This window comes from Henckelia pumila, chromosome 1 (assembly GCF_033568475.1).
Source record: "Henckelia pumila isolate YLH828 chromosome 1, ASM3356847v2, whole genome shotgun sequence".
Classification (NCBI taxonomy): Eukaryota; Viridiplantae; Streptophyta; class Magnoliopsida; order Lamiales; family Gesneriaceae; genus Henckelia; species Henckelia pumila.
This window is the reverse complement of record NC_133120.1, coordinates 121,991,055-122,063,143: the sequence shown is the minus strand read 5'-3', so window position 1 is coordinate 122,063,143 and position 72,089 is coordinate 121,991,055. Positions and strand designations below refer to the sequence as shown.

General features: G+C 33.1%; 4 protein-coding genes and 1 non-coding gene across 10 annotated transcripts; 4 read left to right on the top strand and 1 right to left on the bottom strand.

Moving 5' to 3' along the window:
- Positions 1 to 17,936: 17,936 nt before the first annotated feature.
- Positions 17,937 to 18,867, bottom strand: LOC140876238 (early light-induced protein 2, chloroplastic-like). The gene is made up of 3 exons (XM_073280146.1): positions 18,664 to 18,867; positions 18,487 to 18,579; positions 17,937 to 18,392 (listed from the first exon to the last, which is right to left on the bottom strand). Exons 1-3 carry the CDS (start codon positions 18,808 to 18,810, stop codon positions 18,042 to 18,044), a joined length of 591 nt encoding a protein of 196 aa, XP_073136247.1. The 5' UTR covers positions 18,811 to 18,867; the 3' UTR covers positions 17,937 to 18,041.
- Positions 18,868 to 36,105: 17,238 nt separating this feature from the next.
- LOC140876382 (early light-induced protein 1, chloroplastic-like) lies at positions 36,106 to 37,030 on the top strand. The gene is made up of 3 exons (XM_073280336.1): positions 36,106 to 36,352; positions 36,472 to 36,567; positions 36,686 to 37,030. The coding sequence occupies exons 1-3, from the start codon at positions 36,203 to 36,205 to the stop codon at positions 37,028 to 37,030; spliced, it is 591 nt and encodes a 196-aa protein (XP_073136437.1). The 5' UTR covers positions 36,106 to 36,202.
- A 1,294-nt stretch (positions 37,031 to 38,324) lies between these two features.
- Positions 38,325 to 40,317, top strand: LOC140876114 (uncharacterized). Of its 6 annotated transcripts, none has more exons than XM_073279982.1 (5): positions 38,338 to 38,421; positions 38,492 to 38,603; positions 38,677 to 38,731; positions 38,906 to 39,009; positions 40,142 to 40,317. In XM_073279982.1, exons 1-5 carry the CDS (start codon positions 38,387 to 38,389, stop codon positions 40,154 to 40,156), a joined length of 321 nt encoding a protein of 106 aa, XP_073136083.1. In that variant the 5' UTR covers positions 38,338 to 38,386; the 3' UTR covers positions 40,157 to 40,317. The 6 variants fall into 6 exon arrangements, 2 of the variants coding, with proteins under 2 accessions (XP_073136083.1, XP_073136084.1); XM_073279983.1 differs by lacking the exon at positions 40,142 to 40,317 and adding an exon at positions 39,850 to 39,940; XR_012148679.1 differs by lacking the exon at positions 40,142 to 40,317 and adding an exon at positions 39,850 to 39,940 and having other exon boundaries at positions 38,325 to 38,421; positions 38,501 to 39,009.
- Positions 40,318 to 44,430: 4,113 nt separating this feature from the next.
- On the top strand, positions 44,431 to 44,751 carry LOC140873900 (early light-induced protein 2, chloroplastic-like). Its single transcript, XM_073277187.1, has one exon. It carries the CDS (start codon positions 44,431 to 44,433, stop codon positions 44,749 to 44,751), a length of 321 nt encoding a protein of 106 aa, XP_073133288.1.
- A 24,198-nt stretch (positions 44,752 to 68,949) lies between these two features.
- Positions 68,950 to 69,056, top strand: LOC140876826 (small nucleolar RNA R71). The gene has a single exon (XR_012149058.1). It is a non-coding gene; the product is annotated as a small nucleolar RNA R71 (small nucleolar RNA).
- The last annotated feature ends 3,033 nt before the right edge of the window (positions 69,057 to 72,089 follow it).

The window sequence follows — 72,089 nt, the reverse complement described above, 5'->3', positions numbered from 1 at the left end:
TTAGAAAAATTAAGTTTTTAAGGTGGGTTTGAGGATGCAAATTCGAAGATTCCAGCAAGGAAATTTTGAAAATTCAATTCTGAATTTTTGAGAGACTTGTATTTTATTTCCGATCAAAGTTTTGTCGGTTGATTTTCATGCGCGTCATCGGTAAGTGGGCTTTGTTTTAAAATATTATGTATGATTTAAAATTCGATCGTTCATGATAATCTTTGGAATTTTGCTATGTAATTCTTATTCATGATAAGATTTGTTAAGAGTATGTTTTGACACTATTATGACTCAAATTATGAGTGGAAAGGAAATTTTTGAACCATGTTATGTTATGGCATTGATGCGGTGGGTAATAATAACCGTTGTATGACCTCACCTCTTAGAGGGATTACATATAGGGGACTGATAAGTTAGCCACGAATAATGAGAGAAATTTCAGTGTCTGGTCAAAGTTATGTTATGCTATGTTATGTCATGATGATGTTCATGCTATGCTATGTTAAGACATGATATGAAATGTTTACGCTTTGAATTATGCTATGAGTTTTTGAAATAATATATATATGTACATATTTTGATATGATCGATCGGCCCCCACTTGCTGAGTATTTTTCAAAACACTCACCCCTTACTTTTCCTCCCAGATGGTACCGAAGAACAATTAGAGAAGAAAGAACAAAACATGCTTTGGAGATGGTGATGAAGATAATTTTTGAGCTTTTATTCTTATTTTTAAGTTGTAAGACGCTTCCGTAAGTTTATTCCAATTTTAGAAATTTTGAGTTGTACAGAATATTTATTTTGGAATTTTTATTCATGAAATAGACTGGTTTTAGTTAAATTCTGTACTAAGAGCCTGGTTGTTTTCGAATTTTATTTGAAAGCAACGGCGATGTCACCCGACGCGGGGCGTGACACGAGGGAATATAATTAATAACCACTGAGGCATCATTAATATAGAATGCTCGTGGAGCATGTGAGTGTGAGCACCATCACGCCTTCTTCTTGCTAATTCGGACAGAAGATGATCAGATAGTAACGCCCAAAGCTGGTCGTAAGATCTGAATCTGCCGTTGAGCATCTCAGCAGCAAGCTGGCCCGTCCATCTATATATTTTCAGCATCAGCAGGTAAATCAACACCCCCAAGGAGTAGAAAATTCATGAGAATGATCAGTACATGATCGGAGAAAGTTATAATGTCGTCCGCCGTCACGCGGGTTTATGCTAATTTGTTGAGCTTCAGCTGGCAAATCAATGCTTCCAGTACTCAAATGCGGCAAAACAAGGGCCAGATCAAAATTCATTAGCACCGCCGGTATATGTTCTTCGAGAGTCGACGGACGGCGCACTGCTTGCATATTCATATCGAATTAGCTAGCTGAAATTATATATGATTCGGCTGAGGCAAAAATACCACTGCCTGATGTCGATCTTATATATGTGATCAATGATATTTTAGCATTTTACAGCCAATCTGAACATATACATTGTATTAATACATGCATGATAAGAGTACGGAATATTCTTTGGATAAAGCAAATCAGGAGATAGTGGATGTCGTTACAATATGCTCTACTTGCGGACTATTAATGATTAATAGGAACGGTAAGAATTGTTGGGTATGAATATGATTGATAGTACAAATGAAATTTTTTTTTTCGAGGAAAAGGACAAATGAATTGATATTCACTGAATGATTAGTAATTTGGTCTTGTACGTTAGTAGTATATATAAAAATAAAATACGGTAGATTTTGGTTGTATAATGGGTAAATAAAAACAATAATTTAAATTTAAATTTTGTTTTACATTTTTACCTTTATTTAAAAATAATTATGTTACTTCAAAAAAAATAACTATGTTAATATTATTTTTTGAATAATTATGTTATTTTCTAATATTTTCTCACTTCTTCCACTTCTACACTCTTCCCTTTTTTGAGTCGCTTGCAATAATATATCTTTATATATTTTTTTAAATATAGACATCGTGATCGAAAAATACATTGTATCATGTGTGTTTTTCGTTCAAAAATTATATATATATTTTTTAAAAAAAATTTCCACGAGTCTATTGTCCCAAATTATCCTCTCTCGTTTTCTCTTACCCCAAAATTTTTTCTTCCCACCCCTTTCTTCCTTTCTCCTCTATAATTCCCACGAGTATCATATCATCTCTAAAATTTGTGAGTCATTTTGTTTAGGTTGAAAAAAAGATAGTGAAACGAAACACAAAGGTGGTAGCAAACATGTCAATGGCCGCCATGGTATCTGGAGTTGCTGATTCTAATAACTTTAGGATCAATTCATGCAAAGATGGGAATAAGAAAATAGAGTGAAGGTTTTTTCGTCATTCCACATTTATCCACACTTGTAGATGAATAATCACACCATGACCGTGGATTAATTACGTAATTTAATGAAAATGATGTTGTTGCACCATTTTTTCGCAATTTTATTTATTTATTTTTTGATGTGGCTCGATCATGTAATCAATATAATATTGATGTATGTAGTGTCATGTCATGTCAGCACTCATGAGAAAAAATATACATCATTATCTCATGTGAGAGCATTTAATGGGTTAATTTTGTGGGATAGTGATCCATGAAAATATTTCTTTTTATGTACAATATTGAATCTGCAAAAGTAGTATCATGTTTTGTTAGTATTACGTAAACGTATTGTGGTATATATATTGGTGATTTGATGGGACAACAAGCAAAATAACATTGGTCAAATTTTTTTTAAAAAAAAATGAGCGTATCATGTGCATTTGAATACACTCAAATACACTTGAGAGAGTAATTTTTTTTTTTTTTTTAAAAAGAATTTTGACAAAGGTTATTAGTAATAATTACCTCATTTTTCCTATGATTTTTTGGGTGCACAAAATATTGAGATCATGTGAGACAGTTGTAGTGGATATGTACCGTCTAATATGTTGTCGGCTAACATTCATATATGGAGTACCACATAGGTATGAAAATTCAACAAGTTAATTAACAGCTAGCATAAGCCATTAATTCTGATTAATTGGGATATATGTTGTTAAAGATGATGCCCATTCTCGATTGGATCAGACTTAACTCTAAACTTGGGCTGAGGCCCATGGATCAAGATATTAATTAGCTGGCTTATATTGGACTGGACTCATGACAGTTATTAAAGCCTAACAACCACAACCGTTTGATTGGAAGAATTGGTCGCAGAGGATCAAGAATATAAGCATGCTACCGGCTGATTAACGGGTATGATCAGAAAACAAAAAGAGAGAGTTTTCTAGTCAATAAAGAATGGGGGATCAGAGAAGCAAGAATCCTGGAGAGTGATTGTAGTGACCCGCGCCGTGATCACCTACTAATCAGAACTTAAGCATGCAATAATCAATAAAATAATCTTTAATCAGAGTAACTGCGGAATCTTAAAAAAAAATAATACCAGGTAGGAAAAAAAACTTAGTGGTCAACCCTGATATCCAGCCTTGGTCACCACCTAACCTCCCTGTCCCCGGGAGAACTACTTGCAACTGCCCCATGAAGTAGGGCATCCAACCAACAGAAAATAACCGGAAGTGAGCCTAACATGCTCAGTACGAGAGTATGAGTATACGGTGTTATGTGTGCATATATGCAAGTGAACTGGGTACCAAGACTCTCAGGTCAAGAAACAAGCTCAAAGACCGGGCCCAGGGTATATAGCACGCTGCGCCGTCGCATCAGGAGATGACTCATATACCCAGTGGATAATGGTGACCTGATACTAGTACATATGTCCAACCATCACGGTGACCTGACATAAGACTTACGTATCCAACCATCCACAACTCGTAGGGTGAGCGCCCTACTACAGGATACCTCTAAGGTGAAAGCTCAATATGCTCATGTATACAACATACAGTCATGACATGCAGTATATAAAGGCATATAAAACATGCAATCACATAATCCATGCAAACACATAATACATGCATACTCAATCTGGATATCTCGAATAATACTTCCGTACCTTTCTAAGACAGATCCTAGAAGCTCTCATCTAGGTCCAAGCCTACCATGCAACACTACAACATAAATACCCATGCATTACCTAGCATGTCAAACATCACCTACTAGGCTCTAAAAGCCTTTAATTATACTATAGCCTACTCCCTATTTACTATAGAGAACCAAAGCCATACCTTCGTCCGTCGTCAGCCCGCTGATGTTGCATGCCCCAGAGCCTGGGCATAGCCTAGCTACGACCCCTGGATGCCTCGCCAGAGCTCCGTCGCCTGGCTGTTACTGCGGACACTGTCCGCTAAAAAAAATGTTAATTCCTACTCCAACTCTTAAAATAAGAGTACCCAAAAGCTCGTAAAACGAACTAACATGGGACAAGGAGAGGATTTAGCACTTCAAAATGAGGAATTCGGACCTCTATTTATAGGCGAAGTTCGGATGGTCCGAACTGCCACTTGTCCGAGCCTTTAAGACATCTGTCTCTGCTGACTTCGGATGGTCCGAACTCGGGTTCTAAGGACCCGAACTGTTCGGAGGGCCTGAAGTGGTCCGGAGGGCCCGAAGTAGTCCGTGTGCTCCGAACTGTTTTGGTCCTTCCGAAGTCATTTTTGGACCCCCGGGACCTATCCCACCATTTTTGGACGTTTCGGATCTGATTTTTCACTTATTTTCACCAAATAAGGACTCCTTAAACATGTTTTGACACTTTTAAAATTATATGTCATTTTTTAACATGTTTAAAATCACTTAATCTTGTAAAATGAAACCGGGCTACTACAGTGACAAAGAGGGAAATCAGTATAGCTCATTCAAGAATCGAGAAGTTGAGAGTGTGTGAATTCCTCAATTGCAAATCTTGATATAAGCTTTGTGTATTTTAGTGCTTTGTTATTTTGAATTGTTGTTGATCTTCACGTTACAAAGAAAAATAAAGAGATTGATGATTCCTCATGTGGATGTAGGCTAGATAATAGCTGAACCACGTATTTCTTCTTGTTCTTTGATCTGCTTAGTGTTCTGCTTATTTTTTTGATCTGATTAGTTTTGCAAAGTGTTTTTGATACAAGAAGAAGGAATTGAGTTACTGTGTAAACTTGAGTTTGTGTTCTTGGTGATCGACTATCATTTGGAGGAGCTAAGATTGTGTGTTAATTTCTTTGGGAATATTACTGGCGTTGTGATTGTCAAATTTGGTTCTTATCTTACAACTGGCGCCGTCCGTGGGAATCAATTCGAAGATGGGAACAATGAAGTTTGATATAGAAAAATTCACAGGCAAGAACGACTTCTCTCTTTGGAGGATTAAATGAGAGTTATCTTGATTCAACAGGGATTAATGGATGCTCTCAAGAATAAGGAGGAATCGTCTTCTGATGCAAAGGATAAAACTGATATCTTTGAAAAGGCACACAGTGTAATTATCTTGTGCCTTGGTGATAAGCCCCTCCGTGAAGTTGCAAGAGAAACATCTGCTGCAAGTGTTTGGTCCAAACTCGAAAGCTTATACATGACAAAATCGCTAGCCAACAGACTGTATATGAAGAAAAGATTATATTCATTCGTGATAAAGGATGAAAAGACTCTTGAAGATCAAATTGAAGAATACACTAACATTCTTGATGATTTAGAGAATATAGAGATCAAACTTGAGGAAGAAGACAAGGCGCTGATTCTTTTCAATGCACTACCAAGGAAGTATGAGAACTTTAGAGATGCTCTTTCATATGGCAAAGAACAAACCATTACCTTGGAGGAGGTGTCAGCCATACAGTCAAAAGAGCTTCAAAGAAAAACAAATACAAGTTCTGAATCACAAGGTGAAAGCCTTATGGCTCGAGGTAGGCCTGAGAAAAGGAATCATACTGGGAGAAAGTTCAAGTTTCGATCTAGGAGTCAAGGAAAGTTTCCAAGAAAGTATACAGGCAGTTTCAGATGCTATACTTGTCATAAGGAAGGACATATCAGAAGGAATTGTCCAGAAAGAACTGGAAAAGGAACTGACGCACCAAAGGAAGAAGGATCTGCTTCTATTGCATCTGATGGATATGATTCAGCTGAGGTACTTGTAATATCGAATCAGGAAACTACAAATGAGTGGATATTGGATTCTGGATATTCATTTCATATGTGCCCTCAAAAGACATGGTTTGAAAAGCTGGAAGAAACAAGTCAGAGAATTGTGCTACTCGGGAACAATAAAGCTTGTGATATTAAAGGGGTAGGCAATGTGAGAATAAGGATGTCTGATGGAGTTGATAGGCTGTTGGCAAAAGTGAGATATGTTCCTGAGCTTAAAAGGAACTTAATCTCACTTGAAAGTCTTGGCTCAGATGGTTTCTCATTCAGATCAGACAAAGGACAACTAAGGGTGACTAAGGGTTCTCTTATAGTAATGAAGACAACTAAATCAAATTCCCTTTATGTGCTACAAGGAGAAACAGTGGTTGGTGCTTCTGCTAATGTTCAAATACATTAGGATAAGACCAAGCTGTGGCACCTAAGGTTAGGACATGTCAGTGAACGAGAACTACAAGAGTTATCAAAGAAGGGTTTATTATGCGAAGATAAGATACAAGCTCTGGAACTCTGTGGCAGCTGCATGCTAGGGAAGTCTAAGAGAGTTTCCTTCAGTCAAGGAAGACACACCTCTCAACATCCTCTAGAATATGTACACTCAGACCTTTGGGGTCCATCCAAGACTGAAACACATGGAGGAGGAAAGTACTTCATGTCAATAATAGATGACTATTCCAAGAAACTATGGACATTTGTATTAAAATCAAAGGATAAGGCATATGAAAGATTCAGAGACTGGTTATTGATGATTGAAAACAGAACTGAGAATAAAGTGAAACATCTCAGAACTGATAACGGGTTTGAATATCTATCAAATAGGTTAAATCAACTCTGTAAGCTTAAATGGATCACAAGGCATAGAACTGTCTCAGGAACTCCCCAACAAAATGGTCAGGCTGAAAGAATTAATCGTACTCTATTAGAAAGAGTGAGATGCATGTTAATTAATGCATCATTGCCTAAGACATTTTGGAGAGAAGCTCTTGCTATAGCAACTTACTTGATTAACAGATGTCCATCTAGTGCCATCAATTTCAAAACTCCTATGGAACTTTGGAATGGGAAACCAGCAAATTACTCCAACCAACAAATTGCTTATTTTTTTTGATCCGATTAGTTTTGCAAAGTGTTTTTGATACAAGAAGAAAGAATTGAGTTACTGTGTAAACTTGAGTTTGTGTTCTTGGTGATCGACTATCATTTGGAGGAGCTAAGATTGTGTGTTAATTTCTTTGGGAATATTACTGGCATTGTGATTGTCAAATTTGGTTCCTGTCTTACATATGTACGTTCCAGTCTCCTTTTGTCCGTTGCGTTACGGCATAATTACTGTATCTGGATACCTAAAATTAAAATAAAAACGTTACGTTGCGGGCCCTTTGATTAGTGACTTGTGTGCACTCCAATTATTGATTGTGAACGCGGCGTCGTACGAGCAAATTAAAGCCCGATCATAAATCTTCTCCCTCAGTTTACATTTTGGTTGGAGAAAAGTGATGTAATGCCAAGTGCAAAGAGCAACCCGTTTTTATCTCTCCTCGTCGATGACCCAAGTTACGGATCATTTACAAGAGAAATATAATAATATTACAGAAGAAGTCTAAGGGCATCCACAATGCCAAAACCCATTCAACCACTCTTTTGTGGTCCCCACTCCGCCACGTAATTGTCACTTCAAAAACAAAAACCTCATTCAATTCTCCACTATAACAAAAAACCTAAACAACTTTTTTATGAACCTCACACTCAATTCAAATATTTCAACTATCAATTCATTTTATATATTTATATATACATAATTTATCTAAATAGTTTAATAAATGTATTTCATACAAAATAAATATAATTTTTATTACTATAATAAATATTTTAAAAAATAATATTATATATATATATATAACGGTAATATTATATATATATATATATAAACATTATTAAAAAATAATGAAAAAAGAAAGAAATGGGCAAAGGGCGCTCTGTGCAGTCAGAGCGCCCTCTTCCCTTCTCTGCGTTCGTCGTCAGCCTCATGTTTGCCTTCGCTTGTGCTTCACCTCCATGCTTCTTCTACTCAAGAGCCCAAAGGTTTCCAGATTGCTTCATATCACCGCTGCCTTCTGGCTCTCATCCGCTTTCACTCTTCTCTTCTCTGCCGTTATTCGCCACTAGATAGCTAGTACTACCCGACACTTAATGGATCAACCCAGGCTTCATCTTAATTAATTATATATATACTGATTTCATGTCTCTAGTGGATATATATATGTTCGGATTGAAATTGAATGTATATATAATCGTTGCAATTATTCTGATTTGTTTTGGAATTCTTGGTTCCAACATTAAATGATTCTGTTTAATTAGCTTCCCTGTTGGTTCATCACAAATTTCATCAAGAATCGAAGCAACAAACTCAATACCAGAGAACAAATTAATTAAACAAGAATTTTGAAATTAAACTAATCAATTTCAAGAAACCATAACGCAGGATCAGCTGATAAAATATATTTCATATATATATATATATATATATATATATATATATATATAGATATATATATAGATATATATAATTTTGATATGCTGCTCACCAATCGTTCAAACCTCTGTGCCCACCATGTATAAACTACTCAACTATTGCACATGGTGGACACAAAGGTTGGCACGGTTGTTGAGTAGCATACCAAAACTCTATATATATATATATATATATATATATATATATATATATATATATATATATATACAATATATAAAAAACTCAACTATTGCACATGGTGGACACAAAGATTGGCGCGGTTGTTGAGTAGCATAGCAAAACTCTATATATATATTAAAAATTTAAGATGGGAAGCCCCTGAAAATAATGCTACAGTCGACAAAGATAAAGACAAAATTTGACCCACTATAGTGTGAAAACAGAAACCACTCGACCTAAAAAAAAGGAACGAAAAAGAGCACATTATATGTCGGTTTCAAAAAATAATGATAATAATAATAACACATTAGATTTCCCCAAATTGTTGGAAAATCATACATCATTGGAAGTAGGATGGGTCAAGGATTGTCAATTTTATGTGGGTCTCATGTGATACCGTGACCAAATTCATGGTATAATAAAGAAAATATATTTAAATATATTTTTGTACCTACTAGTGAAATAAAAACTAAGATTTCTAATTTCAATTGTTTTGGCTAAATCTCGGTTCTCATATTATACTTATTATTTTACATGTAAAGAAAACTTATTATTTTTATTGACTAGTATTATTTTCAAAATAATGATTTATCTTAATTGTCATGTTGAGGTGGAATTATTAATGTTTAAAATTTTAAGAGTGACATTATATCTAATTATTTTATATAATTATTATTTGATTATTAATTAGGCTTAAAGCCTCAATTGATTGTTTTTTAAAATTCTCAACCATGAAAACACACGTTCAAGTATATATCTTTATCCATTATAAAGTTCATAAAATCCATTTTTGTGTCCAAATTGTCAATATAGATAATTTATTTGTCATGTGTTAAAAATTATTGACTAGTCTTTAAATCAACCATTATACCATACTTGCTATTTGTCATAAACCACCATGACTTATCAAATTTCTACCCACTAACCCATGTTTCCCCTCTCAATTTACTACCCACTAAACCAAATTCAATTCCTTACATTTAATGTGACCCTTTGAGTTGCTTGAAATAATAGTATAAATATACTACACTAGTCACATTCTCATTTCAATCCATAATATTCATAAAAAGAAAGAGAGATAAATTATATGGAAGACATGCATATTTCTTCTAAGAGTTAAGTTCTTGTGGCATCAAAGAGTTGGGCTTGGCAAAGAGTAGATGAAGCTTTTAGAAGAATTTTATATCAGTTATCGATTCAACAAGATTTTTCGAGTAAGTGGGCTTCTACCTTTCTTTTGTGTAATATAAGTTTCTACACTTATATTTATTTTTGTGTGTGAGTTAAGTTTTATAAAATAAATACTTATACTTTTGAAAATTCGATCGGCATGATAATATTCGTTTCATTTTGATATATATTATTTGTTGGCTATTCGTGATATTATTTGAAGCATGTTAGAATTATTTGGAAATATTTGAGATGCACTGTTAAGAGTCGATTTAGAAATGGTTAAGGAATTTCCGACGATTTGATTTGATTTGATTTGATATGACCCTGATGCGGTGGGTAATAATAACCGTTCCTTTGGCGAGGAGTAACATATAGGGGGACTGATCAGTAGAACCACGGAAAATGAGATAATTAACAGTGCAATATTTGCTTCGTATTTGTTCGAATTCAGCATGCTTATTTTGTTTCGAGATTATAAAATATACATGAGTACATGTAAATATATTTTGGTGTTTATCGTGCTCGATTGGCCCCCACTTGCTGAGTGTTTCCCAAAATACTCACCCCCTTAATTTGCTCCCCAGATAAGAATGAAGATGAGTTAGATGACGAAGAACAAAATAAGTACTGAGGTTGGTGATGATGGATCAGTTCAATTTGAAGAAATATTTTTACTTTAAATTTCAGTTTCGCTTCCGCATTGTTGCACTTGTGTTTTGTTCTCTGTAAAAACAGTTATTGTTTATGAAATAGACTGGTTTTTGGCAAGACTTGTACTATGAGGCTTGTTGTTTCAATGTTAAATTTTTAAACAATGCTGATGTCAACTAGGCCCAGTTTCGGGGCGTGACAGAAGTGGTATCAAAGCCAAACCAGGTTCATGATCTTGATGGGAAATTAGGATGAAGAATGAGAATGAATATCTTGGGGTCTAGTAAGTAAGATTTGGAATAATGAGGAATCACTTGGAAACAAGTAAGTAAGATTGAGAATAGGAAAGAACCACTTGGGAATAATATTATTTTTAAGGACAGTAAATATTTTGAGAATGATTAGTTAGAATTAAGTTGGACTCATATTGGAAATATTATTTAAGCGATAGAAATATTTAAGTTTTGATTTCGGATTTATAAAGAATTATTTGGGAGCTAGTGTTAATTACATTATAGATAGAAAATTTAAGTCATGATTGTCGAAGTTTAAGCTAGCTTGACAATATTGGGTTATATATATGTATGTGATTGGGTTATACTATGACTCGAAGGATTTTATTAGTGTAAAATATTTGGAAATTTTTTTTTCCTAATTAATAAGAATACATTTTTTTTTTCATAAGGATCATATTTTCCTAGAAATAATTAAAAAAATAATAATAAATTTTCATATTCTATCATTTGACTATTTTTTTTACCTTCTTAATCATTCAATGACAAAGTTATATGTCACTATCAAATTATTCTCTCTAACATATTCTTAGTCATATATTGTGTATATTTTGATCATCATTATTTCTTATATTTTTAAAATGGAAATACATTTCAAATATTTATTTTTTCATCTATCAAGTTATTGGAGTTTTCCAATTTATTTTCTAAAATTTTGTTACTGATTTCAGAAAAACGACACTGTTTATGTTCCTAAATATTATGCATTTAAAAAAAATGTTTTTTTTAAACTAATATTAGATATAAAAAAAAACATTTTACTTCGTTAAAATTTTTTCTCTAAAGTATTAATTTTTAATTCACTCCTCCGAGAATATTTTTTTAAATCATTTGATTTTCTTATGTTGAGATAATTTTGAAACAAAACCTAAAGATATTTTAAGTTATCGTTTGATATTTTATTTTCAAATTATGTTTGTTTATAACAATCAAAATATAAATGTCAAGTTTCGAGGACGAAACTTTTTTTTTAGGAGGGAAGAATGTGATACCCGTGACCAAATTCATGGTATAATAAAGAAAATATATTTAAATATATTTTTGTACCTACTAGTGAAATAAAAACTAAGATTTCTAATTTCAGTTGTTTTGGCTAAATATCGGTTCTCATATTATACTTATTATTTTACATGTAAAGAAAACTTATTATTTTTATTGACTAGTATTATTTTCAAAATAATGATTTATCTTAATTGTCATGTTGAGGTGGAATTATTAATGTTTAAAATTTTAAGAGTGACATTATATCTAATTATTTTATATAATTATTATTTGATTATTAATTAGGCTTAAAGCCTCAATTGATTGTTTTTTAAAATTCTCAACCATGAAAACACACGTTCAAGTATATATCTTTATCCATTATAAAGTTCATAAAATCCATTTTTGTGTCCAAATTGTCAATATAGATAATTTATTTGTCATGTGTTAAAAATTATTGACTAGTCTTTAAATCAACCATTATACCATACTTACTATTTGTCATAAACCACCATGACTTATCAAATTCCTACCCACTAACCCATGTTTCACCTCTCAATTTACTACCCACTAAACCAAATTCAATTCCTTACATTTAATGTGACCCTTTGAGTTGCTTGAAATATTAGTATAAATATACTACACTAGTCACATTCTCATTTCAATCCATAATATTCATAAAAAGAAAGAGAGATAAATTATATGAAAGACATGCATATTTCTTCTAAGAGTTAAGTTCTTGTGGCATCAAAGAGTTGGGCTTGGCAAAGAGTAGATGAAGCTTTTAGAAGAATTTTATATCAGTTATCGATTCAACAAGATTTTCCGAGTAAGTGGGCTTCTACCTTTCTTTTGTGTAATATAAGTTTCTACACTTATATTTATTTTTGTGTGTGAGTTAAGTTTTATAAAATAAATACTTATACTTTTGAAAATTCGATCGGCATGATAATATTTGTTTCACTTTGATATATATTATTTGTTGGCTATTCGTGATATTATTTGAAGCATGTTAGAATTATTTGGAAATATTTGAGATGCACTGTTAAGAGTCGATTTAGAAATGGTTAAGAAATTTTCGACGATTTGATTTGATATGGCCCTGATGCGGTGGGTAATAATAACCGTTTCTTTGGCCTCGCCCCTTAGAGGAGTAACATATAGGGGACTGATCAGTAGAACCACGGAAAATGAGATAATTAACAGTGCAATATTTGCTTCGTATTTGTTCGAATTCAGCATGCTTATTTTGTTTCGAGATTATAAAATATACATGAGTACATGTAAATATATTTTGGTGTTTATCGTGCTCGATCGGCCCCCACTTGCTGAGTGTTTTCCAAAACACTCACCCCCTTAATTTGCTCCCCAGATAAGAATGAAGATGAGTTAGATGACGAAGAACAAAATAAGTACTGAGGTTGGTGATGATGGATCAGTTCAAGTTGAAGAAATATTTTTACTTTAAATTTCAGTTTCGCTTCCGCATTGTTGCACTTGTGTTTTGTTCTCTGTAAAAACAGTTATTGTTTATGAAATAGACTGGTTTTTGGCAAGACTTGTACTATGAGGCTTGTTGTTTCAATGTTAAATTGTTAAACAATGCCGATGTCAACTAGGCCCGGTTTCGGGGCGTGACATCTCACATTAAATGTATGTGTGGTCAAATGATAGTCACACAACTACAGTAGGAGTATTGCCCCAATTGTAGCATCGATCCACCCGAGCAAGCCTCATGCCACTAACGTATCCAATGTGGCGGAGCCCCTAGGCAGAATGTGAATTTTTTTTTTCTAATCTTATGTATGAGGTATTTCTCTTCTAGTACTAAAATGGTGCACGTGTATCGCACGTGAGCGATTATTGGATGAAAACATAATTACAAAATATGTTCATACATAAAATAAAACCACTAAAATGTTATTAAATTTAATATCACTTATGTTTGTGCTAAATTTAAAATCTTTATGAAATTTGTTTATCTTTCTCTATTTATTTTTAGAGTTATATATTATATATAGTTAGTTTTGTATCAGAAGTTTCTTTTGTAAATTTAATGTGAAAATGATATGAATCAAATAAGCATGTGTAATAAAAATGCATAGTTCTAAACGATTCTTGTAAAAACTCCTCATCATCAGTTGCAAGGATACATAATTGGTTCACAATACTCGGAAAAAACCAAACGAATATTAACGTTATGGAATTTCAAATACCATGATATATAGATGCTTATATTCATCCATGGATCAATATCTTAAGCCTTCTTATTGAAGATCATACGTTCGTTATATTAAAATTTTCACGAGAAAATTCTATCCATGCATATTATGTGATTATTTTGACAAATAAAGTAAAAAGAAAATGTATTGGGACGTAAAATAATATAATAATCTAAATATGTTATAAAATGATTAACATCGTGTATCATTATTGTATCATTTGTTATTTCCGTCCAAATTGTGCCGACCTTGATAATTTATAATTATCCAGATACCAACTTTCAAGAAACTGCTCCAGTTTTAGCAAAAGTTGTTCATCGGAGCCAAATGCGGAGTTACGCTCTGGGCCACCTGGGTTTTAGCACGGATGGCCCAATTATTTTAAAAAAAATTTATGCAAAATTTGTTTCAGCCCAAGTGGCCCAAATAAAAGTTTAAAAACACACATTTTAGTGCCAAAATCTAATAACCATAATTCAAGAAAATAATGGCAGCCCTCATTGATGATATTCATTCAAATTTTTCTCGCTATCTAATGTTTACTTTCAATGTATTTGCCATGAACTGTGAAAATTATTTCACATTCGAATTATTCTTCTCGTTCACCTACGCCTCTGTTAGATATAGGAAAAGTTGCATTAGCGTTTCTTCTTTTTCTATTTCTTTCCACCGTTAAGTGAGTCAGTTAGTTGAAGTTGTATAAATACAAACTCTTACTGTACCAATCTTTTAGCTCAATAATACAATTCTTCATTTGTTTCACATTAACATAGCATCAGAGTCCGGGTTCCACCGTTATGTATTGGACGGTCCATAGTTGGCCTCATCCGCCCCATAGTTGGCCACCCGTTAATATCTCCACGCTCCAGTCGTTTCATTCCTGGTCGTGAGAGGGGTGTGTTGATGTCTTAGTTTGTCCCACATCGGTTGGGTAAATAGCCTGGGATTTTAATATATAGGCTTGGACTAGGGGTGCAAACGAACCGAACATGTTCGTGAGCATTACGAGTCCGCTCGATAAATATTTGATTCGTATTCGAGCTTATCGAACTCGAGCCAAATTCGAACATGTTCGAATTTTTTTTCGAGCCGAGCTCGAGCCGAAATTACTCTGTTCGATAGCTCGCGAACCTTAATATTTAATTAATATAATATTATTATATAATAAATATATATACATTTCGAACTTTTTCGAACTTTTCGAGCTTTTCGAACCATAATATCCGAATAGTTCACGAATAGGTTCGAATATTTCGAACCGAACTCGAACTCGAACTTCATTTCGAGCCGAGCTCGAGCCAAAATATTTGAAATTATCGAACTTCGAATCGAGCTCGAATTCGAATATACTCTTATCGAGCCGAATTTGAGCCTTAAAATTTTATCATTATTCGGCTCGATTCGGCTCGTTTGCACCCCTAGCTTGGACAAACCTTCCCTCTTAAGCTAACTTTTGAGGTGAGTTAGGTTCAAGTCAATTTTTTAACAGCCTCCTTATCTTTTAATATGTTCTATTAATATTTTGTTTTGGAAGAGGGACATGCATTTGTCATGGACTATATATATATATATATACAAATTTCCATATTTTTTTCAACTAAACATTGTAAATAAGATAAATTGATAAAAAAAATTTAATTTTTTTTATATTATTTTATAAATGTTAAAAAATAAATTTAAATATTATTGAAAAAATAATATTTATATATAACATACAATATTAAATATATTGTATGATTTTATACACACGCAACGCGTGTGCGATTATGCTAATATATATATATATATATATATATATATATATATATATATGAAAACTCTATGAATGTTTTATTCATTTTGAGCTCCTCGTCTTCTTAGAATTTCAATTTTTAATTTCGTAAAAAATTTAATTTTTTAAAACTATAATGAACAAATATCTTACTTATGATTTTAATTATTATATATTATTTTATTTCTCGTTAAAAATTCTAGTTCGGGTGGATTCGAAATCTTGGCTCCGTCGTTGGTAATGGAGCGAAACTTCTTTGGGGAAAAAAAAACTTAAATAACTTTGTTTTTATGAAGAAGTCGTCATTATCTATCAAGAAGGCTATATGCCATTTACAACCCGGCGACCAAAAAAAAAAAAAACAAAAGAAAACACAATGAATTCATAGAGAAGAACATCATGTACTACTTTGCCTCCAAACAATTAGAAGATTCTCTTTGACCGAAGAGAAATCAAGGTGAACATGAACAAGTGCTTCCGGGCCTACGGGTTTCGAGGAGAAAGAAATTCCTAAATAATTTGGATTAGAAAGTGTCAATTAGATAGTGTTAGGAGAACTTCTAGTAGCATTATCAGCTTTTATTTAACAAAATTTTAAAATTTTATTAAGAAAAAGCTACTTTCTAAAAGCTCTGTCAAACATTACCTTAGTCAAATTAAATGAATGTTTTGGATAACTTTTACTTATTTAAAAATGATTTTAGTAGCGATTATTTTGAAGTTGGTGAGAAGCTAAAGTAAGGAGTGTTTGGAAATAGAAGTTGAAAGCTAATACAAACTAAAGTTTAGTGTTTGGAAAATAATTGTTTTCAAACTTAATTTTTTAACTAAATGACAACCATATCCTTATTTGATTATTTAATTTTTGATACTCACATTATAAAAAATAAGTTTATATATTATTATTACATTATGAATTTTGTATCAAAGATATTTTATTTTTTATAAAATGAATATTTGAAAAAATATATAAGATTAATAAAAATAAAAATATAAAGAATGAAAAAATTTGTATAAATATACAAGATATGTACAAAAATTTATGAAAATTCAATATATATATATATATATATAAACAAATTCTTGTAATAATAATGTAAAATTTTAAAAAATATTTCTTTAAAAAGTGCTTGTAATAATAATGTAAAATTAAAAAAAATATTAAAAATACTTGTAATAATAATGTAAAATTAAAAAAAAAATTTAAAATAATAATAAAAGCATATGTAATATGATATTTTATTAAGAGTATATATGTCAACTTGTAATTTTATATCTTAAACAAAAAAGCAGAAGCAAAAAAAAAAAATCAAATTTTAGCTTCTTGCTATTGGGTAAAAGTTGTAGAAATTAAAACAAAATTTAACATTCACAAACACTCAAAAACACTTGTATGCAACTAGAAGCTAAGAAACACTTTATAGAAGCTCTACCAAACACTCCCTAAATGTCTTCTTCCATTTCTGGGTTTGACCTTTTTCTAGACTAAAACAGTAAAATATGTAAAGATACATATATGATGCTAACCCTAATTTGACAAAATTACAAAGAATACAAGATTAAAACCCAAACTAATCAAAATATATATATTATAACGTATCGAACGATTATTTTCCCTAAAAAAAAAAAAGGGAAATGTGACTGGTTATATTTATAGAAGGAAATGAATGATTTCCCTTGCTTTCATTATTTACTTTTGATCACATATAGAACGATTAGATCGATTGGCTTCTTGGATCATATCTATCTTGATTCAGTGTAAATTACACAAACCCGTTCATTTTTAATCTACGTTTATAAATATATATTGAGTTATATATTGGAAAGAATAACAGGTATGTCTAGCATATGCCCTTCAAATTTGTAATTTTATATATTTGGTTATATATAAACTTATTTAAGTATCAATCCCATTTTTGGGCTTGTTTAGTATATTATAATATCATATAATCTTTTTTCATTGCCGATGACAAAAATATCAAAAGTCAAATGATCATCATATTTGAACATTTATAAAAAAAAGTGTTTTATAAAACGGACCCTTAATTAAATTTTTATAATATATAAATCTCAGGTAATTCGGGCAAGCAAATACAACTCGTGTAATTGTAAATGTCCTCGAGTGATATTGTATTGTCATATATATCCATGAGTTAGTTCACAAACTATTACATGCATGTATTTTTATTTACACAAGGGGTCCTCCCTTCAAATACTCCGTGTATGCCAAAGCCACCAGCCCCACCATGGCAAGCCTCCCATTCCATAGCTCTGCGTCCGACGACATCAACCCACCCGGTCTCGATTTCGAATCCGCGCTTACGCCTTTAAACAACGGGACAAGAGATGCGATAGAGAACAGAATAGTCGTCCCGATGAACCACTTGTAACCCCCGCTTTGTATCTGTGAGAAGATGTCCTGTCCTCTGGTTAATTCCACTGCAATGGCGGTCGTGAATCCGAGCATGGCTAGGCGGCCATTGATCCTCTCCGCCGCAGGCCCGTTGAAGGCCATGATGTCTGTCGCCTTGGTGCTCTCCTGCAATATCATCATGTAATTTGAAAATAATTTAAGTGAAACCATATATATATATATATGCACCAAATTGTACTTTTGATCTGAAAGTACATACCTCAGGTTGTGGCGGCGGCGGCGGAGTTGAAAACACCTGTGGCGGAACTGGAACGGCTGCCCTTTCTTTCTCTTCACCAACATCACCACCATTCTGTTAAATCCAACAACTATTAATTAATATTCTTAATTTCAAAATATATACACCATGATGAACAATTAATAATATTGTATTAACCTGATCTGCCAGCTTGCTTCGAATTGTTCTGAACTTCAAGTCCTTTTTAAAATATGAAACATTACATCTCAAAGGAGCAAACTGGCTCAAACCAGCGATTCTTGAACTCAAGCCACCTCCGCAGATCACTTGCATCCCTGTTGCCATACTGTGTATGTGTTTGTGTGTTAATTAAAAAACTTCGGATTTTTTAAATGTTTTCGAAGTTAGAAATGGATTTTGTGTATGTGTTTAATTTGAATATGAGAGTATATCATATGGGCTTTTTTTATTTATAGGTTCATGGGGCAGAACAAGATGGTGGGCAGTTTTTAGGACACGTAAAATGGGTAAAATCTTTGCAACATCGTACGTAACATGGATTCAATGGGCACCGCACAGCTTGCAATTTTTTTTCACGGTTTCGATTTAATTACATAATAATTAATTAAAAGGAGAGTATGCGTTAGAATGTGTTGGTATTTACTCGGATTCATGGCTACCGTACACATTTTCTTTACGTGCCTGTCTTCTGTAGCAAATCTTGTCACGATTTTAGGGCACGGTTTTCAATGTTCGAAACAGATCTCTTCTTAAACCATACATTTCACTTTATTTTTTAAATATATATATATAATATTTATTTATTTTTGCCGGCTCTGATTTGTGTTCCTTGCAGGCCTTGCATCTGTCCCTTCATCAAGAGTAATGGTTGCCACGTTATTTCATATAAACTTTTAAAATATTTTTAGTTATTTAAAATATTTAGTTATGAGATATTTGTTCTGTGACAAACAATCATGGAGTCAGGATTTCGAATCCATCAGGGTTCGAATTTTTCGAGGAAAAAAAATAATACATAATAATTAAAATCAGAAATAAGATATTTTTATTCACAAAAGTAAATATAGCATCAAACATATAACATATATAATTCAAGATTTTATTTCTAAAACAAATTGACGAGTTATCCTCGGCACAGCTCCAACGCTGCGCGCAGCAAAGAAGCTTCAATGGGGGTGCCTTTTGGCGCCCCACCTCCTTTGCGCCCAATATGGCGCAGACCAAATTTTTTTAATTTTTTTATTATCTTTTATTTTGTTTTAAAAATATTTAAAAATTATTTGATATTATTTTAATAACTAAATATTATGAAAAAATTAATATATAATCATTTAATGTAATCAATAAATAATTTATTATTAATTTAATTTTTAACATTTAATTAATTATTACATAATTATTTTATAAATATTTGTATTTTGTAATACAAATGCAAATAATTAAACTTATTTATAAAATATTATTTAATTAATAAAAATATTATTTATATAATATGTAAAAATATTTATTAACGATAAAATATTTTTTTATAATCGTGAAATTAATTAAATAATTTGTACAAATATGTTGAGTAAAATTAATTAATATATGTGAAATAAAAGGAATATTCCGAGAATATTCCTTTTTGTGTAAAATTTGGTGTAAATGGGTTGGAGATGAATGTTGTGTTTGGTACAAAAATTGTACTATTTTATGGCAAAAAGTTGCATCAAAATGGTGTTTGTGGTTGGAGATGACCTAGAAAATAATCTTTCTAATTCGTGATAGTCAACTGCATCAAAATATTCGATTGATACATATCTTAAAGAGTGAGAACTGAGAACAATGTTAGTTTGCAATAATTGAAGACTCTGACTGTTTTTACAAACTTTTGCATTTTACAATCCAAAAATTATCAATTTTGTAAAATAACAGATATTAAATATATATTGTCTTTTTGTTTACAGTAATATTAAATATATTGTCGATCTATGCTTTAAACTTCTACACGTATTTGACGTCAGATTTTTTTTTAAATCACTATAGCCAAATCTTAAATTTTTGAAGATTGGATCGATTTGAACTGATCTTTGAACTACGATGAGTAATTCAAGATGAAAATCTTCAGTGTGAGCTCATGAGTTGTTATTATCAACCGAATTATAGTTTTTCTCACGTGTCAATGTTAATTGACCAATAAACAGTGGCGACTTACTACAGTTGCTGTTACAATGGATAATAACATTAATGTTAACTTCAAAAGTAAATATATCAATTTAAAAAATTGATGTTTCTTTGATTAAATGTTATTTTTAGCAATCTCGTTGATTTCTATAGCCTCCGAGAATTGATTTCTATTTCATATGTCAAAAATAAAGTTGTGAAGTTGGTGCTCAAGATGCATTAACATTATTATAGAGAAATCAGATGATAAAGTGAGCAAATAGAAGAAGTTTTTTCTTCATCATAAGTAAAAAATATTTGATGGATCAAAACATATATATCAAACATAACAACAAATTTTTGTTTACCTCATTAAAACAATTGTCTAACTCTCGAAGTTATAAATCTGTTACTTCATAAACCTTTCAATGCGTTAATATTTTTTTATTGGGCCATTTTTCAGTAATTCATCAAGATCTCAAAATTTGTATTTATTGTTATTAATTCAAAGCTTATCATGTTATATGTATAATGCTAATTTTTTTAAAAAATTCAGGGGACGATCGCACCCTTTTGGTACCATATAAGGCCGCCACTGCCAATAAATATATGCGAGAAATAGGCAAGTTGACAGATTGAACAAATATAGAAAATGGCCGAACTGGTATGTAAATAACGCAGATGTGTTTATGAATGTTCAAAGACTTAACTGCTCCTACGCTAACTTCTTCCACTTAAAAAAGGATTCACCAGAAGACTTTGACCTATACAACACCTTATATACAACTCACTCCAATCGTAGGACTTATCATTTGCCCAGATCAAAACTCCTAGTATACAAACAAGTTAAGACACCACGTCATAATACCAAAATACAATAACAAAAGAATCCTTAGATTCAAGCGGTAGATCAAATCCTTATAAGAAGTAGGCAGTTGAAAGATGATTCTTGATCCTTAATGATCTTTGGAGATCTAATAAATCAAAATGAGTGGCTGAAGTGAGCAAGCAATATAATTGGTTCAGAATGCTCGAAAAATGTTTTAAACAACTTGAATATGTGCATGTTTTTATGTTATTGTATATTTGCTCTTTTTTTTCTCTGTCTTCTTTCATCTCTCTCTCTCTCTCTCTCTCTCTCTCTCTCTCTCTCACACACACACACACACACACACACACACATATATATATATATATATATATATATATATATCAATATCTCTTGCAACATTCGTCTGTGACATTAATGCATGTCTTCATTATCTCTAGATCTTAAATAAGTCTTTGTAAGAGCTTTTAATGAAGTTGCACATATTTTAATGAAGATGTCTGAATCTTGCGACAACTCTTATATTTGAAATAGGTTTTGAGCAGTCGGATAATGTATTCCAGTATGCCCGATAAATTCATTTTCTCAGTCTTGATTTTGGATTGTATATATGAACTAGCTTCTTCAATTGGTCTTGAGCTTCATGGATATGATTTCTGACTAGATTGCTTAATCTTGGATTGATTGATTTTCGAATGGACTACTTGAAATATATCTTTGTGTTTTGTCAAATATCAAAACTTATTCTGAAAATTTCTCTCTTTTTGGTTTTTGATTAAACTAAGCAGCTCTTCTTTCTTTCATTGATATATTCTTCGAAAATCAATTATTTCTGTTCAAACATTCTTCAAGCAATTCCCCTTAATGTGAAATATAATATATTCATTTGTATTTCTTGAAGAACTTAAAAATTATTTATTACGTCTCCTCGATATCTGCAATTCATTGAAAATAGTTACCATGAATAACTCTTCACATTTTCCAAATAATTCTACAAATAGTTTAGAATTACATAAATTTGATCATATCAACAAATTCTTAGCATAGTGATGATGGAAGTAATTATCAAATAGTACATAAATCATTGTTCATCAGAATTTGATGTCCCTAAAGGCTAAGGTGGAAATGCTGCAAATTCATAGGGTTACTCCTTATCCGTCAGTCAGAGCTGGATGACTGTAGTGACCCACACAGTGATCACGTACTAATCAGAGATTTAAACATGCAATTAAACAATAAATAACCTTAATCAGAGTAAATGTGAACTTAAAAAAAATAAACCAATACTAGAAAGTAAAGCCTAGTGGTCAACCCTGTCATTCAGCCTTGTTCACCACCTAAACTCCTTGACTTTAGGAATAATAACCTGCATCTGCCCCTTTGAATGGGGTAACCAGATAACAGAAAATAAACGGAAGTGAGCCTAACATGCTCAGTACGAGAGTATGAGTATACAGTATTAAATGTGCATGAATGCAAATGAATTGGGTACCAAGATACTCAGGTCAAGAAACTAGCTCATAGACCGGGCCTAGGGTATATAACACGATGCGCCGTCGCATTAGGAGATGTCTTCTATACCCAGTGGATAATGGTGACCTGATACTTGTACAAGTGTCCAACCATAACAGTGTCCTGACACATGACTTACGTATTCAACCATTCAACTCGTAGGGTGAGCGCCCTACTACAGGATACTTCTAAGTTAAAGACTCAATATGCTCATGTATGCAACATACAGTCATGACATGCTGTATATAAAGACATATAAAACATGCAATCACATAATCCATGCAAACACATAATACATGCATACTCAATCTGGATATCTCGAATAATACTTCTGTACCTTACTAAGGCAGATCCTAGAAGATCTCATCTAGGTCCAAGCCTACCATTAATCACTATAATGCATAAATACCATGCATTATCTAACATGCCAAACATCGTCTAACAGGCTCTAAAAGCCTTAATTAAACTATATCCTACTCCCTATTTATTATAGGGAACCAGAGTCATACCTTTGTCCGTTGTCAGCCCGCTGATGCCGAATGCCCCAGAGCCTAGGCATAGCCTAGCTATGACCCCTGGATGTCTCGCCAGAGCTCCTCCGCTCGGCGGCTACTACGGACACTGTCCGTTATATAAAAACTACTATCTAATCCAACTCTTAAAATAATAGTACCCAAAAGCTCTTAAAATTGAGCTAACATGGGCCAATGAGAGGTGAGATGAGCATTTGAAAATGAGGCCTAGGACCCCTATTTATAGACGATGATCGGAAGCTCCGATCTCCTGATCGGAATCTCCGATCTTTGCATGCATGTAACGTGTCCATCGTCTACAATTGGAAGCTCCTATCTGCACTTTGGAGGTTTCGATCTCTGACCGATTAATTCGGTGTCTACTAGCAAGTGCACTAGGTCAAGTAATAGTAAAGTGGACAGAGAGTCCAAGTATCGATCCCACAGGAATTGTAGTCAATTCTCAAGAATTAATTATTTTACTTAATCTAGACAAAATCATAAAGAGCAATTTGATTTAAATAAAATAAGAATTTAAAATAAAAACTGCTTAAGAAATAAGAATTAAAATAGTTGAAAGAAAAATTTAATTAAAATGAGACAACCAAGACACACGTAGGCACCAAACAAATCATGTAACATGTAGTCCATTCAGGACTCAGATTTAATCTTAAATTACGGGAATTCTCCTAACTTGTTCAAAGGTCTATTTCTAGAACAATCAAACCTATTCAAATGTTGACGGATTAATCTTTCATAATTCTAATAAAATTTGAATGCATTAAATATTTGTAAAATTTAATTTACACCCAAACCACACACTGAAACCGAATTCTATTTTTAGTCGATTTTACCATGTGTTGATTATTAAAGTGAACAAAATCAATCACTCCTCTGTCGACTTGTAATCAATTAACATGCAAGCAAACAGTTGATCATACTATCCACAAGACAAATATGAATCTAAAAATCAATAAAATAAAATCAAGTCTTAAAAATCTCAAACAAACATCCAAGTTTTCTACATAAATTTGTTCGGCCCAATCACGCCGTCTTGGTTGAAGAAAATCTACTCAATAATTGAAAACAATGATTCAAAAATAAAAGAAGGAGAAGAAAAGAAAAGAGAAATATTCTCTCCCAAGCCTTGTAGCCACCTCCCTTGTGTTGTCTGCATTCTGGAACCCTTCATCTGATGATAAAAAGCCTATTTATATGCCCCGAATCTTCAAAAGATTGCATCCTTCACGAATAAGAGTTTCCAAAAATAAAAAAGTATTCACGCCGTCTTGCTAGGGTGCCTAAACATGCGTTGGGCGAGAGATCTTCTGTTTTATTTTTTCACGCTACTCCAGGCTCGCTAGGGCACCTGTTTGTGCGCTGGGGCAAGCCTTATTCTGCCATCTCTTCATTAAAATATTCCAGCTCGCGCATAAATCATGAAAAATTTATAACTTGAGTTCTAACCGTCGGATCGAGCTGAAATTTGGACAAAAGTTTCATATATTTTGAACATCATTTTGAACGATGAAGATTGGATTTGGATTTTTCTATCATTAAAAATAAATTTTGGACCATGACTGATCCGTAATTCATTCTGGCGGCTCTTCTATTGCCCCAAAATCATGAGTTCTTCACAAATTCCTACAAAAATCAACCCGAAGAATGAAATACACATGCATGAAATAATTTATAAATAAAACACATAAAAACACATGTGAAACCAAATGAATGCAGGACAAATAAACCTAAAAAAAACACCAAAATATGCACACACACACAATGCACTTATCAATCTCCTGCATAGAGCTACGTGTATAAGTTCTCATGCCACGTCTCGGGTGTTGCAGATCGGAAGCTCCGATCTCAGGATCGGACGTTCCGATCTCTCACATTGCTTCCGAACTACCTCCATTTCTTTCGAACTGATCGGAGGATCCGATCCTGAGTTCGGAATCTCCGAACTGTCCTTAGCCCAAAACTTCATATTTTGTCCGATTAATTCCAAATTAAGCCCATAATCCATTATTAACTATTTTTACTTAATTAATCTTGTAAAATGGTGCTGGGCTACTATAGTGACTATCTCGAATAGAGAAAAAAAATAAAGCAACGACTTGGTATAAACTGGTCTGACGACATCTTAAAGTCTAAAAATGTTTCTCTTTTGAAGTTTGTAAAAGAGCTTCAGACACTAGAAAAATTCAACTTTTCTCCATGTTGTCAGGAGATATCATCAGGTGAACTAGTCACCTGGATGTCTTTCTGAAAAATGGTTGTTGAATGGGAGATTGTCATTGTACAACATAATCTTTGAATTAAATATATTTTATCTTCCTTATTTTAATTTGCTGTATATTTTGTTTTTATGCAAATTATATATTATTTTTAACTGTCTAAAATTTATAAATATAATCACCGATATTGAAATAAGACAAGTATAAGAGTAAAAAAGCATATTCATTTGTTTGTGGTGTGTCATTTGATTGTAGTCTTCAATATGCTAGAAAATCATTTGGTTCATCTAGTAGCCTTCTATGGAGAATAACAGTTCCCCTGAGACTGATATCTCTTTATTTGTTTTTGTCAATTGTAAATGATGTCAAAAATTGTTCTATGATACCCAAATTTACGTGAGTCATTGATTGATTAGTCATTTGGTAATCCAAACTTGAATCAATCTGACTGCTTTTATTGAATATATCCTATAATGTTCGTGCTTTGTGTTTAGTGTACTTGTGAGATGAATAATATGTGTCGAATTTTGAATGATGTACATAAGAAGAATTTTGAAATGAATGAAGTGTTCAAGAGTATACAATGTATGATTTTATTCTTTTTGCATCATAATTTTGTCTATATCTAATGTGAACTAGTCTTTCATGTGATTTAAAGTTATGTTTTCCAGTCATTTGATCTTGACTAGATTTCCAGTCTTTCTTTTCACATGAGTTTTGTGGAACATAACCAATTACAATTTTTTTAAAATTGCTCTAGCTCTCCACTTTTTCAACATTTTGTGAGGAATGATTACTCATGGATTTGACAAAATGAATACATTTTCCTACACACATATTTAACTTTGGTTGGTATCAACTTCAGAACTGCTTGTATCTTCTTTAAAACCTAGACCAGTCTTATCATTACATGGTCTTTGCAGTTCATGAATTGTGTTTAGAGTACTAACTGAAGATTTATTCCATGTTTGAATTAGCTCAGTTAATTTCAAGTTTTCTGATCTTAACTGCTATTTCCCATCATGTAAATCATTATTTTCAATTTTAAGCCTAGCAATTTCTACCTCTGAATCAGCTTTGTTTGGAAGTTCATTTTGCTTTGCCTTAACTTCTTCAAATGCTAAACATAATTTGTGATATTCATTAGCCATTTCGTGTAGTGCATTAGCTAAATCTTCTTGTGTAAAATCAGTGGAGTTGAAACTTAGTACCTGTTCACTTGTAGAAGAATTAACAGGCATCTGTACACTAGTAGAAGGACGGTATTCATCATCCATGAAACAAAATCTTCTTCTTTGTTTGAACTCGATGAGCATCAAGATTCTTCAATATCTTCTATTTTAGAATTCTCAGCCTGTTCAGTCTATTCACTTTTGTCATGCTTAATAAATTGCTGCCAAATAATTTTTGCAGTAGAACATGTTTCCATAGTTTTGATTGAACATTTATCTAAGGTGGTGTTTCAGAAACTTTTGGCAATCTCACTAAAAGCGGAAATTCAAGATGAAAATCTTCAAATGTGAGCTCAATTGTTATTAGCAACTGGACTATAATCTTTCTCATGTGTCAATGTTAATTGACCAATAAATATATGTGCGAAAATAGGAAAACTAACAGATTGAGAAAATAAAGAAAATGGCTGAACTGGTATGTAAATAATTCATATGTGTTTATGGATGTTTGGAGACTTAATTGTTCTTAAGTCACCCCTTCTTCCACTTAAGGAAGGATCCACTAGAAAACTATGACTTATACAACGTCTTCTATACAACACAATCCAATCTTATGACTACCGAAATACAATAACAAAGGAATCCTTAGATTCAAGCAGTAGATCAACTCCTTATAAGCAGTAGGCAGTTGAGAGATGATTCTTGGCCCTTAATGATCCATGAGGTCTGATAGATCAATATTAGTGGCCGAAGTGAGCAAACAATATAATTCTTTCAGAATGCTCGAAAAATGTTTATCTTAATTTGGTCGGTTAGATTAATTGAAGCCCTTCTCTATTAAGGTCGATCCGTCGAAGACAAACAAGAAGAAAGAACCAGAATACTAGACAAGAAGAGGCTCATATAACTTGATGACCCTACTATCATCGAAAAATCTAACGAGACCTCTAGATGATACTTAATTGAAGAAGCCCAAGGGTTGTGCAATATAATAAGACTGAAGTGGCTCAAACTTATCGTATCCTGTGGAGTAAGGGAGGTTGTTCCATGCTAGATCCATCCTATAATGATGTGTCAGTTTATTTTTTAGACCAGGAAAAAGAGCAAAGATTTTAGGTGATAGGGCATAGCGAACCAATCTGTTTTCCCTGCCCTCGGTTCAACTCAGCTTGTTGCAAAAATCTTTTCTTTCTCATGCAAACACTCCAGATCTGCACTTCCTTTGTAGAGGTACTCAAATTGGAACAATGATTAATTTTTAGGTTTCGTTGTAAACCTAACTTGTTACTTCCAATTACGTAAATCATTAGTTCAAACCACGTCCGAAGCTAGAGTTTTCTTTATTAGCACATTGCTCTTTGCCCGATATGGAGATAAGAGCTCCAAACATGTAGAGACTAAGAAAATTATTTATGGGTTATGCCATAATGAAATACATGTCTCCTTGATCTCTTAGAAAACCTTCTTGATAGACTACTTTCACCGAGGCGGGAGTGCATAGCTAAGACAAAATTATCACATGTCTTTTATTTATTAAACCTTTTTTTTTTATCTCAAAGACAAAGAGCTACACGCAAATTCTCATTGGATCTTAGTGTTTTTAACATCGATCCATTGGCTTGGTGTCCTATCTCTTGTATAGGTTTGGTATCATTGATTACCAGTGTGGGAGTAGCTTACGCTAATGGATTCGGAGGTGATAGAAAGGTGTGTGGGTACTATAAAGCTATATTTGAGCAATGCTGATTGATTATGGAAGATATGGCAGAACTAGGGAAACAAATATTTGAATCTTGTCTTTTGGGTAAGGTCCTATCTACTAAGGTTGTTAATCGAGAAACCTTTAAGGTACAGATGCCTAGGAATTTGTAGGCGAAGAAACAGGTAGACATTGAGGTTATTGGAAAAATGTTTTCCTTCTTGATTTTAGCTCCACCTCTGATCGTCGGCATGCGTTACTTGATGGGACATGGTCTTCATTTAAGGATCTTGTAGTTTTGAAAGTAATTGTTGGTTTCCAAAAGCCGACATATATGAACTTTGATCTTATACATATGTGGATACAATGTCATAATGTTATGATAGATTTCATGCACCCGACAATTCTTCGGAGTATTGGGAAAAGGATCAGATAAGTTATTGAAATCGATGGAGGGGATAATGGGAAGTGTGCTGGAAAATTTGATAGAATTTGTATTGAGATAGATATCTCAAAGCATTTGAAGAAGGGGATTTGCGTCCAACCGGAGACTACGAATGATGAAATCTGTATACTACTTATGTATGAGAGGTTGCCTAATTTTTGTTATTATTGTGGAAGGATAGGTCATTTTTAGAGAGATTTTGATGATAAAAGAATTGAAAATTATGAAATTACTTTGGTAATTGGTTACGGACACCTGTTTCTTTGGGGTAAACAATAACATCATCTCCGAAAGTCAATTTACCAAGGAATGAAAGATGTGAATCTCCAAGTGTGCCCTCTTAAACTGAAGAAGATGGTTTTATCGTGCCTTTTTTGAAGGGGACGCATCATATGAATCAAACTCAAACTTCTTCATCCAAAGGCAAAAGGCAAATGAAAATGGCATTTTAGTTGCCGAATCTTTGAATTCATCCCAAACAAAAGTGCATACAACTCCTATTGAACCAATGAAACTTCATCCTATTGTGATAACTAAGCAAAAGGATCCAAGTATTATGAAAGCGAGGCAGTCAAACAAATGAAGTAGAAACAAATGGAAAGGAGAAAGAAACATATCCCAAAGGCTAGTTATGATAAATCCTCTCCTAAATTTGCTTCCAAATGTTCAATCGCTGAATAAATTGGTTCTTCTGAAATTCGAAATGTGCTCGTGTTTAGGACATATCAATAGGTGAATTCATCATTGATTTCGCGGTGACTGCGGAGCAAACCCGCCAACAACTAGTTTGGAATGCATGGGGGCTTGAGAACCCACGTTCAATTCGTAAATTGAAGCTTCTTATCGCTGTAAGTTCCCCATCGATGTTGTTTTTGTGTGAAACAAAATTGTGGGCTTCCCAATGTTGTATGTAGGCCAATAGGTTTAATTTGGATCACCTCATGCTTTTTTGGTCCAAAGTGTTTTTCCTTCTGAATGATAGGACAACATTTTCTCAAGGAGAAGCTAGTAAAGTGTCTGATGAAGAATAAAGATGTCTTCGCCTGGGTTATATCTCTAGGGTCTGAGCCACTTTTACTGACCCTATGGGAGGGGAGAACAATATCTCCTTGCTTTCCTCCTCCATGGCGACTGGGATATTTTCGTCTAGGATTTTCCCCTGCTCCCCTCCGTGTGGTTCGAGTCGGTCACAATGATCTGTCTTGACCACTTTCTACTCTATCCAGACTTTTTTTTACATAGAACTTGCAAGAAGTTTTTTTATCCCCTTGCACTTCGCCGACGTCACTTCCTACTTGGAATATTCTGGTGTAGGGCAGAGGCTACAACCTATAAGTTGTCATAACTGATCTTCCTAATATGAATTTGTATGTTGACGGTGCATCCACAACGATGAAACTAACGGTTCTCATTATCCTTATATGTGCTTTTCCCAAAGTGAACGGTATATTAATCAAACCTATAGGACTGATCGCATGTCTAGTGAATCCAAACAACTCGGTTACCACTGGTTCCATCTTGAACTCTCCCAAATCCATCTGTTTTGTTGTTTTTTGGAAAATTACATTAACTGAGCTTCATGAGTCTAGGAAGATTCGTTCCAAATCGTAATTGGCCACCATGGCCTTGATGACGAGCACATCATTGTGAGTTTCAGATTTGTCTTTCAAGCCTTTTGGGCCAAAGGAGATGGTCAGGCCCATCCAAACTATCTAGTTATCGATTTCCATGTTTGTCAATTTTCGAATGCTAGTCTTCCTTGCTCTATAAGAATCCTCATCCAATGGTCCTCCGGAAATCATGTTAATGACTCATTTCGCCGGAGGGACGGTTCTTGGATGTTTCCGGACTGGTTCTGGCTCAGGCGTTGAAATTTACCCTGCGGTGAGTCTAGCCTCCCTCTTTTCATAGTATGGTCGGGACCGTTCCGACCCCTTTTTCTCGATCGATATCCTCCCCCTTGTCGCGCCAGTATATATTTCATCCTTGGGTCTTGCTGAATTATTCTCTCGATCTCTTTCTCCAATTGTTTACAGTCATTGGTAATGTGCCCATATCCTTGTGAAAGTCACAGTACTTATCTAATTTTGGCTTTAGGGGTCTGTGTTCACTACATGGAAGTCTCTGTATGACCTATCTATCATCACAAATTTGGAGTCTGCGGACTTTTTTCATCCTTAGGGGAGTGAAAGAGGCGATCTGCCCCAGCAGTTCGGGTCGAGGTAGTGGTCCGCTTCTCTGAGGTATGATGGGGGGCCTAGTATTTTTCGGGATTTTGGGCTGATCTTTCTTCTTATTTGATTGAGAGGCTTGTATCTCTTCCAAATTTACGTATTTCTCAGCATGAGCTAGTAACTCATCGTACGTGATGGGAAGTTTTTTGATCAACAATTTGAGAAAATCCTATAGTATGCCCTTGGATAAAGGAGCTAATGAGTAAATCGGTTATGGTAGCCGGTACCTCGAGGACCAATGCGTTAAATCTTCCGATATATGCCTGTAATCCCTCTTGCTCTCGTTGTATAACAGGGAAAAGGTTAAAAGTAGTTGTAGGGTGTTTCTTGCTACATGCAAAGTGATGGAGGAAGGCTAAACTAAAGTCCTTGAATTTGGGAATCTCCCCCGGACGGAGTAGGTTGAACCATTGCAGGTCTGGCCCTATCAAGGTGGTGAGAAAGACCCGACACTTGATAGTGTCCGAATATTTATGTAGCATTCTCGGAGCGAGATAGGCGCTCCTTCGAATCTCCCTTCCCTTCATATTCCCCAAAGTGCGGAAAATAGAAGTTTTTGGGTAGTTCCGCAATCAGTACCTCTGGGAAAAATTGGACGTTTTGGACCAACGATGTTGGATCTCCATTCTGATTTTTCTTTTGAAGTTCCATCTCTTCTTTCAGTGGGGGTTGATTTTTCCCATATATTCTTGATAACACTTGTCCAATGGTGGCAGTGATCAGTTGGGTGAGTTTCGCCAGGTTGAAGGCCGGACCTCCCCCATTCTGGTTGTTTGGGACTTCTGCTCCTACCATCTTGACTCTTTTCCTTCAAATTCACACAAACAGTGCCAATTGATGAATACCAAAATTGCAGTCGTGTTTGGTTTAGCAGAACGGATCTTCAAATCTTTCAACACACGGTTCGGGTTGGATGTTGCGTATTTTTCACTCTCAAGCATAAGATGTCAAGTTTTAATATAGAAAATGAGTCCAAGTCGATCCCACATAGAATGAATAAAATGATATTATATCAAATATTTGCAACTAATCAAATCCTAATCCTATGTAGAGCTACAAAGAAGGTTTGAGTTTAATAAAACTAAAAATTGCAAGAATTAAAATTTAAATAACCACGAATTTGTAAGATAAATTTCAATAAGAGATGAATGCTAGAGGTTCGATTTCACTTGACTGTCTACCACAATTTATTTATAATAATTATTTAATTATAAATTCATCAAGTTTATTAGCCAATAATCTCTATTATTTTCTACTATCTCTCTCAAGTTCTAGCATAAATTCGTATTCAATAGCAAACTCAATATCCCTATCTAAGCTCAACTATTAAATTTGATAAATGACACAATGATTCTTCTAATGACTTCTATAGAGTTATATGTCTCTCGAACAATATAAACACCAAAGATGTATTTTCCTATGTCGTATTCAAAATCTTCTCTCTCAAGTGATAAATTCAAAATAAAATATCATTCAATCCATGGCCAGTAAACTGAAAGCATTAAAATCAGGAAGAATACAAATAACATGTGCGAAGAATTAAAATATATAAATCAAAATATCCAAATATTGGTTTCCAGTCAAGATCTGTTTACCTCTAGACTAAGAATTAATTAGTTCATAATAAAATTTAGCAATAAAACCAACATGTTTTTTAAACAATTCATCAAACTAAAAAAATAGAGTTCAAAGAAAAACTAGAACGAAGTAGAATTAAGCTTCTCCGTCGCCGGACGCCGTCGTCTTTCGTCTTCATACCGAGTTCTTGTGCTCTTCAGTACTTCAAAAATCTTCAATAACTATCCTCTCTGTATTTTTTGAATGCGTCATGGCTCCCCTTCCTCATGTGCATAAAATCTCCTTTTATATTTGTTCATGAAAATCCCACGATCGAGCCCTAGAATCAAGATTCCAAAATTTCCAAAATTCTATTTTGTTTCCATATTTTGCACAACCCGCATACGAACTACAATTCTAGCACAAATGCTTGAGATTTCACTTAGAAGCTTCTTTCTTCATGTTTATGAGAATGCGCAGATGCGGGAGAATTAGGCGCAACAGCGTTGATGTTTCTCATGGTTCTAACTTTTGCCGCATATGCCTTAAATTGTACCGCATATGCGGTCCTTTGTTTCTTCAATTCTCTGGCTTTTCACGCTTATGCCTCATTTCTCGTGCATACGCGCCTCTTCTATTCCACACTTTCTGGTTTTTAGCGCATATGCTTCACTTTTCATGCATATGCGGTCTCTTTTTTCTCAATTTTCTGGACTTTGACACATATGTGAGCAATTTAGCAGATTCCCATACTTTTTCTTCTTCAATTTCTTCTTCTTTTCATCTATATTTTCACCAACTCATGAATCCTCCTACATACATATAAATGACAACAAAACCGCATAACTCTGCTCGAAACAACGTAAAATTCAATAAAAATCATAACTAAATTAAGTACATAAAATGCACTTATCATTGGATGAATAACTTCACATACAAAAACAAGGTTAGGGGACACTAATGTGTGTTCGGCATGACCCCTCTAATGCATAATTAGTGGGTGCTCAGAATATGAAGATTGTATTAAAGTTGAGAGAACAAGAGAATATAATTGAGTGAATGTGTAAAACCATAAGAAGTACCTCGTATATATAGGGCAAGAGGTGTAAGTTACCTTAATAGGGTATAATTCTTATTAGGGCAATACTCTACTCAAGGTACGAGACTAGTGTCGGTAAGAATCTATCAACACAATGGCTGGGATTCATTAATCGACCTAATGATCTTAATTCAATCCCAAATTTATCGAGATCCACTATATCTTCATGTTACAGATTCTCAAGTGTTTTCAATTGTCAAGACTTTTCCTTGTTGGGCTCGGGTAGGGTATACCCTATCCAGATAGGGCTCGGCCTAATGGGCTCAACATTTAGGGCTTGGACCATGATTATTATATTTTTATATCAGTTGGGCTTTTTTCATGCTTGGGTTTTACGTATAATAGGGAAGAGTAAATTTTGGGACACTTTTCTAAGTATCGGTTGTGTGGTTCAGGTCGGGCCAGATCCATATATATTTAGGGGCATCAACGTCCTTATTTAATTTAAAAACTATTATTCAATTACATTATTACAAAGATGTATTCATGCCTTTCCTAAGCAGTGTGGCTTTCTTCATTTTCCTGTTCTTCTTCATCAGACTCTTCATCACTTAAAGACGTATTCATGCCTTTCCTAAGCGTGTTAGCACACTCATTTGCATAATGTCCAAAGCCTTGACACTCATGACATTGTACCGTGTCTAACTTCTTTGGTACTGATTTCTTCTTCTCTTCCAACATCATTCGAGGCTTAGGAGTATCAGTAAGCTTTCTTGGTGACGGTTTTGGTCCAGTAATTCTCAAAGGCTTGCTAGGAAACATTGGAGTCTTGAATTTTTTATCCGTCTTTCTTGTCTCTTTCATCTTCATTAGATAATAATTGAATTTCCTAGTTATGAGCGAGATCGAATCATCCTCTAAATCAGACTAATGAAATTCTTGGTGGAATTGAACATACTCCTCATATGAGGGCTTTGAAGCTTGAAGTGATATTGATTTCCCTTTATCCTTCTCTTGTGCTGTAAGGTTCATCTCAAAAACCTGAAGGATACTGATCAGTTCAGTCATCTTCATCTTTGAGGTGTCTTTCACTTTCTCAAGCGCCCAAATTTTCCCATTGAATCTCTTTGGCAAAGATCGAAGAACCTTGTTCACCATACTTTCACTAGCAATAGGTCCTCCAAGAGCATGCGCCTCTGTAGCTATCTCCCTATGTCTCTTATCATAATCAGCAATAGTCTCATTCTCATCCATCCTGATATTCTCAAATTTTGTTTTTAATAATCTCAGTCTTGTTCTTCTCACACTATCAGTTCCTTCACAGTGTTCTTGAAGAGCTTCCCATGCATCCTTAGCAATAGTGCAGTCAGCTATGAGTCCAAACATTCTCATATCCACAATAACATATTGAGTAAGTTGCAGTGGAATATAAGTTAAACGTGAATAAAATAAAGGGGAGGGAAGAGCTAGGAAAAAAAATAATTAAAGACCAAATATTATGTGAAAAAATTAAAATTGACACAACTCGCAAATTAAATTATATAAGTGTCTTTAAAATATGGGTTTTCCTGACATCTCATATTGTCATTATATTATTTTTTTGGTGACACTTATAGAGTTGACAATAATACCATTTAATGACATTACATAATGTCACCAAAGCTAAGTCGATATTAGAATAGATGACATTTTTGCAGATGTCACTAAAACATTAATGTCACTAAAAATGAAATATAATGACATTCATGAATGTCACTATAGGCATTTTTCCTTGTAGTCTAGGAAAAAAAATTAAAGATCAAATATTATGTGAAAAAATTGAAATTGACACAACTCGCAAATTAAATTATATATCTCAGTTTTGTAAAATTAGTTCAAAAATTTAATATATAATATTACCATCATAAAGAAAGAGGACAAAATCGCAAAGAAACATTACGAAAAAAAATTCCAATTTTCCCAACATAAAAAAGATACAATTTTTCCTACATTCTCAAAGGAACCATAATTTAATTTCGCATCCTAGCTAACTTGAAAGAATTTTCTCGAAGGCATGTAAAGAAAACATGTGCGGTGCATATGAATCCATGTTACTCCCGATGCTGTACAAATTATAGCCAATTCACGTGGATTTAACCATACCCACAATTTCTCTACACTAAAATTAAACCCCATCTATAAATGAAGCTCCAAACTTCATGGACTGTCCCATATTCAAACTAACTAATTAAACACAACTTTTATACAGAAACCAGCCCTAGCTATTTTGAGTCCATTTCAACAGCTAGCTACTCTGTTCTGAAATTCGACCTTGTTTCTTTGCACACGTACAATTAATATGGCAGCTGCAGCAACAGGGATGCAACTAATTTTCGGAGCCGGCTCGAGTTCGAGAATTTTTGGTTCGAACCAGTTCGTTCCTTTGAGAAGTGCGCCACTCTTTAAGAGGAACTTGAAGTTTAGAGTCCAAAGCTGCATGTCGTCTGAGGTAAATTAAAACATATAACATAATTGTCAACTTTATAATGTAATTAAATATATATTAATTTTTGAGTTTGTTACATAATGAAATATATTAATTAATTAATTAATTGTTGATTCAAACAGGATGGTGATGATGTTGTAGCTGGGGAGAAACAAAAAGCAGCAATTCCAATTCCACCTCAGTTGTTCTCAACACCTCCCCCGCCACCGCAACCGGAGGTACGTACCGTACGGTTAATCCATATCCTATAAATTAATTAATTAATTATATTTCTTTTCAATTACTTATATATACTAAATATTATACATTCAATATGTATGTATGTATGTATCCCAGGAGAGCACCAAGATTAGAAACATCATGGCATTTGACGGGCCAGGTCCGGAGAGGATCAACGGTCGGCTAGCCATGATCGGATTCGTAGCAGCAATTGCAGTGGAATTAACCAGAGGACAAGATATATTTTCCCAAATACAAAACGGAGGGATTCCGTGGTTTCTGGGGGCAACTGCTCTGCTATCCGTAGCATCTCTTGTCCCATTGTTTAAAGGCGTTAGCGCGGATTCGAGATCGAGGGGATTCATGACATCCGATGCAGAGCTTTGGAATGGAAGGCTTGCAATGTTAGGGTTGATAGCTTTGGCTTACACGGAGTATGTCAAGGGTGGGACTCTTGTGTGAAAGTTTGTTATATATATATGGGCATGTTTTATTCCATTATATATAGCTGTGTTTAAATAATTAATTATTATGTAAAATATTCAAATCATATAGTGATATTTTCTAGTGAGAATCTATTATATATATTAATCTTTACATAGTTGCCCTCCTCCCGTTCTGGCCACTATTATATGGATATATATATATATATATATATATTATATGAATTAAATATAAAATCAACATAATGAGAAGTTAAAGAGAAGGATAAGTGTGGAGAGAAGGGGAAAGATTCGAGAAACTAAGTTTGGAATAATTTCAGAAGACGTTATCAATATTTATAATTGAAATATTTTTTTTACAGAATTTATAATTGAAATTTTCAATCCGTGACACTAAAGACACGTGCGACCTTCTTTGCTCTTTAACCGTGCGAATACTGGCAAAACAACTTTGTGTCGATTTGTGACAATATAATAAAATTATTATTATTTGAAATTTCTAAATTGATTGTATAAGTTAATCTATTATAATTTTTAATTTAAACTTGAAAATGGTTGAAGTTTAATGATAATTCATAACGCAATTAATTAATCGTCTTAATTAGGGGTGGATTTTCGGTATACCGTATCAAAAATATTGGTATAAAAAAAATTCATACTGATAGCGATATCGAAATTTCAAAATTTTGGTATGAAAAAAATTTATACTAATACCCTATAGATACCGAAAAAAAATTTGATATACCAAAATAATGTATATATATCAAAATAATTTCGGTACGGTATTCCGAAAAGTCGGTATTTTGGTTCGGTAACCCAGTCCTAGTCTTAATCTACATTTTAGCTGGTAATATATTGCGTAAGCGAGATACTGCTCCATATAGGGAAATCATTGAAATGCACACCAAACCATATATGTCACTACAACAAATATGCTATTTAACTACACTAAAAAGACAACGGTTTTATACACAAGCTGTTGTCTTTTGGCCTTTAACAACGTTTTTACAAAAACCGTTGTCGTTGGCCGTAATTTTATTGAAAAAAGACAACGGTTTTTAAAAATTCATTGTCTTATATGTATTAAAGACAACGGTTTTAAAAGTTGTTGTCTATCAGCGGTTTTTTAGGCCTACAACAACGGTTTTAATTAACCGTTGTCTATTTGCATGTTTTTTGAGGCCTACGACAACGGTTTTATCTAGTTTAAGACAACCCTCTTGGCAAACCGTTTTCTCTTTTTTTTCCCTTTTTTAAAAAAAAAATACATATACAAATCTATACCTACACGCTAGAGAAGAAAGAACAAAAGAAAGAGAAGGAAAATCCAAACCCTAGCCCCAATCAGCGTCGCCCCTTCTACCCAGGACAGCTCATGCGCCCTAGTTGCCGATCGATCACCGGAAACAGGTCATCCGACCTCCTTTCAGTTAGCCTAAGCTTTAACATCGATCTCCAATTATTATTCTTTCTTCCTCAGAACGAACAGATTTCTGCAGTGTTCTTCGGATTTCACTGTCAGAATTTCAGAATGTTTGTTCGGCGCTTGTATGGTGCTCGCCAAGCTCCTTCATCTGATCTTATGTGTAAAGGTAGGTTCTAGTTTGTGTTATTTTGGATTCCTTTGAATATCGAGTTTAAACTCCCGATTTGTGTGACTCGAAGCTCTCAGCGCTTTGTTTACATGTTTTTCGCTCACTTTTGGAATTGCTTCAAAAAGGTATGCCTCTCGTCAATTATTTTTGTATATATTCTTTTTTGCTTCAAGTTTTTTAGATTTTCCTGTTTATATTTTTAATTTGTTTTTTTCGTTTCCTAGTTATTTTTTTCGTGTTTTTGTTTGGTTAGATTTTGATTTTCATTCGTTATTGTTTTTTTTTTTTTTCTGAAGCAGAAGGTGAAGGACAAGGAGATCAATATTTTCCTGAAGCTGGAAAAATAGGCACTAATCCATCTCTGCTCCTGAATAAAGCATTCAAATGTTTCAACGATAAGCATGTAAGTAGTCGCACTAATCCTTGAAACTTAATTATTTCTCGTAAATATAGTTGAGATATAAACAATTGAGTAAATGCTCTACAAGTGAATTCTTTAAAAATATTTTCGCTCAAGCTAAGTGGTGGCTGTCGGTGCTCTCCTCCCACCCAACCTGATTCTTGATTAACTGAATGCAATAATACTTCAGATTTGCATGTCCTAATACTACGGTATTCAGAAAATAGATCATGTACGCACACAGCCAAAGACTCGAAAGAAGGGGAGAGACGGGGAAAGGGGGTGATTTAACGAAAGTGGTGAAATTTTAAATTTATGAAAACAAAACATTCGAAACTTTTTCATCTAAATGGCATTGGATTTTCTATATTTGCTTCGGCCATCATAGGTAGCAATCTACATTAAATGACTGTCTATGATTCCTGCACATACTTACCAACTCCAACTCACTGCCCTGTTTTAACGCATTATTGCAACAAAATAGCATGATTTCTACATCAAATATAAAATCTATGTCCAATATGTCTTTTCAAACGTTAGAATATACTCAAAACATTCTCTGCCAAAGTTTTAAACAACAAAGAGATCGTGCAAAGGGTGAGTCTGAAAATTGGAAAGAAGACTTGATCAATGTTATGTATTCAGCTAACATGTTACAACTAAACACAATTTATCATATATTCTATTATACATGTCTACATATTTACAAATAACTCAAACCAGTGAGCTCAGCGTGCCACCTGAATACATGGATCCATACTGCAACGGACCGTGCATAGTCGAAACACGGCATGTACTGGATTGCGTGGATGGTATTGTAAAAAACTTCTTATTCTTCAACAGGGCTACTCTTAACAACATAAGAGATGTAATCAGTGGTGGATGTAGCTATGGTCTTAAAAGAGATACCAAACGACACCCTGATAAAACCTCGGTCTCCCCTCGATTTCAACTTATGATTAAGCTCTATAATGCCAAGTGCTGTAAATAAGGGTTTGTTTTGTGACATGTAACTTCAACGTGGCTGAGCATATTCGAGAAGATGTAATTATTGGTGGATGTAGCTATGGTCCTAAAAGAGGTACCAAACGACACCCAGATAAAAATCTTGATATATATGATTGTTTTTCACCAGTGGTTTAGATCATGATGGCGTGTTACCTGCATGGGCTTGGATTTCTTGGATTTTCGTCATAGGATCAGGAATTGGGGTCAGAATTTTGTGTGTTCTGCATCTGTGGATTGACTTATACAGGGAGAGAGCCCAGAAAAAAAAAGAAATTGAGTTGAGACATTCCGTAAAAAAGTGTAAGTTAATTAGTTGCTAGCTAACTAGGAGGATGCACGTGCTTTGCACGTGAAACTCTTCACTAATGTGTTATTTAATATAATAACTTAGAAATAATTTTTTAATTGAGATGTCTTAATCTTGCGACAACTCTTATATTTGAAATAGGTTTTGAGCAGTCGGATAATGTATTCCAGTATGCCCAATTAATTCATTTTCTCAGCCTTGATTTTGGATTGTATATATGAACTAGCTTCTTCAATTGGTCTTGAGCTTCATGTAGGGTTGTCAATTCGGGTAGGTCGGATCGATTCGGGTCGGGTTGAAGAATTTTTTAAAAAGAATCTCTCAACCCGAACCCGACTCAACCCAAAAACGACCAACCCGAACCCGAACCCGACCAACCCGACTAATCCGATCAACCCGAACCAACCCGATTTATATTTTTAGTTTTAAAATTTTTTTAAAAAATAATTAAATTAAATTTCAAAAAACACAATAATAATAATATTTAATTAAACACATAATAACAAAATCTAAGTTTATATATAATTTAAATTTGAAATTGTAGTTGTAAATAATTTAAATTATACTTAGTACAAAAAATAAAAAAATTATTTTAAAACATCAAAATTGTAAAATAAACATTAAATGACGAAAATCTATTATATAAATATATAATAAATTTTTTTCAAACATACAAAACATAAAAATGTAGCAAATATCTTTCATAATTTCATAAAAAATAATAATTAAAAAAAATTCGGGTCACTGGTTGACCCAAACCCAACCCAAACCCGATTAATTTTTTCGGGTTAGCTTTCGGGTCAACTTGATTTGACCCAAACCCAAAAACCCCCAACCCTAACCCGATATATTTTGGGTCAACTCGTGTCGGGTTGACGGGTTGGGTTCAATTTTGACACCCCTAGCTTCATGGATATGATTTCTGACTAGCTAGATTGCTTAATCTTGGACTGGTTGATTTTCGAATGGACTACTAGAAATATATCTTCGTGTTTTGTCAAATACCAAAACTTATTCTGAAAATTTCTCTCTTTTTGGTTTTTGATTAAACTAAGCAGCTCTTCTTTCTTTTATTGATATATTCTTCGAAAATCAATTATTTCTCTTCAAACATTCTTCAAGCAGTTTCCCCTTAATTAATTTGATATATATAAAATATCTTCATTGTATTTCTTGAAATACTTAAAAATTATATTTATTACGTCTCCTCGATATCTGCAATTCATTGAAAATATTTACCATGAATAACTCTTCACATTTTCCAAATAATTCTACAAATAGTTTCGAATTACATAAATTTGATCATATCAACAAATTCTTAGCATAGTGATCATGGAAGCAATTATCAAAGAGTACGAAATCATTGTTCATCAGAAGTTGATGTCCCTAGAGGCTAAGGTGGAAATGCTGCAAATTCATAGGGTTACTCCTTATCCGCCAGTAGGAGCTGGGTGACTGTAGTGACCCATACAGTGATCACCTAATAATCAAATATTTAAACATGCAATTAAATAATAAATAATCTTAATTAGAGTAAATGCAAAACTTAAAAAAATAAACCAATACCAGAAAGTAAAACCTAGTGTTCAACCCTGACATCCAGCCTTGATCACCACCTAAACTCCCTGACTTTAGGAATAACAACATGCATCGGTCCCATTGAATGGGGTAACTAGATAACAGAAAATAACCGGAAGTGAGCCTAACACGCTCCGAAATTGTCCTTAGCCCAAAGCTTCATATTTTGTCCGATTAATTCCAAATTAAGCCCATAATCCATGATTAACTATTTTTACTTAATTAATCTTGTAAAATGGTGTTGGGCTACTACAGTGACTGTCTCGAATAAAGAAAAAAAATCAAGCAACGACTTGGTATAAACAGGTCTGACGACATCTTCAAGTCTAAAAATGTTTCTCTTTTGAAACTTGTGAAAGAGCTTCAGACACTAGAAAAAATCAACTATTATCCAAGTTGTCGGGAGACATCATCAGGTGAACTGGTCACCTGGATGTCTTTCTGAAAAATGGTTGTTGAATGGGAGATTGTCATTGTACAACATAATCTTTGAATGAAATATATTTTATTTTCCTTATTTTAATTTGCTGTATATTTTTTTTTATGCAAATTATATATTATTTTTAACTGTCTAACATTTATCAATATAATCACCGATATTGAAATAAGACAAGAATAAGAGTAAAAAGGCATAGTCATTTTTTTTGGCGTGTCAGTTGATTGTAGTCTTCAATATGCTAGAAAATCAGTTGGTTCATCTAATAGCCTTCTATGGAGAATAACAGTTCCCATGAAACTGATATCTCTTTATTTGTTTTTGTCACTTGTAAATGCTGTCACAAATTGGTCTATGATACCCAAATTTACGTGAGTCCTTGATTGATTAGTCCTTTGGTAATCCAAACTTGAATCAACCTGACTGGTTTTATTGAATATATCCTATAATGTTCGTGCTTTGTGTTTAGTGTGCTTGTGAGATGAATAATATGTGTTGAATTTTGAATGATGTACATAAGAAGAATTTTGCAATGAATGAAGTGTTCGAGAGTATACAATGTATGATTTTATACTTTTTGCATCATAATTCTGTCTATATCTGCTTTGAACTGATCTTTCATGTGATTTAAAGTTATGTTTTCCAGTCATTTGATCTTGACTAGATTTCCGGTCTTTCTTTTCACATGAGTTTTGTGGAAGATAACCAATTCCAAATTTTTGAAAATTGCTCCAGCTCTTCACTGTTTCAACATTTTGTGAGGAAGGATTACTCATGGATTTGACAAAATGAATACATTTTCCTTCACACATATTTAAATTTTGTTGGTATCTACTTCAGAACTGCTTGTATCTTCTTTAAAACCTAGACCAGTCTTATCATTACCTGGCCTTTGCAGTTCATGAATTGTGTTTAGAGTACTAACTGAAGATTTATTCCATGTTTGAATTAGCTCAGTTAATTTCAAGTTTTCTGATCTTAACGGCTGTTTCTCATCATCTAAATCATTATTTTCAATTCTAAGCCTAGCAATTTCTACCTCTAAATCAGCTTTGTTTGGAAGTTCATTTTGCTTTGCCTTAACTTCTTCAAATCCTAAACATAATTTGTGATATTCATTAGCCATTTAGTGCATTGCATTAGCTAACTCTTCTTGTAAAAAATCAGTAGAGTTGAAACTTAGTACCTGTTTACTTGTAGAAAAATTAACAGGCATCTGCACACTAGTAGAAGGACGGTATTCATGATCCATGAAACAACAATCTTTTTCTTTGTTTGAACTCAAAGAACATCAAGATTCTTCAATATCTTCTATTTTAGAATTCTCAGAATGTTCAGTCTATTCACTGTTGTCTTGCTTAATAAACTGCTGCCAAATAATTTTTGCAGTAGAACATGTTTTCATAGTTTTGAATGAACATTTATCTATGGTGGTGTTTCAGAAACTTTTGGCAATCTCACTAAAAACATCAATTCGAGAATTGTTGGTTCGAACCAGTTCGTTCCTTTGAGAAGTGCGCCACTCTTTAAGAGCAACTTGAAGTTTAGAGTCCAAAGCTGCATGTCGTCTGAGGTAAGAGTTTGTTACATAATGAAATAATGGTACATTGCTGAAAAATCCCCAATCCAAACATTTTTTGCTCTGCACTCCCTAGCCACTTTTTTGTACCATAATTTTTGTTAATTTGTACCATATCTTATATGGTTTTGTACCACATGATGTATGATTTTGTAACACATTTTATGAATAGGGACCCCAAAGCAAAACATGTTTGTATTTGGGGATTTTTCAGCAAATTGCCCATGAAATATATTAATTAATTAATTGTTGATTCAAACAAGATGGTGATGATGTTGCAGCTGGGGAGAAACAAAAAGCAGCAATTCCAATTCCACCTCAGTTGTTCTCAACACCTCCCCCGCCACCGCAACCGGAGGTACGTACCGTACGTTTAATCCATATCCTATAAATTAATTCATTATATTTCTTTTCAATTACTTATACTAAATATTATACATTCAATATGTATGTATGTATGTATGTATGTATGTATGTATGTATGTATCCCAGGAGAGCACCAAGATTAGAAACATCATGGCATTTGACGGGCTAGGTCCGGAGAGGATCAACAGTCGGCTAGCCATGATCGGATTCATAGCAGCAATTGCAGTGGAATTAACCAGAGGACAAGATATATTTTCGCAAATACAAAACGGAGGGATTCCGTGGTTTCTGGGGGCAACTGCTCTGCTATCCGTAGCATCTCTTGTCCCATTGTTTAAAGGCGTTAGCGCGGATTCGGGATCCAGGGGATTCATGACATCCGATGCAGAGCTTTGGAATGGAAGGCTTGCAATGTTAGGGTTAATAGCTTTGGCTTACACGGAGTATGTCAAGGGTGGGACTCTTGTGTGAAAGTTTGTTATATATATATGGGCATGTTTTATTCCATTATATATAGCTGTGTTTAAATAATTAATTATTATGTAAAATATTCTAATCATATAGTGTGATATTTTCTAGTGACAATCTATTATATATTAATCTTTACATAGTTGCCCTCCACCCGTTCAACATAATGAGAAGTTCAAAAGAAGGATAAAAGTGGAGAGAAGAAGGGGAAAAATTCTAGAAACTAAGTTTGGAATAATTTCAGAAGACGTTATCAATATTTATAATTGAATTTTTTTTTTACGGAATTTATAATTGAAATTTTCAATCCGTAACACTAAAGACACGTGTGACTTTTTTTTCCTCCTTAACTTTGCCCCTTACGAGAATTACCAAAACAGCTTTGTGTCGATTCGTGATATCATTGTTTCAACTCATATACACACACATATATTTATGTCCATATCTCTTACAATATTTGTCTTTGACATTAATGCATGTCTTCATTGTCTCTAGATCTTCAATAAGTTTTTATAAGAGTTTTTAATGAAGTTGCACATGTTTTAATTGAGATGTCTGAATCTTGCGACAACTCTTATATTTGAAATAGGATTTGAGCAGTCGGATAATGTATTCCAGTATGCCCAATTAATTCATTTTCTCAGCCTTGATTTTGGATTGTATATATGAAGTAGCTTCTTCAATTGGTCTTGAGCTTCATGTAGGGTTGTCAATTCGGGTAGGTCGGGTCGATTCGGGTCGGGTTGAAGAATTTTTTTTAAAAAATCTCTCAACCCGAACCCGACTCAACCCAAAAACGACCAACCCGAACCCGAACCCGACCAATCCGACTAATCCGATCAACCCGAACCAACCCGATTTATATTTTTAGTTTTTAAATTTTTTTAAAAAATAATTAAATTAAATTTCAAAAAACACAATAATAATAATATTTAATTAAACACATAATAACAAAATCTAAGTTTATATATAATTTAAACTTGAAATTGTAGTTGTAAATAATTTAAATTATAATTAGTACAAAAAATAAAAAATTATTTTAAAACATCAAAATTTTAAAATAAACATTAAATGACGAAAATCTATTATATCAATATATAATAAATTTTTTTCAAACATACAAAACATAAAAATGTAGCAAATATCTTTCATAATTTCATATAAAATAATAATTAAAAAAAAATTCGGGTCACTGGTTGACCGAACCCAACCCAAACCCGATTAATTTTTTTGGGTTAGCTTTCGGGTCAACTTGATTTGACCCAAACCCAAAAACCCCCAACCCTAACCCGATATTTTTCGGATCGACTCGTGTCGGGTTGACGGGTTGGGTTCAATTTTGACACCCCTAGCTTCATGGATATGATTTCTGACTAGTTAGATTGCTTAATCTTGGACTGCTTGATTTTCGAATGGACTACTAAAAATATATCTTCTTGTTTTGTCAAATTGTTGCAAATTCTTAAAGACACGTGTGATGAAAATTGTTGCTAATTGGATGGCCCGAATTGGCCGATTTCCATCCGAGCCCCACAATTTTCATGTGGGCCCGGATGAAAATTGTGTTTTGATCAATCCGGGTCATCCATTTGTAGAGGGGCAGGGGCAGGGGCAGGGGCAGGGTCAGGGTCGAATGACCCCTTCATATCATTGTTTGAAAAAATAATGATAAATAAAATTACGGTAAATTGGGAATAAATACCTATCTATAAAATGTTTTGATGTTCAATTCCTACATCAGATAAATTAATTTTCCACTACCTGACACACCTCAAATCTTTCTACTCGCTCTCTGATAGAAAGATTCACTCATTTTTTTTACTTTATTTATTTATTTATTTATTATTATTATTGTTATTATTATTTTTATTTAACAATTGGTTGTCTCTCCTTCCTCTCTTATTTACTCGTTTCACGACACACCTTCTTCTACAAAAAGTCCCACAGCAAAAAAATCGAAGAACACCCACTCACCTCAAATTTGTCTCGCCATTCTTACACTGTCATCTAATCTCATTTACCTTTGTTTTCTCCTCCATTTAACCATTATCGTTTACTCCATCAGCATATACAAAACATGTGTGTGTTCATGCTGGTTTCTTCAATTTGTCGCATATTTTATTGCAGATTTTTATTCGATTTACCGCTTGTTTTTGTTTGATTTTCGTAGAATTTTGTATAATTTGCCTTCGTGTTTTGATAATTTTTTGGACGAAGGTTTTTGTTTGATTTGTCGATACTTTTTGGTTTTACTTCACATATTTTTGTTCAATTCTCTGTGGTCTTTTGTTGTAGGTTTTTGTTCGATTTGTGTTGGTTTTAAGAATATGCCGTAGTTAATTTCATATTATTTTTGGATGATTTGTTGATTTTTTTGTTCTATTTTAATTTTTTGTTTTTATTTTTGTTTTTGAATGGCATTGCTCTGTATTTTTAATTGGTTTTAATTGTAGGTTGGGACTATACTTCTTGAATTTTGATCATTTGTTCAATATCTTGTTTTTCCATGCCTAATTTGAGGGGAAAACGGTGGTCTTATTTCTGAATGGGAATGGATGAAATTGAAATTCTTGTTGTTTGTGGTAGGATTCAAGATTTCAAACTTTCTTATTTGTCATACATTGAAATTAGGTTCTTGATTATCAAGAATGGTTGTATGATGCTAAACTTCTTTGATATTTGTGTTTGAATCTCTATTTTATTTGGGGTAAATTGCATATATCACCCTTGTTACAATTTTTAAGCTATTAACCCCCGTGATTCTAGATTTGTATCATACACATCTCTTCTCGCTAAAAAATGACGAAAATGTCCTTGACTTTTATGAACTATTTAATTTATCATTTATTTTATGTAGGGGTATTTTCGTTATTTTTTAGTTGAAAAGGGTGTGCATGCTTCAAATCTAGAATTATAGGGGGTTATCAGCTTAAAAATTTTCACAGGGGGTTATTAGCTAACACGGGATTTCACAAGGATGATATATGCAATTTTCCCATTTTATTTTTATTTTTTTAAAAAAGTAGAACATCAAGATTAATGGTCTCATTCTTCAGCATCGTATCAAGCTACCTTTTGTTTTATTGATGCTAAACTTCTATGATATTTTGTGTTTGCATCCCTATTTTGTTTTTTTTTTTTTAAAGACGTAGGACATGGAGATTAATGCTTTCATTCTTAAGCATCATATCAAGCTAACGTTTGTTTTATTGAGAAAAGTGGAGGATTTGGCGTGTCTTTGGTTTGGTGATCTTTGGCTAGTGTAAGAAATCACAAATGTTATGGTTGATGATGCACGAGTTTATATTGAGAAATGAATTTTAGTTTTGGCTTTGGTTGTATGGTAAAGATTTTAAAAGGTTTGAAAAGTATGAATTATATTGATATGACACCCATTTAGGATTTTTTTTTCCAAAAATGTAATTTATTGATGAATGAATTCTTAAAACATATTGAAGCCAATTTATTTTTTATATTGAGACTTTTGTATAGAACATGTATCGACAATTTGGAAGCTAATTTATACATCAAAATGGGATGTCGAATATTCTTTTGTGTTTATGTTTTTTATTTAGTATTTTGACTATATTATTATTGAGTTTGATGGTATTTTTTTTTTCAATGAACATAGAAGCTTATTTTTGTATCTAAATTGGTTATGGTGATCTTATTTTATATGTTCTGATGCAGATATCAATTGACAAAAAAATGATTCAAATTAGTGTTATAGGAGAAGGAATGAGGATGCGACTGGTACCTATTACAGAAACATGATGAATAAGTTTGAAGAAAAACTTAACAAGGAGCAACAGAAATGGATAAAAAGTGCAATGTTGTATAGTGTTGTGTTCATATATGAAATAACCAAGACCCTGATGATACGTACACATATATATGATGTCATATTTTAACTATATTAATCTTGTAAGTAATTTTTATTGTATCGAAGTTTGCAACATTAGTACAACGTAACAATGTAGTTGCTACCAAAAATAATTAAACGAGTCAAGATCGTGATATAACACACATATATATGTAATACCATATTTTAAAAATATTAGTACCGCAAGTTGACTTAATTGTATAACATTTTGCCACATTAGTTACTATGTAACATTGAAACTTATACTGAACATATGTGAAATAACTAAGACCATGATGTTACGCATATATGTATATGAAACCATATTTTAACTATATTAGTAATACAAATTACTACGCAACAATGCAATTGGTATTCAACATATATACATGAACGAATCAAGATCATGATGTAACATACATATGTAACAATACTATATTTTAACTATAATTAGTACTGCAACTTTACCACATTATTCTACATTAGTACTACGTAACAATGTAATTGGTACTGAGATCATTTGAAAGGTGTGACTCAAGATCACCACTATTGAAAATAAGTATGGAAAATGTATCAAATTAAAAAAAATCTCATACAACAATTATACATTATTATAATTCATTTTCAAGCTAAATTACTACGTATCGATATAATTGGTACTGCGTTTCTGACACACACCAATACCACCATGAAAAACATGTATGAAAAATGTATCAAATTTAACAGAATCTAATACCACAATGAGACATTATTATACTTCATTTTCAAGCTAAAGTACTACGTATCGATATAATTGGTACTGCGTTTCTGAACACGCACCAACACCACTATGGAAAATATGTATGGAAGATAAACCGAATTTAACAAAATCTCATACGACAATTAGTTATACTTCATTTTCAAGCTAAAGTACTACATATCGATATAATTGGTACTGCGTTTCTGACATGCACCAACACCATCATGGAAAATATTTATGGAAGATGTACAAAATTTAACAGAATGTCATACCACAATGAGACATTATTATACTTCATTTGCAAGTTAAAGTACTATGTATCGATATAATTGGTACTGCATTTCTGACACGCACCAACACCACCATGAAAAACATGTATGTAAAATGTATCAAATTTAACAGAATCTCATACCACAATGAGACATTAGTATACTTCATTTGCAAGAAAAAGTACTATGTATCGATATAATTGGTACTGCATTTCTGAACACGCACCAACACCACTATGGAAAACATGTATGGAAGATGTACCGAATTTAACAAAATCTCATACCACAATTAGAAATTATTATACTTCATTTTCAAGCTAAAGTACTACATATCGATATAATTGGTATTGTGTTTCTGACATGCACCAACACCACCATGGAAAACATGTATGGAAGATGTACAAAATTTAACAGAATCTCATACCTCAATGAGACATTATTATACTTTATTTGCAAGCTAAAGTACTACGTATCGATATAATTGGTACTGCGTTTCTGAACACGCACCAACACCACTATGGAAAACATGTATGGAAGATGTACCGAATTTAACAAAATCTCATACCACAATTAGACATTATTATACTATATTTGCAAGTTAAAGTACTACGTAGCGATATAATTGGTACTATGTTTCTGACCACGCACCAACACCACCATGAAAAACATGTAGGGAAGATGTACCAAATTTAACAGAATCTCATACCACAATGAGACATTATTATACTTCATTTGCAAGCTAAAGCACTACATATCTATATAATTGGTACTGCGTTTCTGAACACGCATCAAAACGATGATGTTACACATATATCATAGATGTATAACCATATGTTTGAGTGTAAATATATGTTTTATATGTTTGAGATACTTACATGTCATTAAATTAATGATCATAGAGGTTACATATATATTAGATGTATAAACATATTTTTGAGTGAGTTATAGGTTATTAATTGTGGGGACCCGGGTTGCTAATCTTATCTTGGGGCAATTTATCATTAATAACAATGAATCAAGTACTAAAAGGAAATTATAAACCAAGAGCAAAAAATTTTTTTTTTTTTAACAAACAGTAACGCGCTCGATCGGGTAAACTCACCCGATCGAGCGAGCTAAAATATGCAGCTCTCGGGTCCATGAATTATTTGGCCTCGCTCGATTGGATGAACTTGTCCGATCGAGCGAGCCCAAATATTCATTTCTCTGTTTTTAACATTTCCAAGCCGCGCTCGATCGGGTGAACTCGTCCGATCGAGCGGGCTCCAAATTCTGAAAATATGCATAATGTATTTTTGCTGTCAAACTTGGAACATGTATACACATACTCTTTTTCAAGCTACAAAATAATATACATGTTATCTAATATCATCTTATAATCTCCCATACACATAATATGAAAAGCTAACATGTATTCTACAACAATATACAAAGTTCTTGTATCCTTTCCAACATGTTTAACCACATAAAGTACAAGTCGTTCTGCTACAACCCGAGCTCTCACATGCTAAGAGTATATCTCGAGCTATCCCTGTCTTTTCTGACCAGCTCTTGCCCCCACCTATTGTCATGCACACATACAAAACAAAGAAATAGCCGGATACCTCCGGTGAGAATAAAATCCCAGTATAAACAACATAAAGTGTGAGATAATAAACATGAATGCAATGCATATGTTCAAAATAGGCTATCAATTTGATATCAATAGAATACTAGTTCTTGGGATCCCGAGGAAATAAAATCTTCAACGAACACCAACTCACCCAATCAAGGTGAATTTAAATACTTTATTTCCTCTGACTTTGGTGCAACTATAGTGAGTCTTTTGGGTCTGGACGTAAGTCTACATTCCGTGCCACTCAACTACAGTCCTCCAAACGTCATATGCACTCTAGGCCTTTCAACCCTCTGTGCTTTTGGACTGGAGTTCAAGATGAATGTAACATAATCTGTATGCATTAAAGACTATAAAACATCTTGAACATCTAATCACATAAGCAAGAAAATCAACAAAAGCATTTACTCACATAAGGCACATAATCAAACAAGTATGTGATTGACAAGGGAATACTCAAAACAATAGCTATTTCGAGTGTTCTATCCCATCTGGATTAGCTGTCTTTTATACCTTTCAATGTCGAGTCTGAAGGTACTTCATGTCTGAAAATACATCAATACGATTTCATATCAAAAGGCTATTCAACTTGGTAGTTCAAACTTCAAACACAAATGCTTCAAAACTTCTTGAACTCTTTGCCGATTCAATTCCGGATTTCCCGAGTTCGACAACTTCAAACACAAGGCTGAAATGAAGTGTTTATGGACAATGAATATCAGCTGATAACTCAAGAATTTATCAGCTCAAACAAACAACAATAGCAAAAACTTGACAATTCTTGAACCGACGACATAACGGCTAAAAACCGGCAATCCAAACGATATCCAAATCAATCCAACAATCAATACAACTCATAATCTTCATCATATCAGCTCACATAACTCAAAAATCAGCATAGACAGAAATGATAGGGTTCGAATTTTGCTTTCTAAAATCATAAAAAATTTTAACGACAGTCTTTTTTCGAACCGTCTGCAAATACGTAATCGGTACTAGCTCAGTCACATATATAATCACAAATAAGAACAACCTATCTTCAACATAAAAATAAAATCTAAGAAAATTGAATGAAATTTGTACCAAAACGTAGCTCTCGGAGCGGTGATCGCAAATATATACTTATCTCGAATTTCTGACGTCCGGATCACGCAAAATCGAAGCTTTAAAATATTGAAAATGGCGTGAAGAAAATAAATCTGATCCGTCTGCCTTTTTGGTCGTGTAATCTGATGGAAAAAGAGTCAAATAGATATATATAAGCTATTTTGCAGTTTAGTCCCTGAACTTTTGGCTATTTGCAATTCAGTCCCCAGAAAAGCGATTTAATTCAATTTCAATTCTTATTCATTTAAGAATATTAGAATTTAATTCTAAACTCTAAATATTCCCAAATTAAATATTCTCGGATAAAAATTAAATAATTCCGGGCCTTACATTTCTCCCCCACTAAAGGATGTGTTCGTCCTCGAAATCATAAGCAAGCTGTATAGACTATCTGTATACCCATAAGATAATGAAATAACGGAAAACAGAATAAGAACTCACATCAAGGAAACAACTCTGGAAATATCTGTCTCATATCTGACTCAGTCTCCCAAGTCGCTTCTTCTGTGCCAAGTCGACTCCACTGAACTTTGACTAACTGAATTGTCTTGTTTCTGAGCTGTTTATCTTTGCGATCAAGAATCTGAATAGGATGCTCAAAATAACTTAGAGTCTCGTCAAGTTCAGCTTCATCAGGCTGAAGAATATGGGAAGGATAAGGTTGATACTTCCGCAGCATAGAGACATGGAATACATCATGAATACCAGACAAAGATGGAGGAAGAGCGAGTCGATAAGCAAGATCTCCTATCTTCTCGATAATCTCATAAGGACCAATAAAAAGCGGTGATAACTTTCCTCTCTTGCCAAATCTGACTGTACCTCTAAATGGAGAAATCTTCAAGAAAACTCTGTCTCCCTGATCAAAAGATAGAGGTCGTCGTCTGATATTTGCATACTTTTCTTATCTGTCCTGAGCTATTTTTATTATTTTCTGTATAAGCTTCACTTTTTCTGTCATTTCACGAATCATATCAGGCCCAACATCTGGTACGTCTGAGATATCATCACAATATAACGGTGATCTATATTTCTTTCCGTACAGTGCTTCAAAAGGAGTCATCTTAATGCTAGTCTGATAGCTGTTATTATAAGAAAATTCTGCAAGTGGTAATGAATCTTGTCAACTAGTACCAAAGTCTAGTACTATCGCTCTCAACATATCCTCAAGTGTCTGGATAGTCCGCTCTGACTGTCCGTCTGTTTGAGGATGTTAAGTTGTACTTAAATGCAATTGAGTACCAAGAGCTTGTTGCAAGCTATGCCAAAAGTGTGATGTAAATCTAGGGTCTCGATCTGAAACAATATATTTAGGCACACCATGTAATCTTACCACTTCTCTGACATAGATCTCTGCCATCTGATCATGTCTATACGTCATTCTGTATGGAATAAAGCACGCTGATTTCGTCAAACGATCAATAATCACCCAAATGGCATCGTACCCTCTGGATGATTGTGGTAGCTGTGTGACAAAATCCATGGAAATGTGATCTCATTTCTATTCTGGAACTGATAAACTCTTTTATAGACCACCTGATTTCTTTCTTTCTGCTTTCACCTGTTGGAAATTCAAACATTTAAACACAAAATCTTTGACATCTGCTTTCATCTATTTCCACCAATACTGTGTCTTCAGATCATTATACATTTTTCTGCCACCAGGATGAATACTAAAACGACTGTTGTGAGCTTCTTTCAATATCTGCTGTTTCAAGTCTGGCACATTTGGAACAACCAATCTGTTATTCACATATAACACATTATCAGCACAGACCTGATATTCAGATTGATGTCCAGATCTGACCATATCAATCGATTTCTTAATATTCTGATCCACTTTCTGTGCTTCCTTGATTCGTATCAACAGTTCTGGCTCAGCTTTTATAGCATAAACTCGGATAGACTGCATATCTGTTTCAAATACTAATCCAGAAATACAACAATCTTCCACCAAATGAGATACACCTATCGTAGACAAGGATAACGAACATACCTTTCTACTTAAGGCATCTGCAGCTGCATTGGATTTTCCTGGATAATATTTGATCTCGCAATCGAAATCTTTCAGTAAATCAAGCAATCTACGCTGTCTCATATTCAATTTTGACTGCGAAAACAGATATTCAAGCTTTTGTGATCAGAAAAGATTTCAAACTTCTCACCATAAAGATAATGTCGTCATATCTTCAATGCAAAGACAATAGCGGCAAGCTCCAAATCATGGATAGGATACCGTGTCTCGTGTGGCTTCAACTGTCTCGAAGCATAAGCGATAACATGCCCTAGCTGCTGCTACAACTTAAATTGTAATTCACCCAAGTGTAGGTTGTCTGCAAGTAATATACTCGTGAGTACAAGATCGATCCACGGAGAGGATGTTGTAGGTTTAATTTTAGAAATGATATATTATAGATGGAAATATTATTATAAAACTTCAAATACAAATTATAAAATTGTCAAGGCTTCAAAGGTTCATTGTTGGTTTATTTAAGATTGCTTAACAAAAATAAATAAAAGAAACTAAAATAAGAATAAACATAAAAAATAATTAAATATTTATACAAATATATCATATAATATAGTTTCCACTATATTAATATCAGATTCAACGATAATATATGGTACCCATAATATATATATAAGTGCATAAATATAAATTGACATAAAAATAAATATTAGATCAAATCACCATATTTCATTTAGAACAACCGGCAGAGCCATGTTATCGTCTAAATAAAATATATGACTTTTTATATTAGATGCGATAAAGTAAATGTTAGTTGCGGAAATGTAAATGTTAGTTGCGAAAAGTAAATGTTAATTGCGGAAAGTAAATATTAGTTGCGAGAAAGTAAATGATAGATCAAATCACAATATATTATTTAGAACAACCGGCAGAGCCACGCTATTGTCTAAATAATATATATGACTTTATTATAAATTTATACATATATTTATAGTATATAATTATTGTAGTATTTATTGTATCATATTAGACAACAAATCAAGGTAACCACATTCAAGGTACCAATTATTTGATGTTAATAGATAACAATAAATCATCCAAATTATACCTACAAATAAAGATCAATTAGTAAAACAAAATAAAAAATAGAAAAAGAAAGAATATACAAAATATAAACAATATTATTTGACCAACAATGAAACCTTTTCACCTTGACATAAAAATATTTAGCTTGCGATGAACATGAAACTCAAGAATAAGGATAAAAAAAATTTCATACTTGAACTTGAGAAACTTGCACACTCAAACTTTTATTCTCACACACACAATATTTATTTTACAAATGAGGAATTTCTCTACTCTCTTGCACACTCAAACTTTTATAAACATATCTATTTATAGGCTAAATGAGAGAAATAGTCCAAGACTCATTAAATGTGGAAAAGTAAAGTTGGTGAGTGCTTGTTTCCTTGAATGTTAATATCACAACCCAACTTTAATTGGTATGTTTGATGCCTTAAACTTCCGATTTGGCTTTTGCACAAAACATATAACACATAGCCCTTTGTCTGTAGATGTTTTTTGACATATAATTCACCCCTTTTGGATTAAAGGTGAAATACCTATGATATTTTTACTCCAAGCTGGTCATAGTAAAAGTAAATATGTCTCCATTTTGGTGTTTGATTATTTTGAGTATCTTAATGAGGTTTTTGGATTTTCTTGTCTTCTACAAAGTTTAAGATGCCTCTTTTGTGATTCTACAGGATTTAATATTACTCCAATATGACCTTTGTAGCTTGAGTAATTTTATTTTTACCAAACCTGCGCAAAACATAAAATATAAAATTTTTAGTAAAATATTTAAATATTAACACATAACACTAAAATAATACAACTTCATAATTTTAATGAAACTTTAATTTTAAAACACACTTTTTAACATATAAATGATTACAAATTTTAAGTTTCATCACACCCCCAAACCGGCTCATTACTAGTCCCTTAGTAATAAAATATCATAAAATATCATAAAATCACAAGTTAGATTTTTATTCCTTATTATATATATTCAAATTTGCAAAGTTTGAAATTTTAAAACACACTTGTGAGGAGATCATTTGTTTATTTATAAATCTTATTATCAACCAATATATTAATATATAATTGGATGGGGTATACATATATATTTCACACAATATCAAAATATTAAATATATATAATTTTTTATATAAATATTTTCTAACTTTGAGAATTATATAATCAAAATGATAATAGAAATCATTTCATAACATGTATATCATCAGGAATATTAATGTAAAAGTATCAACTCCATATTCTCTCGGGTTATGATATTTCATATATAGATGTTTTCACTCATGGAGTTGGAAGAAAATTATACACTCATTGAAAATGGCTAGTAAAGCAGGCAATCAAATAACCTAATATTGAAAATAAGATAGGATAATTTACAAAGAATAAACCCATTTTTTTTGTTTTTCAATTTTTTTCTTCTTTTTTTTTTGGGAAAATAAGTTTTTTGGTCCAATAACTTGTCCATGTTTTGGTTTTGGTACATTAACTTTTTCGATGTGAGTTTTGGTATACTAACTTTGCATTTTCAGTGTTTTTTGGTCCAACTGCATACGTGTCAATTTCTGATTGGTGCATGGCTTATGACGTGGACCAATCAGAAGCTGACATGTATGCAGTTGGACCAAAAAACACTGAAAATGCAAAGTTAATGTACCAAAACCCACATTAGAAAAGTTAATGGACCAAAACCCAAAGAGGATAAAGTTAATGGACCAAAAAACTTATTTTCCCTTTTTTTTTGTTTGACTGCAAAATTGTTTTTACATAACCAAATACCTCCAATAAACTTTGAAAAATTAAAATTTTTTATTTCAAAGTTTATTTATTTGTTTATTTTTTATGAAGTAAATCTATTATATTGATAATTATAGTAGAGATATTAATACTCTACAATCTACATCTTTACAATCAAACTTCAAACAACTTTGCAGCCAATTTTTATATGAACACATTTTTTTTTTCAAAATGAGTTTAATCTAGTAATCAACAATTTCATATAATCAATAAAAGATTATAAGTTGTTTTCTCAATTCTCATCTCTCACTCACAAAATTTATGTGAGTATATATTGCACTTTTACAAATTCATTCATTCAATTATACATGTTATTATTCATTCAATAAATATCACTTTAACTATATACTCATAAAAGTTTTAGAAAATATGTTATTTGAAAACACATAATTATATATTATTTATAACTTATATCTCATAAATTATATATTTTCTATTAAATTGATAAAAAGAAGAATAAATAAACATCTATACAAAAAGACTTTATTTTCTTAGTAATTTGCAATTTAAATATATACGAAATATTAAAATCTAATCTATTGTGATAATATGATAAATAAAAACTAATGCGTGTCAGAAGTTTTTGACTCCTTACTCTGCCATTGAAAAAGGAAAAATAAATATTATTATAGAATTTTTTTTAAAATTTTAATAATTTAATTTTTAATTTTTTTTTGAAAAACCTCCCCCAAACCTGAATATGACATTATTTTTAATTTTTTAAGAAAAATAAAGATTACATGATAAAAGAGATATCACCTGGAATTTATTGAAGATGAGGAACAAACACAAACCATTTCGTGACATGTTGAGTTTATGATCCAGTTTTCTTTTCTTACTGGTTGGTTGAGTCCAATTGATATTTGTTATAGCCGAATTAGGTTGATGAACAAAAGCTTGGAGATCATCAATTAATTGGTCGTCATTCGAAGCAGAGATGAGCATCATTCGTGAATTTTCTGAAATGAAAATTTGTTCCACAGCTACATCAAGAAAAGTCAACAAACCATCATAATGGTTATTGATATTCAACAAGTCAACAAATTTATCATGGATATTAAGTTGTGCCCAAGAAACAACATGAAAAATTTCTTCTAAAGTACCAAAGCCACCAGGTAAGGCAATAAAAGCATCAGAATTTTCTATCATTTTAGTTATTCTCTCGTACATTGATGAAATTTTCAATTCTTCCCCAACCGTAACACCTATAATATTTCCTTCAGCTAAAGCTGTAGGAATAATATCCAAAACCTGACTACCTCCAAGATGAGCTGCTGTTGAAATAGATCTCATTAACCCAATATTGCCTCCTCTGTATACCAAGTGAATTTTTCTCTCTGCTAACTTTTTTCCAAGATTAATTGTTGCATCAACTAATATTTCGTTCTTTCCATTATTAGAACCACAAAAGACACAAATATTTTTCAATTTTTGTGAAGAAGATCCTGCCATGTTTTTTTTTTCTTTTCTGCAAAAATATAGAGATAGTTGAGTGATTTTATATGAAAACAAGAAATACGACAGAAATAGGAATACAGGTGTGAACATAATAAGAAAAACAATAAAAAAATAATAATATATAATAATGACATGCATGCATATATACAGTGATGTGATTGTGGCTCACAGTGTTCTTTCAATATTTATGAGTCGAGGGTTGGCTTACCATCCAATTTTCTTATAAACTGGCAAATAGGGTCTTTTTTAGTCAGATTCCCAAGACCATTACCATGACGTTGTGCTTGGAATAGTTTTCATAAACGGAGAAGTTGACCTTGCACATCTCCACTAGAATGCATCTCAAGAGTCAATGAGATATCATCTAATGACTCTTTACTTAGCCCATTCTTAATGAAATCAATTTTATCTTCTCTATTTGTGGAAACATATCCCAAAGATCTGTATCGTCTATCACAAGTCTATCTGGCGCATTTATGACAAACATCTAACCTCTTGGCCCTCCTTTTCTTCGCATAAGTGTTTTTTCCTAGTCCAGACATATTTCGAACAAGTAAGAATTTTGAAACTTTACCACCCAATAGAACCTTGGCTTCAATTATACGACGAATATCCTTCGGAATTCCTTTATGCATAAGCATTCTCTATCTTTCACATCTGCCTTCATAAATCATTCTCAAAACTTTTTTAGAAACAGATGGAAAATATTTACCTTGTTCTTTGATAGCTTCATCCATTTTGAAAATAAAAAAAATTCAATTATTTTGGGAAATTGAAAGAAAACCGACTAAAAGAAGTCACGGAGTACCGTTATCCGCCACTTAACCGGGAAGTGATCTCAATTCTGCATTAATAAAATGAAAATATAAGTAACAATTAATTTGGATCATATAAGGCATAAACTCATCATTAAGAATTTTATTTTCTAAAAATGGTTTAAGTCTTTGTCCATTAATTTTAAACACATTATTATTTTTATGATTTTCAACATCAACAGCACCATGAGAATAAACATTTTTTACAACATATGGACCTGTCCATCGTGATCTAAGTTTTTCTGGAAACAAATGCAAGCGATAATTATAAAGTAAAACTTTTTTTCCAATTTCAAACGATTTTCTCATAATATTTTTATCATGAAAGGCTTTTGTTTTATCTTTATAAATCTTTGCATTTTCATATGCATCATTTCTTAATTCTTCTAGTTCATTTAGTTGAAATTTTCTTAATTTAGATGCATCATCTAAATTAGTATTAAATGCTTTAATAGCCCAATAAGCTTTATATTCAATTTCAACAAGTATATGACAATGTTTACCAAAAACTAATCTATATGGTGACATCCCCAATGATGTTTTAAATGCAGTTCTATATGCCCATAATGCATCACTTAATCTTAAAGACCAATCTTTTCGATTTGGATTGACAGTTTTTTTCAAAATTTGTTTTATTTCTTTATTTGCAAGTTCAATCTGACCATTCGTTTGAGGGTGATATGGAGTAGAAACTTTATGTGTAATACCATATTTTCTTAACAACGAAGAAAATGATTTATTTATAAAATGACTTTCCCCATCACTGTTTATAGCTCTAGGTATTCCAAATCGAGTAAAAATATTTTCTTTTAAAAATTTTATCACAACTTTATGATCATTAGTTCTACATGCAATTACTTCAATACATTTTGAAACATAATCGACAACCACTAAAATATAAGTGAATCCAAAAGATAATGGAAATGGACCCATAAAATCTATTCCCCAACTGTCAAATATTTCAATAATCATGATTGGATTTAAAAGCATCATGTTTTGTTTTGAAATTGAACCCATTTTTTGACAATTTTCACAAGATTTGCAAAATGAATGTGTATCTTTGAATAAAGAAGGCCAATAAAATCCACATTGAAAGATTTTTGCAGCTGTTTTTTTGACAAAACATGACCTCCACATGCCTCAGAATGACAAAATTTAATGACACTACTTACCTCATTGTCGGGTATGCATCGTCAAAAAATTTGATTAGGACAATACTTAAACAAGTAAGGATCATCCCAATAAAATTTTTTGACCTCTTTCAAGAATTTATTTTTATCTTGTGAACTCCAATGAGAAGAAATTTTATTTGTCACAAGAAATTTACAATATTAGCAAACCAAGGCATAGTAGTAGCATAAAATAGTTGATCATCCGGAAAATATTCATTTATTGGTATTTCGTTTTGAGATGATTCAGCAATTATTCTTGATAAATGATCGGCTACCACATTTTATTTTCCTTTTTTTATCTTTTATTATAAGATCAAATTCTTGTAACAAAAAAATCCATCGTATTAATCTCGGCTTAGCATCTTGTTTATTTGATAAATATTTTATGGCAGAATGATCAGTATAAACAATAGTAGTAGAACCAATTAAATATGATCGAAATTTATCTAATGCAAACACTACTGAAAGTAATTATTTTTCAGTTGTTGAATAATTGATTTAGGCAATATTTAAGGTTCTACTAGCATAGTAGATCACATAAGGTTTACCTTCTTTTCTTTGTCCTAACACGGCTCCTACAGCATAATCACTTGCATCACACATTAATTCAAATGGTAAAGACAAATCAGGAGGTTGTAAAATAGGTGATGTAGTAAAAATATTAATTATCTTTTTAAAAGCAGTTTCACATTCTTGAGTCCATTAAAATTGTGCATCTTTTGTTAAAAGATTTGAAATTGGTTTCGATATTATGCTAAAAAAATTTATAAATCTTCTATAAAATCCTGCATGACTAAAAAATGATCGAATTTCTTTGATCGTGTTTGGTGATGGTAAATTAGCAATAACATCAACCTTAGCTTTTTCAACTTCAATTTCTTTTTCAGATATGACATGCCCTAACACAATTCCAGATTTAACCATGTAGTGACATTTTTCCCAATTTAAAACAAGATTTTTTTTCTTCACATCTTTTTAAAACTTCTTCAAAATTTGGAAAAATTGAAAATTTAGTCCGATATGTTTGTCACTTTGCGATTTTGACCCTCTATGTTTTCACATTTAAGTTTTAGTCCTGCGTGTTTTGATTTTTGGCAATTTCGGTCCTTTTTATTCGAAAATGCTTACGTGGCACTGTACATGTCAGCTCCACATCAGCACTGAATTGGTGCCATGATAAGTGCATTTTGTGTGCATTATTTTATGTCTATGTGGCATGCATTCATATGGTTTCTTGTGTATTTTTATATGTTTTATTTGTAATTAATCTCATGCATGAGCATTTCACTCTTCGGGTTAATTTTGTAGGAAATGGGTTTTTGAAGAATGAATTACGGAGCAGCCTTGGTAAAAAATTCAAATTTAATTTTAAGAAGCTCCAAATCAAATCTCCACCTCCCAGATTGTAGTTTAAGATGTTTTAAAGCTACTGTCAAAATTTCAGCTCAATCCGACGGCTAGAACTCAAGTTATGAATTTTACAAAATTGTTGCGCGATGGAAAAAACAGTGGGCGCGCGGGCTGCTATTTATTACCGCGCGGGCGCATGCCTGTTTTAGAAAAAAGTTCAGAACAGAAGCCCCAGCGCGCGACCTGCACTTTTCTACCGCTCGGGCGCTCGTGCGTAAGTTGAAAAAAAGATATTTATGGGTGTTTTACATGGAAAGAACTCTTGGGCACTATAAATAGATAAAAATCTGACGTTTTAAGGGTTCCAAAAACCATCACAAACGCAGAGGGGAGGCGACCATCAACCAAGGAGAGAAAGGAACGTGAGAAGAGGGAGACGGCGTGAAGAACTCAAGAACCACAAACTAGTTTTCTCTTTTTCTTTTCTTTTATTTGTTGGGATTTAGGGGATCTTACCCCCAAAACTTTGTTTTGATTTCTTCTTGAAGATTGAATTTGATTTTTAAGCATTCTTGATTATATTATTGTGTTTATTGCAATTTTGGAGATTGATCAACTTCTTATTGATTTTATGTGTTATAATTGATACCGAGAGGAGATTTTATGACATGATAGGGTAATATAATCCATGGATCTACAACTTACATAGAGATATGAGGTTGGATACATGTTGATAGTCATAGTCCACCAGGTCGAAAGATGGAGGATTCCACAAATCGTTAATGCAATTGCAATTGTTAAATAACACAAGGAGACTTGGTTATTACAATTCGTTAATTAGATTAATATAGCTCGAGAGAGTATATTGATAGATTAGGGAATTCCGTCAAAAGCATGATTTGAGAATTAAAATTCAATCATTAGAGAAGAAAAGGGATAGGTAAACCGAGATCCTAACAATCGTTTATTTATTTTCTGAACTTAATTTATTGTTTTGCTTTTAATTTATCTTTTTATTTTAGTTTATTAATTTATTCTCTTTATTGTTTTAATTAACTAAAGAATTATACTTGAGGTGAATTTGTCAAACATCAATCTCTGTGGGACGATACTCGTACTCATGTACACTATATTATTACTTGACTCGTGCACTTGCGATTTATTCGAGCTTAATTGATAGATATATTTAAGTTGATTTTCAGTGTTAGTATTTGCTCGATCAAGTTTTTGGCGCCGTTGCCGGGGATTGAAATTGACAATTTTTACTTTTTGTTATTTTCTTTGGTTAATTCTTTTATTTATTCTACTTTATTCCTGCGTGATCTACCGTTTTCTATTTTATTTTTGCAGGAATTTATCTGGTGTAATACTTTGAGATGTTCCATCGACAAGTATTCACGAGTTTTACCCAGCAACATGGAGAGCCATTCTACACAGCATGGGAGAGATTCAATTATTTGAAGAATACTTTTCGGTATCATGACTTTTCTAATTATTCTCTTCTTAAATTTTTTCTTAATGGTTTGGATGCAGTGACAAGGAGATGGGTAATTAATGGAGCTTTGCAAACTGGTTGTTCACTATTTTGCCGCGATGAGGACAGTGCAATACATATATTAGATGATATGGCAGAATTTGACTACCATGGGTATTGGGATCTTACACCACAGTTTTTTTGAGCCACCAATACCCGCAAGATACTCATTACCCAGAGTTTTCAGACCAACCATTTGAGTTTCAAGAGAAGGAGGGCAGTTGTTCTCTATTGATCTTGCAGTCACTAGAGGATAAATAATTCCGGCATCTAATAGTTTTAAAACTTGTGTTGGACTTACCCATTTATTATCCGAGATTGGATAAATAATTCCGGAATCTAATAGTTTTAAAACTTCATTTTTAACAACTTCTTTCATGTGTGGATTTAATCTTCTTTGTGATTGTTGATATGTTTTAGCATTTTCTTCCAAGTGAATTCTATGTGTACAGATTAAAGAATTTATACTTTTTATATCTTGCAAAGTCCATACAATTGCATTTTTATGCTTTTTAAGTAATATTATTAAATATTCTTCTTGTTTGGGTAAGATGATAGAAGATATTACAACATGATATGTTTAATTTTCTCCAAGAAAAGCATATTTTAGTTCTTTTGGCAAAGGTTTTAATTCAAGTTTTGAATAATCATCTTCTTTTAATTCTTCAAGTTCATTAATTTCTTCAAATAACTTTGATTTAAAAACATTTTTTGAATTAAAACTTTCCACTAAACAAACTTCAGATTATTGATTTAAGTTTTCTTGGTGTATATTTTCTTCCACAATTGTTTCTATTGTATTATCATCTTCATCTTCATTACTAATTGGTTTTTTACATAAGTTGAACACATTAAGGTCTAAAGTCATATTTCCAAAAGACAATTTCATTATTCCTGTTGCGTGTTTTTCGCTCGCAAGCGCACGATGTCAAGTTATAATATAGGAATTAAGTCCAAGTCGATCCCACGGAGAATGAACAAATGATATTATAATAAATTTTTGCGACTAATCAAATCCTAATCCTATGTAGAGCTACGAAAATGGGTTGATTTTTATAAAACTAAAATTTTCAAGAAACAAAACTAAATAACCACGAGATCACGAGATGAAAATTCAATAAGCGATGAATGCTAGAGGTTCGATTTCACTTGACTATACACCACAATTTATTTCTTATGATTGTTCAATTATAAAATCTTCTAGTTTATTAGCCAAGAATTCCTATTATTTTCTACTAACTCTCTCGAGTGTCAAGCAGAAATTCGTATTCAATAGCAAACTCAATATGTCTATCTAAGTTTAACTATTAAATCCGATAAATGGCAAAAGAATTCTTCTAATGACTTCTATGGAGTTATATGTCTCTCGAACAGTATAAACACCAAAGATGTATTTTCCTATGTCGTATTCAAAATCTCCTCTCTCGAGTGATAGATTATAAATAAAATATTATTCAATCTATGGCCAGTAAATTGAAAGCATTAAAATCAAGAAAACACAAATAAACTGTATGAAGAATTCAAATATATAAATCAAAATATCTCAATGATGGTTTCTAGTCAAGATCCGTCTACCTCTAGACTAAGAAATTAGTTCATAATAAATTCAAAGATCAAATAAAAAATATTCTTCAAATAATCCATAAAACTAGAAAAACAGAGTTCAAAGGAAAACTAGAACGAATTAGAATGAAGCTTATCCGTCGCCGGATGCCGCCGTCTTCCATCTTCGTATCAAATTCTCGAGCTCTTGTGCACTTCAAAACTCTCAATAGCCGTCCTATAGCTCTCAAATACTCTCTAAACCTTCGTATCCTCCAGAATAAGTCATAAAATTCCTTTTAAAACTCGATTAAAAACTTTCCAAAATTCTGGACACTGTGCAGCGCTGGAGCGCCTGTTCAATTTCTCCAACAGCGCTGGAGCACTGGGGCGCTATTTCCTCGACTTATCACCTTTCGGAAAGACTCCGTATAGCGCTGGAGCGCTGGTTTTCAGGCGCTGGGGCACTGAACTGAACACTTAAATTCATTTTTCCTTTTCTCTTTTCTTCACTCTTTTTGCATCTTTTTGACCCTTTTCATCAACTAAAATAAATATCACTTGAATTCCTGCAAACGACACTAACAACAAAAGAAATGCATAATATCTCTCAAAACACAACAAAAGCCAAGCTAATTAATATAAAATATAAGTGCAAAAATTGCACTTATCAAATCCCTCAAACTTGAACTTTTGCTAGTCCCGAGCAAAACAAAACAAACAAAACACTAAGACGCACAAGGAATTAAAAACACCCAAGAAAGCAGTAAAACTAGAATAACCCAACTTGCCTCAAATGTTCAACACTTAATCCATATGTAGCTAATTTTCTCAAGAGTTCTCGTGTGTGTGTGATTAGCCAATCCCATCTACCCACCTAACTTTCGATCAACTCATGCAACCAGTAAGCCTCAAAGAGTCATTAACCCCGCCCTCTAGTTTCAGAATGCTCTCAACCAAGTTCAACTTTTACTCGCATAAATCAAAAGGACTTTTTTATTTTATTTATTATTTAATTATTTTTTTTCAAAATTACCGGATTTTACACCCGGTTTTATTTTATTTTAGCCCCATAAATTACCCGCAGACTTAGCTATAACTAAAGATAGGATTTGGATTTCAATCCCCTCATCTATATCCCGGATGGAGCATCAACCCATTATTTTTTTCCGCAACTTAGCATTGAACAGTGAGTAGGATTTCAAACACTTTCCAAGCCCGGATGGAGTTGTAAGAAAATTTAGATTCTAATTTTGCAACCTCATTTAATCCACATACTTAGTCAAAGATAAGGCAACTAGGATTTCAGTCCCTTATTCCTAACCCGGATGGAGCCATCAATTAAATTTTGCCTAAATCATTTCTATGCTTCTATCAGACTACCTCGGTTTTGAGCATAAATCACCAGAGTTAAGAATCAAATTATCCAATCCACTTACAAAATACACATAATTTTTTCTACTTATAGGAGTATCGACAGTCAAGGCTATAGTGCATAAAAGGTGAGAACTCAAGATACTATGTCGCCAACACTAGATTATAAACTCTTTTTCTTTTCCCAACTTCATCATCATAGGCCATTTTTCTTTGGCTTTTCTATTTTTCACATTTTTGTTTTGTTTTCTCAAATAAACCACACAAACGACAAAGACAAACACCAAAACAAACAAACGAACGACAAAAAAAAACACCAGCAGAAACATAATACGAACGAGAAAACTAAAAAACACAGATGCAGGAACTAGTAACTAATTTAGCATGCAACAACCCATCAAACTAGTGACTCAACTTCGCTTCAGCTTCAACAACAATCCATTCAACAAACAACTCAACAAAGCTCATCTAAAACAACAAACAACAATCCCCCCAAACTTAGATTGTGCATTGTCCTCAATGTACAGTACTCATTAAAAACAAGGGACACATACCTTAGGCACCAAGCGTCAGTACTTGGCACCATCTTAATCACTCCAAACTCTTCATCAGGGGTGGCTCCTAAACTCTTTCAGATCTATAACTTTTCATCTACACAATTCAAAATCATTATTAATGTCTAGTTTCCTCATGATAAAAATAAAAACAAAAACAACTAAAAAAAAATAAAAAACACATAAAAACTAGCTTGGGTTGCCTCCCAAGAAGCGCTTAGTTTATAGTCCATAGCCCGACTGTATTCCAATTCTAGCTCGGTTTCGCTTTGTTGAAGGTCTTCCCTTTCGCTTTCACCCTCCAAATATATTCAACAACCTTTTTAAACTTTGATTTCTTCTTCGTTTTCTTCTTCTTCTTTGGCACATTCGGATTATTCTTCTTTGAATCTACCTCATGAATAGGTTTGGGATGGCCATCTAACTTCACAACTCGCTCAATCATGCATAATTCCTCGATGGGTGGATTACTTGATTTCTTGAATATGTTAAAAATAACTCTTTCGCGGTCCACACCCATCGACAACTCACCATTCTTCACCTCAATCTTGGCATCAGCAGTGGCCAAGAAAGGTCTCCCCAATATTAGTGGCATATTTGCATCCTCCTCCATATCTAACACAACAAAATCCGCCGGAAAAATAAATTTATCTATTTTTACCAAAACATCTTCAATGATTCCAAGCGGATATGTGATAGATCTATCAGCTAGCTGCAATGCGATCATTGTGGGCTTCACCTCGCCAAGTCCTAAGCTCTTGAAAACAGACAAAGGCATCAGATTAATTCTAGCTCCTAGATCGCAAAGTGCATTATTAAAATAAGAAGAACCAATAGTGCAAGGAATAGTAAAACTCCATGGATCCTTCAGCTTTTGTGGCATCTTCTTTTGGATCACAGCACTACATTCTTCAATTAAGCTCACCACGTCATTCTCTTGCAGCCTCCTTTTCTTGGACATCACCTCTTTAATAAACTTCACATAATTCGGCATTTGTGCCAAAGCATCAGCAAAAGGGATGTTGATATGTATCTTCTTGAAAATCTCCAAGAATTTTGAGAATTGCTCGTCCACTGCCTTCTTCTTGAACCTTTGGGGGTATGGAAGAGGAGGTTTGTACAACGGTTTTTGCTCAGGTTCAGACTCTTTCTCCTCGACCTTCTTCTCGTCAACTGAAACTTTTTCAGATGTCTTGCTCTCATATTTGCCCTCTTCATTATCCACCTACTTCCCACTCCTCAACGTGATAGCATTACACTGCTCATTGGGATTCACCTAAGTATTAACTGGGAATTGGCCTCTGTTATTATCTTTCAGTGCGTTCGTCAACTGCCCAATGATAGTCTCCATGGATTGCAATACAACACCCATGTTGTCCACATGCGTCTCTAAGCTGTCAAGGCGAGTCTCAGTCCTTGCCATCCGCTTGCTCGATTCCTGCACAAAAGCATTAACAACATCCTCCAAAGGAGGCTTACCCTCACCCTTATTTGTATTGTATTCCGGAGGAGAATTCGACACATTATTATTATTTGCATATGAAAAATTCTCATGATTACGCAAACTAGGATGATATTGATTGGGTACAGGATTACCTCGATAGTTGTTGTAATTTATGTTGTTCACTGCTCCACACTCTCAAATCCATCAGCAGAATTTACGGCAGTCGCCAGCGATGCTGTCTTAATAGAAACTTGATTGCCTTTGTTCAGTGCAGCCAACTATGTAGAAATAGTAGTCATCTGAGCAGTCAAAGCAGTGAATGCATAAATCTCATGAATTCCAATCTCTCACTCGGCCACTGATAACTGTTAACAGTCATTTGCTCAAGAATCTCATAAGCCTATTCAGGAACTTTGAAAATATTGAACCTTCAGCTGCAGCATCCACAGAAATCCTCGTTGGGCCATTCAAACCATTGTAGAATAACTCAATCTGTTCCCAATCCGGAAAATTATGGTTTGGACACTTCCTAAGCAACTCCTTGTACCGCTCCCAAGCTTCATACAGTAGCTCATACTCTTGTTGTTTGAACGTAGTGATCTCAATTTTCAGTTGTGCAAACTTTGCAGGAGGAAAGTACTTAGCCAAAAATTTAGATGTCATGTCCTCCCTTGTAGTGATGCTCCCAAGAGGTAGTGATTGCAACCAACTACGAGCATTGTCTCTAAGAGAGAACGGGAACAATCGTAGTTTGATGGTGTCCTCAGTAACACCATAAATCTTTACAGTATCAGTAATCTCTAGAAAAGTACGCAGATGAAGATTTGGATCTTCAGTAACTGCACCCCTGAACTGATTCTGCTGCACCATATTAATCAGAGCTGGCTTCAACTCAAAATTATTCGCCGTGATGTTCTGCCGAGCTATCCCAGAATAATGAGTATTGATCACCGGTCGAAAAAGATCTCTGATCGGCACCAGAGCATTATTGACAGCTCTTTCCCTTTCTTCAGCCATTTGTTGCAACTCTTCTCTTCTAGATTTTATCAAAGCTTTAGCAGTTTTCTCGATTTCTTGATCAAAGTGCAGTGAGTCGTAACTTTGGCTTTTTCGCATAAACTGCATAGACATGGAAAATTTTAAAATTAGAACCAACAAAATAAAATAAAATAAAATGCTCTAAATCAAAATTAGGACTAATTAGCACAATTTAATATAAATCAAATAAAATTCACTCCCCGGCAACGGCGCCCAAAACTTGTTGCGTGTTTTTCGCTCGCAAGCGCACGATGTCAAATTATAATATAGGAATTAAGTCCAAGTCAATCCCACGGAGAATGAACAAATGATATTATAATAAATATTTGCGACTAATCAAATCCTAATCCTATGTAGAGCTACGAAAATGTGTTGATTTTTATAAAACTAAAATTTGCAAGAAACAAAACTAAATAACCACGAGATCATGAGATAAAAATTCAATAAACGATGAATGCTAGAGGTTCGACTTCACTTGACTTTACACCAAAATTTATTTCTTATGATTGTTCAATTATAAAATTTTCTAGTTTATTAGCCAAGAATTCATATTATTTTCTACTACCTCTCTCGAGTGTCAAGCAGAAATTCGCATTCAATAGAAAACTCAATATGTCTATCTAATTTTAACTATTAAATCCGATAAATGACACAAGAATTCTTCTAATGACTTCTATGGAGTTATATGCCTCTCGAATAGTATAAAAACCAAAGATGTATTTTCCTATGTCGTATTCAAAATCTCCTCTCTCGAGTGATAGATTATAAATAAAATATCATTCAATCTATGACCAGTAAATTGAAAGTATTAAAATCAAGAAAACACAAATAAACTGTATGAAGAATTCAAATATATAAATCAAAATATCTCAATCATGGATTCTAGTCAAGATTCATCTACCTCTAAACTAAGAAATTAGTTCATAATAAATTCAAAGATCAAATAAAACATATTCTTCAAATAATCCATAAAACTAGAAAAACAGAATTCAAAGGAAAACTAGAACGAATTAGAATGAAGCTTCTCCGTCACCGGATGCCGCCGTCTTCCGTCTTCGTATCAAATTCTCGAGCTCTTGTACACTTCAAAACTCTCAATAGCCGTCCTATAGATCTCAAATACTCTCTAAACCCTCGTATCCTCCAGAATAAGTCATAAAATCCCTTTTAAAACTCGATTAAAAACTTTCCAAAATTCTGGACACTGCGTAGTGCTGGAGCGCTATAACTCGGCGCTGGAGCGCCCGTTCAATTTCTCCAACAGCGCTGGTTTGATTGCGCTGGGGCGCTATTTCCTCGACTTATCACCTTTCGGAAGACTCCGTGTAGCGCTGGAGCGCTGCTTTTCAGGCGCTGGGGCGCTGACCTAAACACTTAAATTCATTTTTCCTTTTCTCTTTTCTTCACTCTTTTTGCATCTTTTTTACTCTTTCGATAAACTAAAATAAATATCACTTGAATTCCTGCAAACGACACTAACAACAAAAAAAATGCATAATATCGCTCAAAACACAACAAAAGCCAAGCTAATTCATATAAAATATAAGTGCAAAAATTGCACTTATCAATTCCATTTCGACAATTAATTAAAGCATTTGAAGTTGCTAGAAATGGACGTCCTAATATTACTGGAATTTCATTATGCACTTCTATTGGTTGTGTATCCAAAACAATAAAATCCACAGGATATATGAATTTATCGACTTGAACTAACACATCTTCTACGATACCTCTAGGTATTTTGATTGACCTATCGGCTAGTAGAAGAGTAACAGATGTAGGTCTTAAATCTCCCAACTTAAGTTTTTCATAAACTGAATAAGGAAATAAATTCACACTTGCTCCCAAATCTAATAAAGCTTTTTTAATTTTATTTTTTCAAATAATACATGAAATTGTTGGACAACCAGGATCTTTATATTTCAAAACATAATTATTTTGAATAATAGAACTTACTTGTTCAGTTAGAAATGTTTTCTTCTTTACATGCAATTGTTTTTTCACAATACATAAATCTTTTAAAAATTTTCATAAGAAGGCACTTGTTTAATAGCATCTAATAATGAAAAATTTATTTTTACTTGTTTAAAAATTTCATAAATATCAGAATCATTTTTTGTTTTTTTTAATCATTAACTAATGCATGAGGAAAAGAAACATATTTATTTGACTCACATATTACTTCATATAATGTATCATCAACTTTCTTATTATTAGGACTCAAAGCATCAACTTTATCAAAAGTATCAAAATTTTCATCCTTACTCTTTGTAAGGCCCAAAAATATTAAATTCTTAATGACGAGATTTAAGATTTAAATTCGGTATAAGAGAGAAAAGATGAATTTAAGAATGTATGGAAATTAGAGATTTCAATTTTGGGTCAGAAATATTTGATTTTCGGATTTTCGGATTTTAAGATTTTAATATTCGAAATTCTTAAATTAAAAGATTAAAAATATTTGAATTGATATTTATGGAATTTAAGATGTAAATTCCAAGATTATAAATATCAAGAATTTAATTTGAGGATGAAATCCGAGCAAGGGCCAATTTGTAAATATTGAGTAGTTCAAGGACTAAAATGCGATAAGGTTCGAAATGATTTAAT

Excerpts from the sequence above, each read along its gene's own strand:
- LOC140873900 (XM_073277187.1), top strand. The coding sequence starts at position 44,431 with ATGGCATTTGACGGGCTAGGTCCGGAGAGGATCAACAGTCGGCTAGCC.
- LOC140876114 (XM_073279982.1), top strand. The coding sequence starts at position 38,387 with ATGCGCCCTAGTTGCCGATCGATCACCGGAAACAG. Across the intron at positions 38,422-38,491 it reads CGATCGATCACCGGAAACAG|AACGAACAGATTTCTGCAGT; the intron begins GTCATCCGACCT and ends TTTCTTCCTCAG. Across the intron at positions 38,732-38,905 it reads TTTGGAATTGCTTCAAAAAG|AAGGTGAAGGACAAGGAGAT; the intron begins GTATGCCTCTCG and ends TTTCTGAAGCAG.
- LOC140876238 (XM_073280146.1), bottom strand. The coding sequence starts at position 18,810 with ATGGCAACAGGGATGCAAGTGATCTGCGGAGGTGGCTTGAGTTCAAGA. Across the intron at positions 18,580-18,663 it reads GAAGCAAGCTGGCAGATCAG|AATGGTGGTGATGTTGGTGA; the intron begins GTTAATACAATA and ends TGGATTTAACAG. Across the intron at positions 18,393-18,486 it reads CGCCGCCGCCACAACCTGAG|GAGAGCACCAAGGCGACAGA; the intron begins GTATGTACTTTC and ends ATGATATTGCAG.
- LOC140876382 (XM_073280336.1), top strand. The coding sequence starts at position 36,203 with ATGGCAGCTGCAGCAACAGGGATGCAACTAATTTTCGGAGCCGGCTCG. Across the intron at positions 36,353-36,471 it reads AAAGCTGCATGTCGTCTGAG|GATGGTGATGATGTTGTAGC; the intron begins GTAAATTAAAAC and ends TGATTCAAACAG. Across the intron at positions 36,568-36,685 it reads CCCCGCCACCGCAACCGGAG|GAGAGCACCAAGATTAGAAA; the intron begins GTACGTACCGTA and ends TATGTATCCCAG.